This window comes from Elgaria multicarinata, chromosome 2 (genome assembly GCF_023053635.1).
Source record: "Elgaria multicarinata webbii isolate HBS135686 ecotype San Diego chromosome 2, rElgMul1.1.pri, whole genome shotgun sequence".
Taxonomy (NCBI): domain Eukaryota; kingdom Metazoa; phylum Chordata; class Lepidosauria; order Squamata; family Anguidae; genus Elgaria; species Elgaria multicarinata.
This window is the reverse complement of record NC_086172.1, coordinates 152946844-153018932: the sequence shown is the minus strand read 5'-3', so window position 1 is coordinate 153018932 and position 72089 is coordinate 152946844.

Genomic DNA, 72089 nt, shown 5'->3' with positions numbered 1-72089 from the left:
CAGGTGTCAATTGTATATATGGGGAACCTGGTGAAGTTAAAGCTGCAGGAGCTATACTAGAATGACCATTTTGAAAGACGGCATGGCACCTGCAGCCTTAACTGTTGTGATGAAAAGGGAATTCCACCAGGTTCTCCAGATATACAAATGACACCTGATGAATTTCCCTTTACTATGCAACTGTTAAAGATACAGGAGCCCTGTCCTCCTTTTCATATGGTCACCCTATTTGCAATCCCTTCTCATAAGCACTGGATTTGAGGGGGAACAGGGAGGAGACTGTGGCTATTGGTTAGCCACATGTGTCAATCTCAAAACCTGAGCATTTTCCCAGCATTCCTGACCATGGAATGTACTGTCTTGCAATGATGAGAGTTGTAGTCTAACAAAACTAATCAAAAAAAGAGAAGTAGGTGGCCCTAAGTCATTTGTCACCAGTTTTCCACAACCCCACAGTCACCTCTGCATATCCTATTCTCCATCCTGTCCTCATGGTTTATCTGCTTTGGGCGAATGAGAATTTCACTGGCAGTTTCTGCCTCCTTAGGGAGGATGTGGCATTAAGGCTTGTGAGCTGTAACTCCCAATTTCCCTGCTTTTTGGTGCTTGGTTGAAAACTGTAGGGCCTTAACATTGTTTCGTAAATGTTAGTTTTTTTGTTTCATGAATCCATTATGTGTCTGAAAGTGAAAGAGTGGGAGAACTGTCAGCAGGGGATACCCCTAACCCATACAGATACTTCCCTGGCTGCACTTAGAAACGACTTCTTCACCCTGTATGTTTCTTTATAGTAGTGCCATGCCAAAAAAAATTCCCATGAAAATTTTGACCATTCTCATTCAATGTGATAGAAAAGAAATTTCTTTCGAAAAGGAATTCAAAGGAGAAGATTTTTTGGGAGAAGTTCTCATGGATTTGGTTTGGGGTTTTGTGCTTACCTTACTTATGAAATGGCTGAGGGGTGTGTGCATGAGTGTCCTTTCTTTTATTGTACAGTCATCTCTCTGATAGCCTGCAGCCTCCTTGGCTTCCCACCGTTCCTACTCAGGGGAAGACATAATCAATTTATTCCTCCCACAGGGCCTTTTCAGATCAGGAAGTGCAGGCAACCTGGGAGACTGCATGGCAATGGTGAGATGCATAATAGAAAGGTAAAATATAGACAGTACCCTCAGCCACCTTACAGTGATTAGGTAAAGTTTTAAAAAAACACCTGTCATATTTCCTGTTTCCTCCAGCAGACACACATTCTGGCAAACTGACATGGAACACCCAATCAGTGATTTTTTTTTCTATTGGAGGAAATCCCATGATAAAAAGCTTAATGGTTACACACTTCAGAAAAACTGAAAGTTGATGGTCCAACGCTTTAGGCTTCAAAACAACATACAGTCAAAATGCTACTCACTACAATAACAACATAGTTTCCCAGCTGCCATCTCAACGGTTCTAAAAAACAGCTTCCATACCCAGCCAAGGGAGGGGAAAGATTCCTGATACAATCCTTCAGGCAATCTCAATGGGAAATTCTTGAAAGGCTTAACAAACCATCCCAAGGGAGCTAGTCCCAAAGCAGCCACATGTTGGTAACTCAGGAAATATGGCCAAAGCCTAAACAAGATAACAGGGTGGATAAAAAGCCTCAGTCACAAGGAGTCCTGTGCTTCTGCTTTAGCCATGGGAACTCCCTGTCACCTTAATCTGCAGATAAAAAATCCAACAATCAAAATTAACCCAAATCTACCATTACACTGAGCAGTTGATGAACAAACACACACAATCCATAACAAACAAGAGTTCAAGTCTGTGAAAAGCCTCACACTATTTTTTATGTCAAAGTCCTTAATAATCCTCAGTCGAATAGGACAGATTCCATGAGCAGATTGCTTTCAAAGTCCAAAACAGTGATGGATCCAAACAGAGAGGGGTATCGGGCCATGAGTCAAAAGGTGATCCCACCAAAGGCTCCTTGCCTTTGCTCCAGCTTATAAAGGGAGACATAGGTCACATTCAAACCACTTAACAGACAGGGGCTCTGGCCTGTAAGCCATGCTTGTGTCCAAACAGGGTGGCACTGCTTCGCCCACCAACTTATTTATTATTTATTTATTTAAAACATTTGTATCCCGCTCTATATCATTAAGATCTCAGGGCAGCGTACAGATGGTACAAACTAGAGGTGTGCTCCGCTCCGATTAGAATTGGAGAATCAGAAGCGAATTGGCCTGCTCCGCCTTGCCCAGAGGCGGAGTAGAAGCGGACTGCAGACCCTTAGAAGCACGGCGAAGAGAAGCGGCCATAGGCGGAGCGCTTCTCTTTTCGCGGAGCGCTCCGATCGCCATTTTGGAAAATTTCGCCCATAGGATTGCATTGCGGAAAAGAAAAGGGGATAACTGTGTTGTTTTTTAAGCTATCTTTCTGAAAGTTCTTGTGCTTAGAGAGTCGTGGCTGGGGGTCATGTTGAGCCTACTCTCAGCTCTCTGCGTGGTGCGGTTCGCTTGCTTTAATTTTTGGAAAAATATATGTAAAAAAAGCAGAAGAGGTACCTTTTTGAAGTGCTGAGAGGCAGAATCATGATCACATTATCCCAAAGTTGGAGGAGGGGATAGGCAAAATGGGATACTAGTAACTTGGGATACTGGGAAACTTCTCTTTCTTAGTCTGAACGGACTTTTCCCAGTGTTTTTTAAAACAGTAGCCCCACCAAATGCACAAACACAACCTGAAATCATATACTAAGCAAATAAATAACAGATAGGAAACACAGCACTGCTACCCACCCTAACCTTGGTGAACAACTGAATAGATGTGGTGCAAGGGGATGAGGTCCCCTAGGGCATGTGGACATGCCCAGTGCACACACACTGTGTCCTGCCCTGGAGGGTCATCAGAGCCCTCCAAAGGTTAACCAGTGGAGACTAATGCCTATCATGAGTTGAAGTGTTAGTTTGCTTCTTAAAGACTGGTCCCTAGACAGGGCCAGTCAAAATCGGCATAATTCCCCTCCCCCTGGGCACGTCCACTTCCCTCTTACTGGTAAAAGACAGATATAGCCTTTTTTAAAAAAATTCTTCCAGTTGTTTATTCAGCAACACTGCTGCTTTTAATTCTACCCCTCCTTTATTTATTTATTTATTTATTTATTTATTTATTTATTTATTCCATTTTATATTTACACCCCATAGCCCAAGCTCTCCTGGCTTTTCCTCTTCAGTGAAGTCAGGCAGGCTTTCATTGTGGTTCAACTCCTTGTTGTTGTTGTTGTTGTTGTTGTTGTTGTTGTTGTTGTTATTGTTGCTATTAATATTAATTAGTACTGCTATTAACATTATTATTTTGTTGTTTAGTAATGGCTGTGATCACAGTGCAGTCAATCAACTCTGAAGCAAGGATCACAAAGCTTTACTGTTATCCTCCTAGTCTCTTAGTTATGGGATGCAAAAGAAAAGGCATCTCTCTGTGCTGCTCCCACCTCACAGGGACGGTTTGCATTACTGGCTTTGAAACTATCCTTGGCTCACTTCTTTGTGCCCCCAGAAATGTCTGCTGCCTGCCTGCCTTCCCTCCCTCCTCCCCTGCCTGCCTTGCAAGGATAGTTTGTGTGTGTCTTGCTTTGACTCAGGGGAGAAGTCCTTCCTGTGCTCACTTAGACTTTTGGAAGTTCCAAATCAATTTTTCAAGTGTGGAAGAAGAGTCATATAGGTTTATCTCTACTCCCCAATTCATGGCATGTTGGGATTTCCTTTGAAATGGCCCCATTGAGCTGTCTGCAGCTTTAAATCCCTGAGATACTGGGGTGTCCGATTTTCAAAAATTCCCCAAAAATCAGGGGATGCTTGGATTGGCTTGAGTCTTGGCATGCTTGTGTATACGTCCATGAGGTGTCATGGTGCTGAACTTGAGGTTTCTAACATGAAAACTGACGTAGTTCTAGCATGGGACTTGATTTGGGGTGAGTTAAAAGGTTAAAGCCCCGCCAAAAATCAGGGGATGATGGGATTTGCTTGAGGCTTAGCATGCATGTGTATACAAGAATAAACTATCATGGTGCCAAGTTTGAGGTTTCTTACGCGAAAATCGATGGAGATATCGAAAGGGGTGTGAATTGGGGTTATGGGTGGTGCGTTAGAGGTTAAAGCCCCACCAAAAATCAGGGGATGATGGGATTTGCTTGAAACTTGGCATGATTGTGGATCTAGACGGCATCTGTGAGGGTGCCCACTTCAAAAAAAAATATATCTGTCAAAATGTCGGGGAACAGATCATGTCTGAAAATGGGGTGTCCGATTTTCATAAATTCCCCAAAAATCAGGGGATGATGGGATTGGCTTGAGTCTTGGCATGCGTGTGTATCCATGGATAATCTATCATGGTGCTGAGTTTGAGGTTTATAACATGAAAATTGACAGAGATATCGAAACAGGTGTGGATTGGGGTTATGGGTGGTGCGTTAGAGGTTAAAGCCCCGCCAAAAATCAGGGGATGGTTTGATTTGCTTGAAACTTGGCATGAATGTGGATCTAGATGGCATCTGTGAGGGTGCCCACTTCAAAAATGTTTATCTGTCAAAATGTCGGGGAACAGTCCATGTCTGAAAATGGGGTGTCCGATTTTCATAAATTCCCCCAAAATCAGGGGACACTTGGATTGGATTGAGGCTTGGCATGCATGTGTATATGTCCATGAGGTGTCATGGTGCTAAACTTGAGGTTTCTAACTTTAACAGAAAAAAAGTTGTAGACTTTTTTGGATTTCAATGCAAGCCTATGGGGGGGGGGAAGCGGAGCTCCAATCCGGATCTGGAGCTCCGCAGCAGAGCAGAGCGGACTATAGGTGGAGCAGGGTGGAGTGAAGCAGCCTGATCCACAAATTGCAAATCTGGAAGAGAAGCGGATCGGGGGGGGGGTCCGTGCACACCCCTAGTACAAACTAAGTGACTCATTCAGGAAAGCACCCCCACCACCCCCACCACCACTTTCTTCTATCAAATTCCCAGAGAAGTCTTGCAGCCTCAAGGTCAAGGCAAGGACAACTATTTCTATGAGAACCCTGACAAAGATAAGCTTGCACAGATTCTGAATTTCCAAATTGTTTCTAATTAAATCTCTAACTACAACTTGTAAGGCCTAATGGCCTTGCTAAGACCAGTACCTGACACCACCCAACACACATTCAAAATAAGTTACAAAATGCCCTGAGAATGAGACAGAAAAATGGAAGCCTTTTTCATGGGAGCCGGGGGGGGGGGGGGAATTCAGGAAATTAGAGGACAGATTTTGGCACTGTGTTAGCTCCACCATTCCCCTGAATCTGGATACATCACTGGGAAGTAGCAGTGATGCCAGCACCTGCATTAGAGACAAGCTGTATCCACAATCACATCTCAGAACTGTAACATTTGGACGACCCTAGAAAAGGTGCTGAACCTCTAAACCACCCAGATGGGGCAGTTTACAAATGATGATGATGATGATGATGATAATAATAATTTATAATAAATAAAGCTGCCATGCTCTAGAATAATGCTATATATATGGCATATTTTGGAAGATGCAAAATGGGGGGGGGGGGGGCGCAGACTTCCAACACAGTTGATGCCATTGCAGTTGAAGTTCAGACATTCCAAAAACCCATAGGAAAAAGAAAGAAAGAAGCTATTCTACAACCCTTGCCAATGGTGAGAAATTTCTCACCCGTGAGAAATTGTTGGAGAATTTCTCCTCCCCCTGGAGAAATTCGATGAAATTGCCCCCCCTCCATTTCTCTGCCCACAAATAGGGTGGAGAATTTCGAGAGGCCAGTTGTGCACAGCTCTACTTTATACCACTGCAAATCATATGTATGCATAAAGATGAGCAGAGGCAAAGGTTTTAAAAATAGATATACAAACTCGGAGACAAAACAGATTTATTTTTACAGTGCAGTTAAAATAACTACATTCGGTGAAAACGAGATCAAGGGTACAAATCTGTCTGAAGGAAACAAATAAAAAGGCAAGCAAAGACCATTTAATCCAGTATTTTCCCTACATGCTACCAAAACCAAATTAGGCCATCTCTCTCTGCACTTATCTACCAATACATTCTCCCTTTAAAGCCTGAATTAATTGGCTGGTCATTCCTTTTAACAAGAGCTATATTTTTTGACATTAGAATCCAGCCTGCCAGTGTTTTTCTAAAGCTGAGATCATCCTACAGTACGTACATTGCCGTATGTGTCTTGGCAGAGCCAAGCATGGCCAGCATAAAAACACTTACCCTGTATTTTCATTTCACCCCAATTTTGTAAAAAAAATAATATATGAGAGTTTCGCAGAATTTATATTCCAGATGCAACTTGAAAGCCCATCTGGATTAGCTTGGCAGCCATAATAAGGCAAATTGGGCAAAGTCTCCCTAAAGTAATGTGCAATAGTGGTGTTATCCTAATTCTACAATTGAAAAAGAACCACAGAAGCATCGTAATTAATCCTGTTGCACATAGTTAACCATTTAGTTCATTTTCTTTAAGTCACCCTCAGTGACCCAAACTTTGCTAAAGATGAAAGTATTCTTCAAACAAAATGCTGAAGAAAAAATGAGGAAAGGGAATGTTCAGAGATAAAGCAAACATTACTTTAAGTCTGTTCCTAGAAGCTACACCTTTGCTTATTTTTTACTCTAGAGTAGGTGCAGGGCCACAATCCAGACCTTAAAAGCTCCACTACATACCACACACTAGAGGATCTATCTGAATTGGGGGTCCCTGTACCTACTCTAGAGTAAAAATGAGAAATAGCATAGGTGCTAGGTACAGATTTTAAATGTCTCTTTTGGTCATCAGGTATTCTTAAAAGCAGTGCTGAACTTATTGGGAGAAATGCAAAGGGGACCACAATGAAACCCAACTTCTGATTCCCACAAACTTTAGCCAAAGCAAGGTCCCCCATGTACTTTCAGCACTGATAGTAATACAATCCCATACATTCCTACTCAGAAGTAAATTCCACTGACTTCACTGGGACTTACTCTGAGGTAAGTGTGCATAGGACTACATCCTTAGTTTTTAGATATATGTTCTGTGTACGTTGTATGTTTTTGTGGTTTAAAATTTTGTATGTTGTTTTTAATTGTTTTAACCTGATGTAAACTGCCCAGAGAGCTTCGGCTAAGGGGCAGTATATAATAATAATAATAATAATAATAATAATAATAATAATAATAATAATAATGGTAGAGTGCAGGATCAGGACTGAGGAGACTCAGGTCCAAATCCCTACTCACTCTCAAGGCTCAATGGGTGACCTTGTGCCAGTCATGAGAGTGTTGTCTGAACATGCCCACTGCCTCCAGTATCAGAGGAAGTATGCTTCTGTATGCTAGTTCCTGGGGACCACAAGTGAGAAGGTGTGTGGACCATGTGTGGACAGAATGCTGATCTAGATCAGCCCAGCATGGCTTCTTTTGTTCTTATGTTACCATTCGGAGGGCCAATATAATGGTGATATGTTGTAACTCAAACTCCATGTGGATACTCCCTAATCTTTTAAGACAATTACCATAAGTAAGCACAGTTATGGCAGCCAAAAATGATCACCCTTCCATATCGTGGCTGGTACTATGTAGCAGAGACATTCCTATATAGCAGTCAACCTGTGGCTGGAGCTTCTTATTTACCACATTACTGGAAATCTTTGGGCTCCCTTTAACTCAATGTTCTGAGCTTCAAATGCATTCTAACCCTTTTCTTTATTTTTATGCAACAACCAACTTAAAAAGGAGCCAAGAATACTGATAATCAGTTATTCTCCCTGATGTCAGGTATATAATGTAATAATGCAATCTAAAAGAAAGTGCGGATAGCTCCTTGCAATCGTCTTTTATCCAAGCCCTTCATCTATAAAATACTAGTATTGATTCTACACTGTTTGGAGATATAAAGATCTGGCTGTGAGCACTGCATACATTTTGTTTCCACAGTGTATAATTTTAATATTTATAGATTATTTTGAAATTACACCATAAGCTACGGTAGTTCTTCTTCCAAGAAAGTTAATCAGACAAGTTAAAGCTTTGCTTTTATGTACTTGGAAAAGTGCTCCTGAAAATCATTGATGCTCTAGCATTACATTACTTTTTTATTATTATTATTTCAACCTGCTTATTCCGTTGTGAGAGGTTTTGCCTGCCCCATATCTGGGAATCAGTAAAGAATTAGCTGCAACGGACCAAGTAATTTTCAACGGAATATATGAAAGGGATTGAAATGGTTTGGGGTTGCTTGTTTTTAACTAGGGCAGCTAGTGAGAATACACACACATTTTTGCATAGGGTTGACCATGTATTTATCAACAAGCCGACTGACAAAGGAATGGTTAGGCAATTGCCATAATAATGTGTAGGGATGCTTGAGAAATTCAGTCTTTGATCTGTAAAGGCAAAGCGGCCACAGACATTCCCACAGCATGATTCCAACTTGGGCTGCTCAGAAATAGTTCAGCCACCAGAACTGATGTTCCCCTAAAGGGAATGAAAAACAAAGAAGAGGGAATATGTGATAGTGTTCCACAAAGTAGCAGACATGAACACACACATTTTGGAACAGAGCTGTTCACGGGGGAAAGTATTCCACTTATGATATCTGAGTACATATACACAACATACAAATCCCATGAAACCAAAGAGAATAAAGCCCAATCCTATTGGGGACGGGGAGACAAAGAAGCCCATTTTAGACTTGATGGATAACCATGGCTTCCCACTGTGTGGATAAGCCTGAATGAGTTTGGGCGTGCATGGTCCCCTCTCTTCCTCTGTTGCATATTAGAGGAGTTGGGAAACTTCCACTTCTGGTTGTAAGCTAACCACAGGTCACCATGATGTCTGTACTCAGGGAACTGTGGTTTGATTCAACTATGGCTTGAGAACAACCTAGGAACAGAAAACATAGTTTGATTCAGACATTCCCTCACTAATCATAGTTTACATATCTCACTTTCCTAGTTCAGATGCTAGGGACAATTAGTTTAAAACTGAACCTAAGTGCAATATCATTCTTGTGCCCACATTCCCTATCAACGGTATAAAGAGGCATATTGCCTCTGATGCTGAAGACAGTATAAGCATCATGATTAGTAGGCATGTGCTCTGCTCCGATTAGAACCTGAGAATCAGAAGCGAATTGGCCTGCTCCGCCTTGCCCAGAGGCGGAGTAGAAGTGGACCGCGGACCCCTAGAAGCAAGGCGAAGAGAAGCGCCCATTTTCGGAGCGATCCTCTTTCCGCGGACCGATCCAATCGCCATTTTGAAACATTTCGCCCATAGGATTGCATTGCGGAAAATAATAGGGGATAATTGTGTTGTTTTTGAAGGTATCTTTCTGAAACCTCTTGTGCTTAGAGAGTTATGGCTGGGGGTCATTTTGAGCCTATTCTCAGCTCTCTGTGTGGTGCGGTTCGCTTGCTAGATTTTTTAAAAAAGTAGGGTAAAGGCGGGAAAAGATTACCTTTTCGATTGCTGAGGGGCAGAGTCAACTCCCGGTAATGATCACATGATCCCAAAGTTGGAGGAGGGGATAGGTAAAACGGGTAACTTGGGATTCTGGGAACTTCTCTTTCTTAGTCTGAACGGACTTTGCCCAGTGTTTTTTAAAACAGTAGCCCCACCAAATGCACAAACACAACCTGAAATCATATACTAAGCCAATAATAAGAGATAGAAACACAGCACTGCTACCCACGCTAACTTTGGGGAACAACTGAAAAGATGTGGTGCAAGGGGATGAGCTCCCCTAGGGCATGTGGACGTACCCTCACTCTCTCCTGTACTTGGAGGGCCATAAGAGCCCTCCAAAGAGAGTAACCTGGTGGAGCAATGCCTATCATGAGTTGAAGTGAGAGCTTTGCTTCTTAAAGACTGGTACCTAGACAGGACCAGTCAAATTGGCAGATGCTTCCCCCTTTGGGCACGTCCACCCACCCCCCTCTTACTGGTAAAAGACAGATATAGCCTTTTAAAAAAAGTTCTTCTTGTTGTTTATTCAGCAACACTGCTGCTTTTAATTCCACCCCTCCTTTGTTTATTTATTTATTCCATTTTATATGCATTACTGGCTTATCCTTGGCTCACTTCCTTATGCCCCCAGAAATGTCTGCTGCCTGCCTGCCTTCCCTCCCCCCTCCCCTGCCCGCCTCGCAGGGATGGTTTGTGTCTGGCTTTAACTCAGGGGAGAAGTCCTTCCTGCACTCAATTAGACTTTTGGAAGTTCCAAATCCATTTTTCAAGTGTGGAAGAAGATTCATATTTAGGTTGACCTCTACTCCCCAATTCATGGCATCTTGGGATTTCCTTTGAAATGGCCCCATTGAGCTGTCTGCAGGTTTAAGCTCCGCCAAAAATCAGGGGATGATGGGATTGCCTTGTACCTTGGCATGATTGTGGGTCTAGATGGCATCTGTGAGTGTGCCCACTTCCCTTTTTTTTATCTGTCCAAATGTCAGAGAACAGTCCACGTCTGCAAATGGGGTGCCCGATTTTCATAAATTCCCCAAAAATCAGGGGATGATGGGACTGCCTTGAGTCTTGGCGTGCATATGTATCCCTGGATAAGCTATCATGGTGGTGAGTTTGAGGTTTCTAACATGCAAATTGACGGAGCTATAGAAAGGGGTATGAATGGGGTGCCTGATTTTCATAAATTCCCCAAAAATCAGGGGATGATGGGATTGCCTTGAGTCTTGGCGTGCGTGTGTATACCTCCATGAGGTGTCATGGTGCCAAACTTGAGGTTTCTAACTTTAACAGAAAAAAAGTTGTATACTTTTTTAGCTTAATGCAAGCCTATGGGGGGGAAAACGGAGCTCCGATCCGGATCCGGGGGGGGCCGGGGGGCGGAGCAAAGCGGCCCAATCCGCAAATCGCGGATCTGGAAGAGAAGCGGAGCGGGGGGTCCGTGCACACCCCTAATGATTAGTAGCCATTGACAGCTTTATCCTCCATGAATTTGTCTAATTCCCTTTTAAAGCAAAGTTGGTGGTCATGACTACCTTTTGTGGTAGTGAATTCCATAGTTATGCACTATCTGAAGAACTTCCTTTTATCTATCCTCACGACCTTCTCCAAGTTCTGATGGATAACTCAGATAAAATTGCAGAGAGATTCCCAACAATTAAATGCTCATCTCCTAACCACGAGATCCTCTTCATGAAACATCTGGTGACCATCCTGGATCATCGATCAACAAACTGACTAACAAAGGCACTAGCCATAACAGTGTGAAGGGATGCTTGAGGAATTCAATCTTGGTTATGGGAAGACAGAGCCACCTCCACATCCTGATTCCAGCCTGGGCTGCTCAGACACAGTTAAGCCATCAGAACTGTTGTCCCCTAAGGGAAAATAAAACTAAAACCAAAGAAGTGGGAATAAGAGTTTCATCAGACGAGAGTTCTATCACACACTCGCTACTACCCACACATGTTTTTTGCATGTCCTTTAGATGCTGCCATCCAGCTCCTGGGCACCTCCTGCTGCTCCTTGCCTTTTTTTCCATCACAAAATAGACCCCTTTTAATCTGACTTCTTTTTTTTTTTAGGAAATGGAATGTGCCACCATTTCCTGCTGTGTGCAGGACAAGCAGCACAATAAAAAATGGCACCTGTATGGGCCATGTGGTCTTTACTTCCTCTTTCTTCTCCAGGGATGGAGAGCGGGGACGGAGAAGCGATGGTAGGGAACCACGATCCCAACCACTGTCTGATGATGCTCTGTGTGTGATAGTGTGCCACAAAGGAGCAGACGTGTGTTTTGCAAAGATGTGTGCTTGGTCTTGCACTGTTCTGTGCTATCACTTTAAGTAAGAGCAGGTGAAAAAAAGGCCAAGGGAGAGGGAAGCAGCAACAGAAGGTTATTTTAAAATTAATCACTGAGGATAATAAGGCTTTCCTGCTCCAGCCAGTACAAAGATATGCATGAAACAAAGGATTAGGGTTGTGTAGTCATGTTCATGTTAAAGAAAGTATGGAAAAAAGAAAGCTGCTGCACTGACAAGCAGATAGCATTCTTTGGATATAGGGAATCTTGCCCCCTGCCTCACTCCCAACACACACACACACACCCCAGGATGAAGTAATTTGAAATATTTTGCTTTCATTTTAATTGCAAAAAGAAGCTGGCTTATTCTAGTGGTGTTAAAAGAAAATAATGGGGAGATTGTCACTGGCAATTTGCATTCACAGAGAGTGGCAGCTTTCTCCGTCAAAAAAAGAAAGAATAAGAGATATTTTGGTAGCAGTCAGTGTTGAGAGAAGATTTCAGAAGGTAGTTTGCAAGGGGGGGTTATGCTCCTCTCCCACTGATCTTTATGTTAGTGGCAGGTAACGTGGTGTCTGTGGGCACCAATGCATCCCCAGATACCATCCTTGGTCCCCACTGAGGTGCCCTATCTCTCCCACTTTAAAAATAAAATTAAAAACAACACATTTCCTTATTGACAGATGGCATTGCTGTGAAATATGCTTCTGTTGGTCCTGAAAACAGTGGGTTTAAAACAGTGTTTAGCCAGATCTACAGCAAGCAGGATATAACACTATGGAAGTGGTTTGAAAAAGGTATATGGAATGTGTCATGGGCCCGAACAGTTGACAGTGCATTTCAGTACCTTTATAAAGCAGTAGTGTAGATCCTGAGGATTATCAGGCAGGGTGGGGAACATGTTTCCTTACCATGAGCTTTCTTTCTGGTTCTCTTCCACATTTGAAATGAGCAGTTTTCACAGAGGAGGGTCCAGCAATCACATAGCCTGAAGATTTCAATGGGGCAGCACCTTCTGGTGGGCATTTTATAGTGCAACTGCAGAAGGGTTGGATTAATAAAGGTTTATTTTGGGACTCTAAAACTGAAAAAAAAGGATGATGCACAGGTGATGTACAGGAGATGGATGGCGTCAGCAAAAGGACCTGCCAACATCTGTGAGTGGTCAGTAACGAGTGTGCTATATAAAACATTAATCTGATGACACTCCCTGTCTCAGATCCCATGTCTTCCTTGTACTCAGTCTTTTTGGCAGTTAATATTTTATTTATTTATTTATTGCATTTCTATACCGCTCAATGGCCAAAGCTCTCTGGGTGGTTCACACATGTCAAATGTGTCCTTTGGCACAATGTCCATGGCAGCTAAGATGCCTTTTTAATGGTGTGCTGCTTTTAATGATGCACTGGTTTTAAATGTTTGAATTAGTTGTACGCTGCTTATTATTATTATTATTATTATTATTATTATTATTATTATTTTGTGGTAATAAAGGGCTGAGGACTGTTTCTCAGATTGCCGAATATGCCCATCAGCCCCCAAAGATTGCCTACTCCTGTTCTATATAGTTGTGTGGAAGAATTAAGCAGTGAGAACCAAAGCCCTGATGGGGTTATTTAGTAATGATGCCCCCAGTTAGAAAGGCAATCAGCAGAGAGAAAAACAACAACAAAGCAAATCCAAATGAGCACTTATCAGTCCTCCATGCACACAAGGCTTTCTTAGAATTAAAGATCACACCATTCTTTGGTGAAGGAAAGGTAAAATGATTTACTCACAATATTCTGTCATAGAAAGGCAGGTACACTACATAATTTTTAAAAAGAGTTTGTTAGTCTATGTTGTGTTCTATTACACAGTCAGGAGTGAGAAAGCAAACACGCATACTCTTAGTAGTGGACAATTCCCGATGAGGCCTGCCTGGTGCTGACATTATTATTTTTTAAGTGCCAGGTCAAGACTTTTCTCTTTTCCCATGCGTTTAGCAATATGAAATGAGCCTGTGTCTGGGGGTTTTAGGCTCATCGTTTTTAGAGTAGTTTTAACACTAAGTAGTTCAACTACTTAAACACTAAGTAGTTCAACTACTTAAACACTAAGTAGTTAAAAGACATGGAATAATGGGCTCAAGTTACAGGAAGCCAGATTCCGGCTGGACATCAGGAAAAACTTCTTGATTGTTAGAGCAGTATGACAATGAAACCAGTTACCTAGGGAGATTGTGGTCTCTCCCACACTAGAGGCATTCAAGAGACAGCTGGACAACCATCTGTCAAGTATGCTTTAGGGTGGATTCCTGCATTGAGCCTGGGGTTGGACTTCATGGCCTTATAGGCCCCTTCCAACTCTATGATTCTATGATTCTATGATTCTAGTTGTTTTAAATGTGGTTTTACATGTATGTGTGTATTGTATGTTTTTGTGGTTTTTAATTTTTGTATATTATTTTTAAGTGTCTTAATATTATGTAAACCACCCAGAGAGCTTTGGATATGAGGCAATATACAAATAATAATAATAATAATAATAATAATAATAATAATAATAATACTTGTCAGAGGGGGTAAAGGAAGGGGAGGAGCAAAAGGAAGTAATCACAGGAAACCACATTGTAGGCTATAGAGATCCTAATTGTGGGATTCCTATCTGTAGGAACTGGCCTGCTGGAGATTTCCTCATGAATGTCTTCTCACCACCTCAAGCTGAACATGGACGAAACTGAAATCCTGATTTTCTGCCCTGACCACCCTTCTTCCTCCTTTCCCTGTCTACCTCTTCTCTGTCTTCAAGGCACCCAGCTGGTCCCAGTCCCTGTTGCCAGGGTCCTGGGAGTCCTGGTGGATGCCTGTCTCTCACTGAGTTCCTTTATTGAGAGCACAGTGAGAGCCTGCCATTTCCATCTATGGAACATCTGCTGGATTCGCAGGTCCCTGTCTCAGGTGACTGTGGCTCTCTTGGTTTGTGCCTTGGTTGTCTCATGCCTGGATTATTTCCTAGTGGGTCTTTCTCTTTCCTCTCTCTGCCCTTTGTTCCTGGTCCAGAACAGTGCTGTTAAGACTGCTCTGGACCTCCCCTGATTTCCCCATACCTCCTTCCATCATAGGGCCTTGCATTGGCTTCCATTGAAGGCCAGGGCCCAATGTAAGATCTTGGTCCTGGCCTTTAAGGCCCTTCGGTTGCACCACCTAGTTTACCCTTCCACCCTTTTGTCTTGGTATGTTCCAGGCTGGGCCACTAGATCCATGGGTCAGGCCCTCCTGAACCATTCTATGTCATGGACCGTGGTGTCCTGGTCTCATGCATTCCAGGACCTTGTCCCTCAGCTGTGGAATTTACTTCCCCTGCCAGTGAGGCTAACTGAAAGTTTGGAGGTGTTCAAGAAAGGTTTGAAAACCTTCCTCTTTGAATAGTTGGCTGGTTGTCCCTGAGATAGAGCATGCTGGTGGTCCTTGTGGTGGCCACTACACACTTTATATCATTTTTATTTTAAGGTTTTATTGTTAAATTTTTTGAAATCCAGTTAAAGTATTTTATTGGAACTATGTATTTGTTGTATTTTGTAAACTGTTGAGCTATTTTATTTCATGTACAGCACTTTGTAACAAAGCACTATGTAAATGTTGAAGATGGTAATGATGATGTTTAGCTGTGGTCAAAATTCCCATGAACTAAATTCAACACTGCCCTCTTTCAATAACTAGCACACAAGGTTGCAATATTCCCAACAAGCCCAAGGGAGGATCAATATCAAATTCACTAATGAAACATATAACTCAGATGCATGCTATGATTTTTTTTTAATATTGTTTTATGATGTACTTTTCCAAATGCTGTTTAATTATCAGATCATCTCAAAAATGAAGCTATTTTCAGTAATACTGCCGTCTCTGGGAATCATTCAAATCTAATTGTTTGTGCTTGAGGTAACTGGCGTCTGCCAACACACAACGTGAGGAAAGGGAACGACTTCCTCTGTTTCACAGGGATCTATCATCTTCCTGGAAGTATGTGAATTTGCAGAATTGAATAAAACATCCCCCCCCTCTTTTTTTAAGTGTAGCCACAGTTAAGGACTCTTTGGCTCCGTGGGGAATGTGTTGTATTTCATGAAGCTTTGCTGTACATTTTGTAAACAGTTAGGATATATTCTTCCCCAACCTAACAGAAAATTTAAATACAAAAAGCAAGCAAGAGGCTGCCACATTCTCTGGAGAACGAGAGCAGAATCCGCTAATTCCTGTTTGAGAAAATGTCATTTTATCTTCGGCATACAGTTTGAGAATGAATGGCCTTTCGCTTCCGGGTTGTTGTTCTTTCCCATTCAGTCTTAGCATTTTGGGCCAGATTCTGCTGCCATGGAGCTAGCAATTATGAAATAATTGGGGATTATTTGAAGTTATGTTTGTGGAGCTGGGACTGGGAACACTGTCTGGCTTGCTACTTCAAAACACAACACACACAGAGATGGAGCTTTTTAATTTTATGCAAATAGTTGAGCACACATAAATAATGCAGTTTCTTACTGATGTCCTTTTATTTGTCTTTTTTATTCATGTTCTATTGAATGTATTTCTTTAATTGATGAGTTGTAATGCTTTAATTATAATTTTCTTTTCCCCACCTACCCAATATTTAGTGTTATTCATGATGGCTATGTTTTACCTCCAGTATCAGAGGCAGTAAGCCTATGTATAGCAGTTGCTGGGGAACATGGGTGGGAGGGTGCTGTTTCACCCATGTCGTGCCTGTGGGTTCCTGGTCAACAGGTGTTTGGCCACTGTGCGAACAGAGTGTTGGACTAGATGGACCCTTGGTCTGATCCAGCAAGGCTCTTCTTATATTTTCATCTGCCTTGAACACTATTTTCCATGGAAAGGTGGGATATAAATTTAGTAAATAAATACAATAAAGGGAAAGAAACTATTGGGACTAGCCAGGCATCACTCCACAATGAAAGATATTCCCTACCTTACACCCAAAGAGCATTTTCAAAGGCTAGTGTATTGCAAAGAAAGTTCCTTTGCATTTACTCAGTCTAGGAACATATGTTCTGATGGCAATTAGCTTTACCCCATGGTCCCTTCCCCTGGAGTCATGACTCAGAGTTCCTCCTTCCTCTCAAAGCTATGAGCAAGGTCATGTCCAACATCTCAGAGATGGGTTTCCTTTCTTTCTCCCATGCCTCTCCACAATGCCTGTTGTCTCCCTTTCTTCAGCTCCACCTCTTTGCCTTCATGTATCCCAATCCTGGGAACATGCTCCAGTTCACTCCATCTCTATTTCTTCTTCCTCTGTCTCTCTCTTCCTACCTCCCAACACTCTTCCCAATCCTTCCCCTTTCCTTTGTTCTACTCATGCTCCTTTCATACTCTGCAGATGCTGACCTTGGCCTTCTGTGTATACAGGTCCATTATTGTTGGCACTCTTCTACAATGTCTCTGAGGACTGGCATTCTAATGCCTTCTGCCTTCTAATCCTGTCCTTTCTTGGGTGTTGGTAGTAGAACACCTAACTCACCTCTGGCACTTACTCCTGTGTTCAGGTGACCACCATAGAATCTATAGATCCCCGGTCATAAGAATCAATCAGTGCCTAATAAAATTAAAATGAAGTCAGTACTGAGGGCAAGTTCACACAAGACTTCTTTTGTTCAGGGAAACAATTTAGACTATTTCTGGGCTTATACTGCTGGACAAACGTGATGAGTGATCAAAGATCCCTTTTCATGCAGTCAAAATCCAGGAACATTTAATGTTTGTTGGAGGAGCAGGATCATGCCTGCTGTTCCTGCTCATGTCTTCCAGGTATTTAGTGTCCCTTTGTGAACAGACTCAACATTCATATAACTTGCTTGTGCCTAGGCTGTCTCCACACCATCAGGAACCCTGGAAAAAGCAGGTTCCGTCTCTGGATTTGGGATTTTCAACTGGCTAGTACTTGTTTCCAGAGTGTCAATATCTTCCAAGCAGCCCCAGAGTCATTTCATACAGAGCTTGACACCAAATCCTTTTCATAGTGTGCTGCAGAGCTGGTGTCAAAGGTGTCACTGGGTACCTGCCAAGGATCCACACCCAAGCAGGGGTCCCCCCTGCTCCTCATAATTGTAACCCACTTATCCACCTACCTCTTGCTCTGGCCCAGACAACACTGATGGTGAGAAGTGCTGCTGCTGTTGTTGTTGGGTTGTTATTGAAGATTTTTTAAAATTGATGTTTTATGCTTTTATCTCTCTTACGCCCCATTCAGAAGACACCTTAAACCACAGATTTAACCAAGGTGGTTAAGCCAGAAAGTCGGGCCATGTTCAGAAGACAACATAAACCATGGGTTTAACCACGGTGAATAAAACTTTTTGCCTGTCACCATAATTAAAGCTGTGGTTTAAGGTGTCTTTGAACACGATATGGCTTTCTGGCTTAATCACCATGGTTAACACTGTGATTTAAGGTGTCTTCTGAATGGGCCTTAATATTTTAATTCTTTTTAGGTATTTTATTTCTGTAAGCCTCCTAGGAAGTGTTCCTGCCCTGAAAGGCAGCCTAGAAATATATTTTTTAAAATAAATATATAAATAGGTGCAGTAAATGCCACTGTCTACCTGCTCATGGGCTCCTTGCTGATCAAGCGAGCAAGTGGTAGCAATAGATTGAAGTTAGTTATGGTGACCCTATGGAAAAGAGGACAGGGCTCCTATATCTTCAACAGTTGTATTGAAAAGGGAGTTTCAGTAGGGGTCATTTGTATGCATGCAGCACCTGGTGAAATTTCCTCTCTATCACAACAGTTAAAGCTGCAGGAGCCCTGCTTAGTGTGCCCAGATACAAAAGAGGGTAGGGCTCCTGCAGCTGTTGTGATGAAGAGGGAATTTCACCAGGTGCTGCATGCATACAAATGACCTGTCACATGCATACAGATGATACCTGCTGAAAGTCCCTTTTCTACACAATTGTTAAAGATACAAGAGCACTGTCCTCCTTTCCATATGGTCACCCTACAGTTAGTGGCAATGGTGGTGTGAAGGTAGACTCACTGGAGGAAAGGGCTCACTTGGGGCTTTGCTAGACCTACCTTAAAATCGGGTGGTGAGGAGGGGCCAGGCCACGCTAGAAGTAGTGCGGCCTGTTGGCCCTGTCTAACACGTCAGACGCGACAGGGTCTAGGAAAGCCCCGTCACGTCCACCATTTTTATTTTTATTTAAAGGGGCCACGTGCACAGGAGTGCACCACTGCTAAAGGCAGGTGTGTTTTTTTTTTAAAAAAAGGGTCCCCTGCTCCCCCCTTCCCCCGATTTCCTCCCCCCATGATCTCCCCTGGCCTCTGATCCCCCGATCTCCCCATGTTCTCCGTTTCCTGCCACTGCCACATCTCCCGGCCTGTAATGCCTGCCTCCCATGTCCCCAGCCTCCATTTCCCACCCCCCGATGTCCCCAGCCTCCATTTCCCACCCCCACTGATGTCCCTAGCCTCCATTTCCTACCACCCCATGTCCCCCGGCCTGCGATGCCCACCGCTGCCACGTCCCCCAGCCTGCAATGCCTGCCGCCACCATGTTCCCCGGGCTGTGATGCCTGCCGCTGCCATGTCGCAGGCCAGGGGGCATGGTGGCAGGGGGAAACGGAGGCTGGGAACATCAGGAGGCAGGAAATGGAGCTTGGGGACATCAGGGGGCGGGAAACAGAGGCTGGGGACATTGGGGGTGGCGGGAAACGGAGGCTGGGGACATGGGAGTGGGAAACGGAGGCTGGAGACATGGGGGTGGGCATCACAGGCTGTGGGACATGGGGGGTGGGCATCGCAGGCTGGGGGACATCAGGGCCAGGAAACAGAAGCTGGGGACATCAGGGGGAAATGGAGGCTGGGGACATGGGGGGGGGGGGTGGGCATCACAGGCCGGGAGACATGGGGGGTGGGAAACGGAGGCTGGGGACATGGTGGTGGCAGGAGCGCTACAACCCATCCACCACTTTTCCTGGCTACTCGGGTGTAAATGCGGTAGCCGGGAAAAGCGGTGGAACGGGGTACATGGCTGTGGTCTTGGGCTGAGCCCGAGACTGTGGGAAAAACCGGGCCAAAAGAGGTGCAGGTTAGCCTGGGGCAAGGGAGATTTGAGCCCTGCCTGAGCCCGGGGTCCTCTGTGAGTCATTTGGATGCACAGGGATGAGCCTGGGCCTTGCACCGGGCTAACCTGCTGTCTAGCAAGGCCCTTGGTGTGTCTTTTGCAGGGGCCCTGCAAAACCTGGAGCCAGCATCGGTGTGTTGGCTTCTTCGTGGAGAAACCACTGTACTATTTCCCTCTAAGGATTGCCAGAGGATCTTTATTTAGGGTCACACTATTGCTTTTCTTTTGCAGAAATGCTGAACTAAAAACCACAGCAAAACGAAAGTGGAATTTCTTCTTACTCTCACTTTTTTCCATGAAGAAGGATTGACATTTGCAACCCTATTCCGCCCCGTTCCATACTCTGAACAGACTTGCTGTGTCTTCTGTGTGGGATTTCAGCATCAGTGTTGATTACACTCACAAGGCTGTTCCCAAAGGTGGAGAACTGAGGATGTGTGAACTGAGATGGCTAGGCCTTTTTGCCACTCAAAGTAAGATGGCAGAAGGCTGTAAGTGAGAAGATTCATTTTCCTGGAAGAGACATTGGGGTGGGGGGTGGGGAATGCCTCCAGGAATGTGAAACGTTCAGGTGTCACCGTATGTCACTATATTTGTTTCCTTCTGAGGGTGTCATTGTGTAGCTACTTTATTAATTTCATTGCAGATAGCTTACATAATCAGTCATGGTCATGGTTTAAAGGAATCTCAGGTTTCTTTCTTCTTGGCACAGCTTATGTAACTGCTTCAAAGTTTCAGTTTTTCATCTTCTTAAAGCATTCCCTAAGGAACATTAGTCATGAGTAGCCAACACATGCAGAACTTGGGGCTGGAGGCATCTACTCAAGGAGCAGATGGGAATAATATACCTTGTGAGGATTGAGGTCTGGATTTCAGAAAGAGAGAGGGAGAGAGAGATTTCCTCATCTTTTGGGTAAATCAGTTGACTTAGAATGAGCCCACTGTGAAGCCAAGTGGACTTTGTCCACAAATACAACAAGACAAAATTAAGCTGCCTGCATCCCATGCATGATGCTGTGGTTGCATTGGTGTAGATCATGATTGGGGGCCATCACAAGTACAAGTAACGCTAGGAGCTGGATATAGAGAGCACATTGGTCCTTGACTTGAGAACTTGGTCCAAATCAGTGTCAGCTTCAGATATTCCTTGGGGCAGGGGTAGGCGTTGGGCAAGATGACTTTCAGAGGACCCTCTTCCCTGAGTGGGCCCACCTCCTTGCCACTCTGACCAGGATGGAATATTTTATTGCCATCTCCCTCTGGACCAAATCTGCAACACTGTACAGAAATGGAGGTCAAGACAAGTAGAAGCTGCTGCTCTTTCTCGTTGCTCTACTCATGGCTGCCATATCTGAAGAGGGCAGGTGAACAGACACCTATAGCAAGGAGGAGGAGCAGGCCGGGAGGCTTGGGGGGGGGGGGAATCACCAGTAGACCCCATGCCAGGGTATGGGCCTTTTGCAACCTTGGTTCAAACATAAGAACTAGATCCAAATTTTATCACATTCTGGCCTCATCTACACCAAGCAGGATATTGCACTATGGAAGTGGTATATAAAAGGCAGGAGCCACACCAAGCAGGATATAGTGGTATGAAAGCAGTATCTGCCCTGTGTCAATGGGCCCCAACAGTTGTCACTGCACTTCAGTACTGCTGTAAAGCAGTCGTGTGGCTCCTGTCTTTTATATGCCGCTTTCATAGTGCAATATCCTGCTTGGTGTAGATGAGGCCTCTGTATGATACATTGTTATTCTCTCCCCTCCTCCATTCTAGGCTAGACCCCTTTCTAAAATGAGAGTAAAAGTATGCTATCAGCTAGATGAATAAGTTGAAGGCTCTAGAAGCCTTTCCACAATGCCAAATAAATTATTCATTTATTCTGGGCCTGTTTAAAGCAATGGATGATCTACCCTGCTGAGATTAAGACCATGAGGCCAGCTCCCAGTTCCTTCCATTCCCAGGTGGAATCCCTGGGGCAAAGTATCACTTAAACTGGCCTAATTCCTCCAGCTCATCATAGTGTGTTAAATGTTCCATACTCAGGGCGTTGCTAGACCTACCAGGTGTTCCGTCGTTGAGGAGCGGTGAAAGCGGATTTTCCCATTCAGCCGTGACGCCTTATGCTCCACAACTGCCTTCGATTTGTGGCGGAAGTTTGCGCTGGTTGTGCTGCTGCCGCCGCAAGCACGGTTGCACAGCCACACTGGCCTGATTGCCGAGGCTTTTTTTTTCGCTCGCTGCACAGTTTGCGCACGTCCGAAAGACCGCAAACTTGCGCAGCCGTCAGCGATGCCGCCACTGGCCCCGGCGGCGGCAGCAGTGGCGGCAGTGCCAGTGCCAGCTGAAGTGCTGCTGGTGCTGTTGAGGGTCAACAATGATGCGCTCACTTCCTGATGGGGGTCGTGGCGGGTGTCATATGACCCGGGGTCAATCGTCTGCATGGGCACTCTGTGCCTACATCTCCCATCATGCCTCTGAGGTGTCGGCGGCGATGATCGCCTCTGTGCCCTCTGCCCCATCCCAAGGAGCCAACCCACATCTGGCCGTAGCCATGGCAGCAGCCCACAAACAGCTCTGCCCTCTGCCAGCCTGGTACCCACACTAACAGGCAGCGTACAGCACCGCCATTATGCGGCCACGGTGGCTGCCCACCGCAAGGAGTCACCAGCCACTTTTCCGTTCCTCCGTTCCTGCGCAAACTGTCACTGGGGAAATAAAAAAAAAACCACTAGAACAGGCGCACATCCCCCACCCATCCCCCACCCACCCCAGCAGCACACTAGCCACTTTTCCGTTCCTCCGTTCCTGCGCAAACTGTCACTGGGGGAGTAAAAAAAAAAGCCGCTCCGCCGCGCTGCCCCAGCTGGCGGACTGTGCGCAAATGGCGGAGGCGGCTTGACCGAAGCCACTGACCACTCCCCCTTAGCACGCCTTTTCCTGCCCAGTGCGGACCGCAGTGACCTCACATCCTCCCACACGTACTCCGAATTACCGCGGGACGCCAGGAAAAGGCGCAGTAGAACTCACTTTTTTAAAGTCGGGAGAAAGAGGCTTCACCGCAGGATAACGGCGGATCCTCATGAACGTCATCTGGAAGCCTCGACGTGACTGCGGAAGGTAACACGCGCTAGAGCCTCGTCTAGTAACGCCCTCAGTGTCTAGCTTATAATGTCAATAAAGGATTCTTCCTTTTATGGCCTACATTCTGAAAGAAAGCACAGATATCTTGATCACCATTCCATTTACTTCAGATTATGGGATTGTATATCCATTTCCAAACCATAACATGGGAACTTCCAGGCTTTTGGTAAGATGGAGCTTGGGAAACAGATATTTAGACACAATTTCTTGCAGTCACGAGAACCAAAAGACTACCTTCAAACAGGGTTTAAGTTCGCTTGAGAAAGCAATGCATAGAAGAAAATCTGAGTAAAGGGTGGAAATGTACCATATGTCCTCAAAGCGTAGGCACAATGGGGAACTACCTTAATGGGCTTGTCAAGGAACCCCACTGGGCCTAGGTAGTGAAGGACATATGGTGCATTTCACCCTGAACTGTAATGTTCTTTTAATGTTTGCAGATAATTACATCAATGCAGAATTCTTAATGTATTTTCCTCTCAGAGGTATGGGGAGCTCTTTCATAAAATAAATCCATGTTCTGACTAATCACTAATGCTTCCCTCCTGATTAGCGTCTCCTTTGTGGAAGCGGGGGTGGGGGAGTATATATTTATTGTACATTGACAGGTACACTGACGAAAGTAGGCATTGCAGTGCATAATGGAATGGGGGCAGGGGGTGAACACAGGGCTGCACTCTACTATCCATCAATAACAAGCTACCCCTCATTTACTTAAATGAAACTTGCACTTATGCAGGATCCAGAACCATGCGGCCCGGAATAAGGCACTGTATTTCTTCATGCTCACTGACATCTCTGCACCAGCTAGGCATGTCTGGATTTTGTGAAATACATCCCATGTGCATTTTGTGGATTGTGCGTTGTCGTTCATTCCAGCATCCATTCACAGATTCAAATTCTTCTTTTTCCATTATGTGGAAAAATACATAAATATTTCTGTAAAAAAAAGTTACATAGTTTGTGTCGTACACATTTAGCATATTGTCTGCCATTCTGTTCAGATTTTCCCCACATGTATTTTCCCACATGGCATATGTCTCAGGAGAAATGTGTATTTTCCTGCAAATAAATTTGCATATTTTTTTTGGGGGGGGGGAATTAAAGTCTGTGGACTCCACATGGCCTGAGGAGGCAGGGATGTGCTGGATTATGCAGGGAGGATTCTTAGAAATCCAAACAATTTTTAGTCCATCTTGAACTTCTCCAACATCCCTAGTATCAGTACAGCCTGTCACACCTGCAACGAACAAAGCATGCCCAGAAGTGGTGCAAAACGGGGGTGTGACTATCCCAGGACACCTCCCCAAGCCAGAATTAAACCAGAGAAGAAGCAGAGAGATCGGGATGGTCTTATTCCAGACCAGCCAGCACACCTTCACTAAAAGATATGTCTAATCTATACCTGCCAGTATCCCAAGGTTAGCTCGAGGTTGTCCCTTTACATCGAAATGATGCATAGGGAATCCCGGGGTCAACCAGGGAGGACCTCCAAGTTGTACCAGGATAACCGAGATCACAGTTTTTCTGATTTTTCCCATTGTCCCAGAACAATCCCGAGGACTGTGGGCAGTGTGACAATCACTCCCAGGTCCTACCTTCTCCCCACGAGTAGCGGGGCTCTTCAAATAGCCATGGAGCTGTGCGGGTGTGTGTTGCCCCCCACCCCCATGCCCTTTGGGGGTGGGGGGCAGCATTTTCGCCATCCCCGGCACCAATTTTTTCATTATTTTTTTTAAAAAACAGGTGCTGGATTGGGTCTCCACAATTGTACAATTGTGCGAAAATCTCCTAAACAAACTAACAAAAATGCCATGCCAGGAATGTCCCTCTTCACTTCCGGGATGATATGCTGGCATTTAGACACATGGGAATGATCCTGGAAACAGGTAAGCCCAGCATCCTCCCCGCTGTCGTGGAAGGTCTCTAGTTGTAGATGAGGCCCTAGACGCACCTTCTAGAGACCATACCTGACTCCTGTTGTACCTATTCCCTGGACTACTGGTTTACAGTTCAAACTGACTGGAATCTGAAGTAACCAAATCCTGGTGAGTCCGGTGAAAGGTCCAGAGCTGCTATATGGAGTAATCCACAAGGGGTTGACCAGCAGTGATGTACAAGTAAATTTTGAAGTGCAGGTGCTCATAATGACAACCCAACAGACAAGTTCTACTACTTTTAATCTCTACCAGGTCTTTCGTAAAGTGAATTGGTCTTAATTGCCCATTGGAGACCAAGCCATCCCAAAATACTTTGCATTACAAAAAAGAATGCTGTAGTGTTGATGGGAAAATTCATATTTATTTATTTATTTATTTATTTATTACATTTTTATACTGCCCATTAGCCAAGTCTCTCTGGGCAGTACACAATTAAAACCATAAAACACAACAGCATCAGATAAATTTTAAACATTTCATTTTTTTTTAAAGGCAATGTTAACCAGCTAAGTTAAAATCCAGGGAAAGCCTGTTTAAAAAGTTATGTTTTCAGGAGGCATTTGCGAAGATGTTACACATGTACATTGATGGTGCTATATAAATAAATAATAATAACATATCTAAGCACTTCACAGGCCAAAATTGTGTAAAATATGCTAATTATGGCAGTAATTTGCCTAAGATACTCAAACACTACCCACAATTTTCATATCTTGCTGTTTTCACAGAGAAAAGACTAATGCCGAAACCTATAAGCCGCCCCAACAGGGAAAGCTGGTCTGCTGCAGATTCTGCAGTTTGGATTCTCAGGAATCTGTTTCAGGAATGTGAAATGTGGGAAATAACAAGGCGGACACAAAATTGGGATTTAAACAGGGCCACATTTATTAATAGATCTGCAGAAAGGGTAGACCTAAGCAGGCAGCTTCTCTAATCCAGCCTCATGCCATTGTTGTATCGGGCGAGACATTCATGGCCTGAGAGTGGCACCTCGATGTTCGCCATCTGCCAGGTTTCCCCCATTGGAGGTCTTCTGTGTCACCCCCTCACACTGCGGGGCTCTGAGTGGGTGGGAAAGGTTGGACTCAAAGGTAACTCTTAACACCACCAGCCAGGCTGCAGGGCTTGCAGCTAGGGAGCCTCAGACATTACCAATCACTGCAACAGTGCCTCTGAATGCTCACCAACCCCAACCCGCTCAAGATGCCCTCACGCACATACCTGCCTATCAGCAAATGCGACCAAATTGTTAATACTGCAAATCAACCAAATTATTTCTCCCCTCCTGTCTTACAGTGTGAAGTAGGCAAAAACAAACAAACTCATAAGCAATGAAAGATTATGAGCAAAAAATCCTACTCAGGCCCCACAAAGGACAACCAGCGAGCTCACACTGCCTACAGGGAGGGACAGAGCTGTGTTTCAAGAGGAGTGGAGGGGTGAGAGCCAAGAAATGATGGGCTCTGATTCCCCTCCTTCCACCAGTGGTGCCACGGGGAGGCTACTTATGGTGTGCCTCCATGCCTTGCCTCCCACCCACCCGCAATAGCCTCCCCACGCGCAGGCTGTACTGGGTTTGGAAGTAAGGCATTTCTCATTCAGATCTGCTGGGGATTTCTCCAGCACTCCTAGGAGTTGCAGATGACATCAGCATCCATGCCAATAAGTGGGGTTGCTGCCTCCCTGCAGGCTCTCCCTCCACCAGTATCTGGCTCATAGGCCAGGACATTTCGATCTTCATGTCAGTCTTACGGTGGTGATATCAGAGAGGCCCTCTGCTCAATACCATTAGCCAGATCTGTCACCAAAGATTGACTACATCAATAAAGGACCATTACCTGTTCAAGCCCTTCTCCACAGTTTTAAGGGCTAAATAAAGAGTACAAAAGTTGAGGCTCTTAGGATGTTCGCTGGTATGCCAGCTATCTTATTCCCTGCTGGAATGACAACAATAACAGGCTATACACCAACCTGCTTATCTTGCTTACTGCTGCTTCCCTTCACTCCAAAACATCAGTTGAGGATGTTTTGGAGTGAATTATTCACATTCAGACAAACAAATGGCTTGGTAATGGGATCAAAATCCTTTATTTATTTATTTTCTCTCTCTCTCGAAAAGACCTAAAGTCCCTTTATGGACAGCTTTTGACCCAGCAGGAACCAACCTACGTCAAGCACTTGAACTATATTTAAGGAAATCATTGAACAGAAAAGCACTTCTGCTATATGAAATAAGTAAAATAATGGGTTGTGAATATATTATTTTCCTGTCTTTGTTACAAATTGACTTTATTCTTGGTGAATTTTTTTTAAAAAAACATGACTTGCAAGGCTGAGATCCCTCCCACACAAACTTAAAACAAAATCTGTAGAAAGCTGATTCTTTTCTCTTCCCCCCCCTTTCTTTCTGTTGTCTTTCTTTTTTTCTTTTTATCACTTGGCAAAAGTTATACGCACAACTGTCTTAGAGGCCTTTAGGGGGAAATGCTGATTGGTGCAAAACTTTTGGAGAATTAAGTTTTATGGGCTGTTGTTCCTTTTTTAAAAACTGCTGCTGCTTTTCATTTTGTTCTTTTCGTCTTGTTATCACTTTCTTTATAGGAGGATAACAACGTGTTTTGCCTCCTTTCTCCGATCACTTCCCAGCCTGCCACAGATGGCCTGTGTAGGTATACTGCCACAATGCAGAATTAACTGAAATTGGGTGGCCAGGTGTACTACTTTACAGAAGACAGGCCTATATTTGAAGAGCTGGCAGAGGATGGTCCTCAATTTAAAGTCATCCTCTGTTTGATAGTCTGTACAATCCACACCAAGTTTTAAGTGCGGATAAGTGTATCCACAGTGTATGAACCATAAGGCGTCAGAGCAGGGACCTTGAATTTGCACATCACTTCTAAGCACCTGGATGCCAGACTGAGCTGGTACAAAGGTCACCCCCATCAGTCTTCCAAACTATGGAAAGATTTAGGGATATATGAAATATGTTTCATTTTGGTTTGATCAGGATTTACCACAAGTACAAACTTCAGGAACCTGGACATCTGGCTGCATGACCAGGTGTTGCTGACTTTATTATTGTACGCTCACCTACTACTCTGTTGCAGCCTATGCTCAAAAATTGCATCTATTACTGTAAAGTTAAGAATTTGACTTTTTCCTGCAGCTTCTCCTCACCCCCATGAACTTATGCTAGTCCCATTGTGCATGTACCATTACACATTTTGGACAGCTGTCCTGTTATCAGATACATGCATTGTACATAGATGTCTATCCCTAGGCTGCCTGCATCGTGTAAAATATGGTAGCCTTGGCAAATCTTGTTTTGAAGGTAGAAATTATAGTTTACAAGTCATCAGTGTGAAATGGGGACATGCTGGCCAGAATTAGAACTGGGACCTCTAGTGAAACAAACAAGATAGGACTGGGAAGAGCTGCTCTAAAATAAGTCAAACAAACTTCAAAGTGATCTTGATAGGCTGGAGTGCTGGGCTGAAAACAACAGGATGAAATTTAATAGGGATAAATGCCAAGTTCTACATTTAGGAAATAGAAACCAAAGGCACAGTTACAAGATGGGGGATACTTGGCTCAGCAATACTACAAATGAGAAGGATCTTGGAATTGTTGTAGATCGCAAGCTGAATATGAGCCAACGGTGCGATATGGCTGCAAGAAAGGCCAATGCTATTCTGGGCTGCATTAATAGAAGTGTAGCTTCCAAATCACGTGAGGTACTGGTTCCTCTCTATTCGGCCCTGGTTAGGCCTCATCTAGAGTATTGCGTCCAGTTCTGGGCTCCACAATTCAAGAAGGACACAGACAAGATGGAGCGTGTTCAGAGGAGGGCAACCAGGATGATCAGGGGTCTGGAAACAAAGCTCTATGAAGAGAGACTAAAAGAACTGGGCATGTTTAGCCTGGAGAAGAGAAGATTGAGGGGAGACATGATAGCACTCTTCAAATACTTAAAAGGTTGTCACGCAGAGGAGGGCCAGGATCTCTTCTCGATCCTCCCAGAGTGCAGGACACGGAATAACGGGCTCTAGTTAAAGGAAGCCAGATTCCAGCTGGTCATCAGGAAAAACTTCCTGACTGTTAGAGCAGTACGACAATGGAATCAGTTACCTAGGGAGGTTGTGGGCTCTCCCACACTAGAGGCATTCAAGAAGCAGCTGGACAAGCATCTGTCAGGGATGCTTTAGGGTGGATTCCTGCATTGAGCAGGAGGTTGGACTCGATGGCCTTGTAGGCCCCTTCCAACTCTGCTATTCTATGATTCTATAAGTCCTTAAGATTTTAGGAGCCAATAAATGGGAGTGGAACTGGCAAAAATGACAAAATTATGCTTTAATCAGTGAGGAAACAATGCATGCATTTCAAAGACGTGAACAACTGATTGTACATTTGGAAAAATGCATATGGAGTTTTATGCAAAAACAAAACAGCCCACAATCTGATACAGACTTGAGTCCAAACAAGCCTTTGAGATGGAATTTGGAGATCTTCAGTAAGCTCAGGTTTTTCTGATTCACGCTTCCCTAGGTGAGCTGTATTATATTCCTATTTACATTATAGCTATTATTTCCATCTATATCTATACATTAGAATATGTAAATATTATGCAAGTATGTGTCCTCTTTTTTCCTATTTTTATTATTTATTTATTTATTGCATTTTTATACCATTCAATAGCTGAAACTCTCTGGGCGGTTCACAAAAATTTAAACCAGGAAAACCATTAAAAATATAAAACAAAGAGTATAAAAGCTTAGTATAAAATGAAATATAAAAACACAACCAGGATGAAACTGAGCAGCAATGTAGAAATTAATACAGAATTAAAATACAAATTTAAAACAGCAAAGGTAAAATTAATTTGATAAACTGTTAAAATGCTGAGAAAATAAATTTCATATTTTGGGGTGATATGAAAGTGATGTGCAGTTTCCCCCTCATTCTGAAAGGTTGAAATGATTCTCCCAATGCTTAGTTACTGGGAATAGCAGCTTTAAACTAAAACATGATGACATTTTTTGTTATTTTGACTCCACTCCTTTTGCCTTTTACCTTGCCCACCACTGGCATATGGCCCATGAGAGCTTCTCAGTCTGAAAGAGATTCAACACATTGCCCTTGCAGGATATTTGGCCCTAGATTTTTGTGTTCTGGTACCATCCTCCAGAACCACAGCAATAAGAAGTTTGTTTCTCAAAAATAAAAAAAAGCTTCTTCGCTTTTCCTCCTCTTGCACAGAGGAACTTTTCAGCACTGCCTATGCTCATTTCCAACCCCAAAACCACCTGTCTTATGTTCCAGCATTGATGGGAATGAAACATGTGAGAACTTCAATGGCAAAACAAATGCAGCAGTGAAAGATTTATGAATGTAAGAGAAGGGAGCTTGGCTCTCAAAACCCAAAGCAACTCCTTCCGGATTTCTTGTTTTTAATCCAACTGGAAAACTGGAACACTCAATTATTGCCTGTGGCGTCAAAATTGAAACAAAGGGAATCATTAAATGAGAGCCTTTCAGAAATTCAGTTTTATCTTTCAACCTATGCAAAGTAATGCATTCCTAAGAAAATGAACAATGTTGTGTATATCATCAAAATGCACTGGCAGTGGTGATTATTAGGCGTGTGCACTCCGCCCTGGAATTATCTGGTAACCACAAACATCTGAGGAGCATTCAATCTTCCAGAGTGGAGGTTGGCCGCTTCCAAACTCAGCGATTAGAATCAGAGCAGAGATGTGCCCAACTGGAGCTTCTAAAGTCTCTGAAATTATCCTTCTCTCTCTCTCTCTCTCTCTCTCTCTCTCTCTCTGTGTGTGTGTGTGTGTGTCTAAATTGAATATCTCCATATTTGGAAGATGCTGAGTGGAGTGAGGGGTAGCTTTGATATTGACTTCTGTGGCTAACCAATTAGGAATTGCCACAGCGCTATCTGTAACCATGTTCTCCTCTAATTGCAGTGTTCAGAGGAGTGGGAAACACTAGCTGGCTCCTGAATCTGGTGGGAGGGGGGAGAAAGAGAGGGAGTGTGTTTCTGCTTGGACTTATATAAGTCAATCATCCACATTTCCACAGTGTGAAATGCTGCTGGGCTGGTTGGCGTTGTGAGTGAGGAAGCTTCTACAGCTGAGTCAGGCACAGGCAGGGTCTTTATTTCAGTGACTGGGCTTACAGTGCAGGGGTGGGGTGGGGGGGGCTCTGTCACCAGGTTGGAGGGCACCTGGCTGGAGAAAGTTAGAGTGGTATTTTGTTTTTGTTTTTTAAAAAAGAACTCTCTAGAAAATCAAGGCATAAATGGATGTGATTCAAACTTGGCATGGCTAAAGCCCTCCTTAAGAGCTATCATCTTGCCATGTTTTATCTCTTCATCTACACAGATGTAAGCATTTTTGTTAATTTCCATTAAAAAAAAATCCAAAAAAAACAAAGCATGAACCAAACTGATTCAATCTTGGTGGGGCAAAAGCCCTCCTTAAGAGCTATCTCTTTGCCAAGTTTTATCTCTTTATCTTTAGAAATGAGGGAGCTGTAAGCATATCTGTTTATAATAGTTACCCAAATACTGAACATCTCTTTGACAGGTAATTCGACAAGGCAGAGAGAGGAACCCACCATGGAAACCAAGGCAAAGTAACACCTCTACAGAGCTCCAGATCAATTTTCAAGGCAAAGAACACCCACTTTGCACACCCCTAGTGATTATTGTAAATAAACATATAAAGGATACCCCCACCTCATTATATACATATGTGTTACATTAACTGTCAAACATTTGGTGAATTTTGACATTCTGATGTCGCTACTGACAATCCCAGATGAATTGTAAGAATGCCCCAAATGGATTTCCTCACTCTCCAGATATACCCTTATGAATGCTCACAGATTCAGGTGACTGACAGTATTTGCCAATGTTTCTCTGCATGTTCATATTTCCACAAAATGTGCCTACATTGTTAACATTACATATGAATATCAATGTTCACTCATTTGAAATACGTATATTGTACTTTTAAAATTATTATTTTGTTTGTTTATTTGTTGTTTCAACCACCATGGTCATATCAACTTTACAGATGCAATACAGGTAAGCAAACAAAAACTCTCCAATGCAAAGTAAAATACAAAAAGATACTAAAAGGGTTTTCATTAGAACGTGCCCACAAATATGTAAACGTTCATTTTAATACAAAGAATTAAAATAAAAGACACTCAGAATTTACATTAAAAGGTCCATAAATGTATAAAAGTTAATACTACTGATATATTAAAACTTCTAAGGAAAGTCTTGTTTGTGAATGTGCCAATTCCATATTTAAAATATCCTGAACAATGATAGAAAAAGTATCCTTTTCCAGCACCTAGTTAAATATAAATCTGAATCCATAGTTACCTGAGTGAAATGTACCTTATACCTCCACATTTTTAGGAATCAATGAGTTTTGGTATCAACATTCTTTAAAAGACGGCAATTTGAGAACAGGAATTCCCCCTTTCAGAATACCTGCTATAATCCTGGAGTCTAATTATGCCATCATTTTAAAATAATCTTCCATTATAAGGCAATTTACATGCCCGCAAAGGGCCGTGACCCTAATATAGAAATAAAACAGCACCTGAGTTATTTATGAATTGGCAGATACATCTGTTCTCCATCTAAACAGAACTGTTCTTGAATTAATTCAAGCATCTACCCAGCTATTTTAGCATCTTAATCTTAAATTGTGTTATTATGCTGTTGATCCTATCAGTCTTGTCTGAAGAGCACTGTTTAGAATTCTCCAATTGAACAGTTTTTCCCATTCAAAAAATTAGTGATGATTTTGTGTCTAAGAATTAGACAAACTCAAACATCCTCTGTATGGGTAAGCACTTCTTTCTCCCCATTTAAACTTTATGTTCCAACTATAACGTAGGTAACTTTGGCGAAGATTAAATACACTATTGGATCCTATATGTTGCCTTCTCTTCAGTGTCATATAAAAGACATCATCCAAGCAATCTGTTGCCAAGCTTTGGATCACACCCCAAATGTTTGCTGCACAGAACAGCAATGAAAATTGGCACGTTTCCAAGAAGATTTATAATTACATGCCCAAAAAAGGATCAGGAGGACTGAAATAACAAAGAGTGTCACAGGTCAGGAATGAAGTACATTGGCAGGCGCCACATAGGTTCATCATGCCATGGGATTTGGCAGTCATCCTGAAGAGCAAATTTGATCAGCTTCTGCATAATACTATGAATCCACAACACAGATAAGCTCTAAAATCACCCGAGTCTTGTCATTGTGTCTTTTTTTGGCCAGCCTTATTCTGTGATTTTTTTCTTCTTTCTAACTTAAAACAAAGAACAAAATAAAATAAACAAAAATCCTTGTGAAAATGACTGGTAAATTTGCCTCATGATCAGTTCTTAGGCCGCGCAAAAGCAGCATGTAACAAAGAAATAGCAAGTCCTTAAGTACCCTAAAACTAGGGTGACCACATGAAAAGGAGGACAGGGCTCCTATATCTTTAATAGTTGCATAGAAAAGGGAATTTCAGCAGGTATCACTTTTATGCATGTAGCACCTGGTGAAATTCCCTCTTCATCGCAACAGTTAAAGCTGCAGTAGCCCTGCCTAGCATGACTAGATACAAAAGAAGCCAGGGCTCCTGCAGCTTTAACTGTAGTGATGAAGAGGGAATTTCACCAGGTGCTGCTTGCATAAAAGTGACACCTGCTGAAATTCCCTTTTTTGTACAACTGTTAAAGATACAGAGCCCTGCCCTTTCCATATGGTCACTCTAACTACCACACAAAGAAAAGCTTGCCATGTCACTGTGCCCTTCTGTTTCATTCCTAATTTCTAAACATGACCTTTTTCTCCACTTCTATTTCCCCTAATTTTTATCCCATAGGTGGAGAATGAACAAGAAGCACCTACATTTAAAAATTGTCTGGGAATTTTGCCATGGCCAAAGGAAGCAAAGCTGTAGATGTTTCCTCACCTTTCCCAAACACTGTATCTGATGTCTGTTTTAAACAGTGCAAGGCTCTGTCATAAAACACCTCCATTGCCATTTGCACCACATTTCAGAAACGAACACTAGACTACAGATTGGCTGAAGACATGAAGAAAGGCAGCAACTAATAATGATAAATGAATAAATGTATAATTGATATATAGTTCATGTACAGCAAGTATAAAAACAGAGTTCATTATTTTCTGTGGAGCTGCATGTGTGGGTCAGTCCATTAATTCCCTTCTCAGGTTATGCACAGAAGTATACAACTGTATGGATAAAGGTAATGTAAAGTAGGCTGTTCATGGACTGGGCCAGCAGCAGCCAACTTTGGGATCATGGCTGCCATTTACCTACCAGCTGCAATAACAAAAATAGTCACTGGCTTACCATTTTTTCACTCCAGGTCATGTTCACACTACACTTTTTTCACACCACTGTATAAGTACAGGCATAGCTATCTTGGAATTCAGTCATCTGAACCACACTCTTTCATGACACAACCAATTTGTACTACTGGAAGGTTCTTAAAAACTTCCCCAGGCAAAATGTCAATCTGATGTCACTTTTCTCCACCTCAGTAACAATATTGAAGCTCTTCTTCATTAGTGATGCTGCCCAATATCATAATTAGTTGACTTGTTGGTTGAAACTTAAGTGCTCATAATGCTCACTTTTGTAGCAAGCTTGGATCACTGTCCTATGAATTCATGATAAATCTTGCAATAGATTATGAGCTTTGGAACATGCATAGTCTATGACTAAACTGTGGCATTTCTGCACATGTGATGACTTAGGCCATGGCTAGACCAGGCCTATATCCTGGGATTGTCCCAGGGCCATCCCTGTTCATGTAAATGACACACAGGGGATCCAGGGATCAGCCAGGGATGACCCCAGAATGATCACAGGATATAGGCCTGGTCTAGCCATGGCCTTGGTCAGTTAAAACTTTTTATTTCAGGAGGAAATATGATGGTATCACTTAGTGGCAACATTGGCTCTCCTCCCTACACTGACTGGCAACGAGTAGACATTGGCCCCGTTCAGACAACATGCTAAACCATGCTGCTTAACCACAAAATGCTTAATGGAATGCATTCCGTTAACTATTTTGTGGTTAAGCAGCATGGTTTAGCATGTTGTCTGAACAGGGCTGTTATATAGGAAGGCCACGTGGAAACAACTAATCAGGAAATGGTGATGATATGGTGATGCATGATGTCATGACATTTTACGTGATTATAAACTTTAGTTCCCAAGATGCAGTTTGATATTACTCATGCAAAACAACAACAAATGCCTGGAAATGCGGAGGCCATTGCGGGTGGGGGCAGGGTGATGCTACAGGGGACGAGCCTATTGGCTCATCCCACTGGGTGCCACTGTTTGTAGGAGAGGCAGTGCGGGTATAAAACCCGTGTTGCCCCTCCTGGTGCCCTCTTCAGCGTGAGTCTCCCTCCCTGTAGGCAGTGTGGGTTATCCGGAAGCCAAGTAGGAATTTTTTGCTCATATCCTAAGTTGGCTACGAGTTTTTTCACCTACTTCACACTGTGAGTCAGTGGGGGAGTATTAAATAGGTTAATTGGCATTTTTGGTCACAAATTTGATTTGGCGGTTGTTGTTGGGCATCATGGGTGAGTATAGGAATGGTGAGCATTCATTGGCACCATTAGTGGTGAGGGGTATTGCCTGAGTCTCACCTTACCTCTGAGGCCAACCTTTCTCACTCACTGAAGTTTTGTAACACGGGGCGAGCAACACTGGAAGGCATACGAACCCCATTACGGGGAAGACTGAGAGGCGGTAGTGGCCACACCTGTTGGGCTAAGAATGTCTCACCTGGTCCCTTCAAGGCCAGATTGATGGCCAAGATAGGATGCCCACTTAGGCCTCCACCTCTTGCAGAATCACAAATAAAAGTGGCCCATATTTTAAATCCATTATCTGTGTGTCGTCTCTTTATTTACGCACTCCACTTATGCAACAACAAATTAAAGGTGAACTCTTGTGTTTACACAGATGATTCTTTTTAACTATATTTAACTACACACACACACACACACACACACACACACCATGGTCTTCCCATGATGAGTATTGTTATTGCTGCTGTTGTTGTCCCTGCTGGTTTTATTCTTGATTTTATTGTTTTAATTGCTGTTTTATTGCAGTCATGTTTTATTGCTTTTAATATTTTAAATATTTTAACAATTTTTAATATTTTATTGCTTTTGATTTTTTAATGTATTTTATTGTTGCAAGCCACCTTGTGAGGGCCTCTGCCCTAAACGTAGCCAAGAAATGATTTAAATAAATAAATAAATACACTTTCTGAGGAAATAATTCATTTGGGGCAACTTCACCCATCACTACTCATCATCATGATTTCTTAACCCTGAAGCTTGTTGATCCCCAGTGGAGCTCCTTCTATCCTATTCCAACAGCTGTGCTGTGATTTGCTAGCTTGCCATCTTCTTCCCATGCCTTTCAGATGAAAGAAAAATATGCAAGTCAAGAGAACAGTCTTTAAAAATCTGCTTAGATTATTCAATTAATGTGATAGAGGAAGACGGAGGGGTCTATAGGTAGCCATGTTATGTTAGAGAACACACCGCTTTCATTAAAAGACTTAGAAGCTAAAAGTGAATTGAAGATCTGAACAGATGAACAGTTTGCATGAGGGTCTTCAATAAGCACAGATTTTCATGCAAAAAGAAGAAAACAACAGCACCCCAAGTTCCCAATCTACGGACTCCAGTGAGAATGAGTTTCAAGATGGAATTTGGAGACCTTCAGAGACCTCAAGTTATTCTATTATGAACAAAAGGAATGCATGGAGAGGAATTTGCATAATACTGGCAGATCGCACATTTGAACTCAATGTATTGATCAGCTCTGTGTGCGCAGGGCCAATCCATGTGCAAGTTATATGTATACAGGCTTTCTCCTGATGTCCGTAGATTACATACACAAAGTCTATGCACATTCATCTTGTGCATGTGCAGGTTCTGTGTACATTGATCCAAGCTGTATTATCAATGCATGGAGACAGGGAGCATGTTCAGTGGCTTCAATCCCTATCCATGCACCTAATACTGATCCTGTCTCTGGCCTAATCTATGCCAAGCAGGATATACCACTATGAAATTGGTCTATAAAAGGCAGGAGCCACACTACTGCTTTATAGCGGTATTGAAGTGCACTGACAACTGTTTGGGCCCATTGATACATACCGTATACTGCTTTCATAGTGCAATAAACCTGCTTGGTGTAGGTTAGGCCTCTGTCTGAAGAGGCCCATGGACAAGATGGGGGAATGCTTCATTAGTAAAGGCTCAAACAGAATTGCCATGATAAAGCTTTCACCAATGAAAAATCCCCATGTAGCTGGCAGCAGCAGGTATCCGAATTAAGCCTTTTTTGCTTCCATTGTAAAAGTACCCAACAGGATGGCTGATGATGACTATTAACAAAGATGAAAAGCTAACTTTGCACATCAGTGGAAGTCTTCCAAGCACATTAAAGTCAGAGAAATGCCTCTGAGAAAGCAATTTCAGAATTTTCTATTAGACTTGGGACTTCATAGTTTGTAAATAATGCTACAATTATGCTTTAAATGTGGACGAATAATGCACTTGGACAATGTGCTTTGATATCTCTTCCTGTCTTTCTAACATGTTTATGCTTTTCTTTTCACCCACTCTGTGGAGGAAGGAGGGGAAACTGTTTTGGTTGGGATTTTTTTTTAGAACTTTTATCAGAGAAACCTCTAGCCTCCAAGCGAATCCTGATGAATGATTCATAGAAAGTGCTGATTTGATACCTGGATTTGAATTGCTAATAGTATCAAAGTTGTTCAGTGCTGCTGTAGCCACTGTTCATTCTTGTTAAGCCAGATGTCTATTATCCATCCTTCTGCACACAAATTAAATTGCTATCTTCCAGAGAGTGTTTTTTTTCCTGTTGTACTACACTGATTTCGAACATGCAGGGCCAAATTTATGCTGGACTTAAGCTCTGAAGCATTCATGAGATCTGAGCTAGGAATGGATTGACTCAAAATACTAAGGCAGATCTTATCAGAAAGTGCTTAGGTATAATCACTAAAATGTCCCTGCCCATATGTTGGATCTATCCACACTTAGATTTTTAAACCTAATCTCCCAATGATTTCAAGCTTCAGTTGATTTCACTTTTCAGTTGTGAGCCAGGGAATAGACTGAGATATACTTGGTTAGGTTGATGTAGCCTGACTATACTGGAAATCTGTTCTTCTCAGATCTAGCATTATCGCAATGTCATGCCTGCTGCTACATATATTTCTTTTTACGTTTTTCCCATAGTTCCATATGAATCACTTTTAGTGAAGTACAGGGAAATGCTAACAAAACAATTTTTTAAACTTTCATTTAGTAAATTTATTTTTCACATTTCTTTCACCATGGAACTCAAGGTGGCATACATGGTGTTCACAATAGGAATGAACAAATCTGTCAATTTCTTTTTCTCATGTATTCAAATGTTTTAAATTTCAAGTTCTTTCCATGCCATATCTGAAAGTATATATATATATATATATATATATATATATACACATATATATATATATATATATATATATATATATATATGCAAATTTTGGTAATGTTTGATAAGAATAATTTAAATAAAGTTCTCATCCATCTGCACTGACGAAATTCAACGGCTACATGGAGAGGGCCATGTTGTACCTGACTGTCAAGATCTGAAGCATATCAGAAAAAAATAAGGTGGCAAATTTAATTCAGCACTAAGATGATTGAATATACCATATTTCTTCGATTCTAAGATACACTCCCCCCCACCCATATAAACATCTCTACAAATGGGGTGCATCTTAGAATCGCGGGTGCATTTATTATTTGTGATCGAAGGGTGGACGCAAGAATAAAGACGCAGACACCAGAGCTTGGGTTAACTAGGGCCTCTTTATTAAATGCAAATCCTGTCCCTCCCTGGATCTGCCATGGGAGTGCGGGAATCAGTCTAAACTCAGGCTTGCTGCCTGCCCCAAGGGCGAGCCACTCTCCAAAGTAAGAAGCAGGAAATCATGCTTCTTACTTCTGGACACTTATGTAAGTGTGGGGAGACCGTCCTTCCGCACCCCCGCCCACTGCCATAAGGGACAGCAAGTGGATGAAGACAGGCAGGCCTCCAAAGACATACCATAGCCTGGCACGTGAGCCGCATAGCCCCGAGGAGCAGGTCCTCTGGTTATGCCGATCACCGCAAGGGGTGCCAGAGTGCTCACCATCCCTAACTTAACAAATCAATTCCCGCACCTTTCCTGCCACAGAAGGGGATCAAGCCTCAGCTTAGGTCCCCTTCCCCCACCAACCCGGGAAAAAATCCCGCAGCCCCAAGTGCAGATCTTGCAGGAAAATGTCATTTCCTACATCGGAAAGGTGGACCCCATCTGCCCTGAATGGTACAATGTCTGTATGCGGGATGACCCATCCCCGCTTTCCATGGAGAAATAAACGAATTTCTCTGTTCACTTTAGCAACAGCCCTATTTAAACCTTTTGGGTTAATACCCTCGCGCCAGTGGCACCTGGGTAACATTCCTGACCAGACGATCCACGTCAGTGGCCAGCGACTCCATATGGCTTCAAAGTCTGCCATAGCTTGCAAGATTAAGGCCTTGCCTTTTAACAAACCTAAATCATTGCCCCCGAGGTGAATAACAAGCACCTGTGGCGGGCCAAACTTAATCTCAGCCTGTAACAATGTGTGCCACAAACTTCCCCAACGCAAACCACGTCGTCCAACCCAATGCACAGAAGCCTGCGATCCAAGGCCCAGCTGAGAACCCATGTTTGTTCGCTTAGCTCTGCGGCTGGCCCAGAATATCATGCTGTGCCCACAAATGAGGACTCGGGGAAGTTCAGGCCTTGATTCCCAATCTGCTGAAGAAACATAACTATTAACTGGAGAAGGAAACTGTTTAACGTACATAACTTTTGAAAGCCCCCGATCGCCATCGGCCTATGGCTTTAATTCTGGCTTCTTCAAAGCCCGCTGCTGCTGCAGTTGATGCTGCCCCAATACGGAAGGAATGTGTTCCGAATTGGCAACCAGCTGCCAGTGCCTTCTTGGCCACAGCCCAAAATTGAAACTTCGAAAGAGGCCGACGCACTGGGCGCGGCCGCCTTTTATAGGCGCCGCCCCTGCCTTGGCTCACGTGGCTCAACTGCCGAGCCCCGTGAGCAGTCTTCCTTCCTGCCCCACCCGGCCCACAACAGCCGTTTCCCGCCCAAACCGTTGGTTGGGCAGGAAACGGGTTTCTTTGAATCAAAGCTATTTTTCTGTTGGTGGTACTGAATTAGTGTGCGTCTTACAATCGATGGCGTTTTAGAATTGAAGAAATATGGCACATTCAACCAAGACTTTTAACAGGTAAGCATTCAAAGCTCTGGGCCTGGGTGGGCATTCAATGGTGTATTTATTTATTTATTTATTTATTTATTTATTTATTTATTGAAAGCATTTCTTGCTTGCCTTTCAGGGCAGAAGCCCTTACAAGGTGGCTTACAACAATAAAATGAAAAAAGGTAAAATATTAAAAGCAGTAAAAACATAATCACAATAAAATACCAATTAAAAGCAATAAAACCAGTAATAAAACCAGGAAGAGCAACAGTGGCAATAACAGCAGTAACAATACTCATCATGAGATGGCCATGGTAAAAAAAAATTAAAAATTCAAGGCCTTCTTAAAAGCTTGCAAGGATGGTGCATGGTGGACCTCCAATGGGAGTTTGTTCCAAAGCTATAGGGCCCCTGCTGAAAAGGCCCTCTCCCATGTGCTCATCCACTTAATTGCTCTTACAATGAAGTGGGCAAATGAGAAGGGTCTCTCTTTCTGACTTTGAAGTGCAGACAGGCTGATATGGGTGAAGACAGTCCTTCAAGTAACTCGGTCCCATTTTTGTTGTTGTTGTTGTTATTTTAATCTCAAGTACTTTCCAGATGCTGGTAAATTCTTATAAAAAAACAAACTGAAATTAAATGCACACCTATCCATAGAAGCAACTTAACAGATGGAGGACAAGTGGGACAGATGGGCTGAAGAAGCTATCCAAACCTGTTTTGTGAATACACATAGAAAAGCCTTCCCAACCTAGCACCCTCCAGATGTTTTTGGACTTTAACTCCCATCAGCCCCAACCAGCATGATTAGTTGTCAGGAATTGTAAGAGTTGTCATTTAAAATGTCTAGAGGGTACCAGGTTCAGGAAGGCTGATGCAGAGTCCCATATGCTTGGACAATGGATGTTCATATTACTTGATTTTCATCAAGCTTTCGAAGCTTAGTTTGTTCCACCATTAACTCAAAGATGAGTTAAAATGTCTCCAGCATCACACCTTGTTAACAAACTTCAACTGTAAGAGGTTGAACCATAACAACTTCAACCATTGAGCAGGGGGTTGGACTCGATGGCCTTGTAGGCCCCTTTCAACTCTGCTATTCTATGATTCTATGAAGTTATGAAAAGTTCTCTTTTCAAAACCCAGTAAAATAATCTATCCTGAAATCTATAGATCAAGCTAGGCTGGAAATGCCCAAGGGCTCCCAAAATTTATTTATATATATATATATATATATATATATATATATATATATATATATATGTTAAAGGTTAACTCCACACACATACCTCTGCCATTATAAATACATTTGGATGGGGCAAGGGTTATGGCTTGGTTACTTTCCGTCTGGGCTAGTTGACACTTGGCATCAAAGTTGACAGCCCAGATGTGATTTTCTTCTTCTTAAGAAACTGACGTACAGTTATTATTAATTTTCTTTGCTTCAGTTATTTTACCCATAAAAGTAAAACTTCAACACAACATCTGGCTTGCAGTGAGAACTTGCTGTCTTTTTAAGCCAATTTCCTTGCTTAGTTGATTGAGAGACAAAAAGGTCAAGTGCATTGCCTGAGGTTTTCGTGGAGGTAGTGGGTTATCCTCACCAGTTTCATTTTTAGTTCTTTTTTACAAGGGAACTTTTTTTTAGGTTTTCAGGTTATATGCTGGCATTCATCCTCGATATTTAAAAGGTTTTTAAAAGTGGGCTACATCTTGGACATCTACTCTTTCACAAGAAGTCTAACATGTTTTACCAGATATAAAGCTAAATTCCTGAGAACTATAATCAGATATGAATTATATGGCTATTCGTCTTAATACATTGTGGCTGTTGATGTTGCTATTATTATCATTATCATTATTGCTTTCCCCTTCGAGAACAGAAAGTCATGAAGACAAAATAACATGAATAGGGAGAAAGAGCTATGTGTACAATTAAATGTAGAGATTACTAGACTATAGTAATTTGCTAAAATAAATTTTGTGACAGGCGTACCATATCCAAATCTGAATATCTTACTAAAGTTTATTCTCAATTGCATTCTTTTTGTGTACATTTTGCTTTATTAAATGAAGTGGTGATTGGATGAAACATTCAAACACTCACATATGACCTTCTGTGGCCCAAGTTCCTTAAATTATGAGATAATTCAGGCTGCAGTTCTTTACCCACTCAGTGGGGTTTACTTCTGAGTAGACACGCATAGGACTGTGGCATTATATACGGATAATTCTATGTAAACCGCACTTACCTGGCAACAGGACAATACACTAAGCCCTATTTTTCCAAAGTTATAGCAATTCTAGTTGGATACTCTGGGCTCATTATGGCTTTTATTAAAACAACAACAACCCTGTGTTCTTTATATATGTGTGGGTAAGTTCATTTTCTACTAAAGCAGCAGTGGAACGTAGGCAGTGTGGGGCCCCATCCTGGCTTCTTCCCTCTTCCCTGTGAATAGTGAGGGGTCAGCAGAGGAAAGGAGCCGGGATAGGGGGAGTCCAGGGCCATCAGGGGTGGGGTGGGGAGTGAGATCGGCGCTTTTTTATTTTTATTTTTGTACTTACTGTTGTGCTGGAGTGCAAATGCACTCCAGCTCCTGGTTGTTGTTGTTTTTTAAAAATGGTGGGCATGATGGTCACGACATTCCTCCTCCCATGTGGGACATCGCACTTTAGTTTAGACTTACAAGAATGATCGTGGAAGCAGGTAGGTCCGAGATCACCCCCCTCCCTCTACACCCTTGGGTGTAGAAAGGACCTTTGTCAATTTCTAAAATCCATTGATGCGATGATGATGATGATGATGATGATGATGATTTTATTTTATTTTAAAAGAGGCATCTGACCCTTCTTCTGACTCTCATCCACTCTTGCATAAAGATCTGCATTTGGAAGTAAAATTAAGCTGACATTCTGATTGCACTGAACATCTTCAGTAAAACTCCAGTAACATCCCAGTGGCTGATAAATTCCCAGCTGTTATTTTGGATTCAGCATATGAAACACATAATGTATAATGAATATATCAGTGTGAAAATGCATATACCTTAATTTAGTAACTCAGAGAAGGGATGGCTTATTGGCTGTTGTATAAAGCATGGATTGTATCGCTCTTACTGTATGAGTATTTTATATACATTTTAAAATAAACTATGGCCCTTTCTACACCTAAGCATTATCTCAGGAAAATGGAGGGAACGTCCCTGCCTGCTCCTGGGATCCCCTGTGTGTCATTTGGATGCACAGGGAGGATCCCGGGAGGATCCCGGGGAAAAAAAGGCAGGTGTAGAAATGGCCTTCATATATTTTTTAGAAATAAAGCAGCCTTCTTATGGGTCATGTAGATGGCATACTTCATATAAAATTAGAGGGTACACATCACTGCTTGCAGAATGGCAGTTGTTTGGCCCAGTTTCAAGTGCTTTGGACCTGATGGAACACCACCTCCCGCCCATGCCGTAAGGTCATCTACAGAGAGATTTTCTCTGAATGCCCCTTCAATTTGAAGGATGGTTGTGAGGGAGAAGGACATGTCAGTTTCCCCCTGGTTCTGGAATGCTTTCTCTAGAGAGACTCACCTAGGCCCCAGATTGTTCTCCTTTTGGCACAAGTTAAAGATGATGATGATTCTCCCAGGCTTTTTAGTTCTGAATTTTACCATCCATTGAATGTCTAGGATGTTATTGGAGTATCTCTTCATAAAGATTTTAGTATATTTTAGTAACTGTGGTATTGAATGAATGAATGAATGAATGAATGAATAGTTTATTTGTTTGTAGCACAAAGACCATTACAAAATACAGAATTGCTCACATATAGCAACACACATTATTTAAAATATTCAAAATATTTGAGGTACAATCCTTTCTCAACCAAGGAGTCAGTCAGTGGGTCACTCTAGGGGTGCTCCATTTGTCTGCAGCACCCACCCTTTGCTATCACAATGGTGACATACATGCCAAAGTCACAAGGATAATTTCAGTGATTACATTATAACCTAAAACGCTGGCAGTCAATATCTGGCACTATCAGATAGGTGGGATCTCTGATGATAATTTATACAAAACTATTAAATCAAATGGTCTCCCTTACAATCTACGCAGACTTTGTTAAGAAAGTTATTTCTGATTTTTTGGGCTGCAGCAGCAAACTTTGCTACCTTAATTGTGATTGCTTTACTATGGTCCGCCAGCAGATCGCATATAATGTCTCTAGTGTGCCAACCCGCTCTTGCTAACAATAGTTCCTTTAGAAAACGCTCCTTGATTTCTTTGTACAGAGGGCAACGCAGAAGATAATGCACTAGGTCTTCGATCTCCCCCGAGCCACAAAAACAGATCCGCTGGGCATGGGGGACTTCTTTATACTTCCCCTCCAAGAAAGCAGAGGGCATTGTCTGAAAACGAAGGGCAGTAAAGGCCTTTCTTAGGGCAGGAAACGATAGGTCAAGCAAATATTGTGAAAAGTACTGTTCTTTCTTAATAAGACTAAACCATGGAGAGAAGGCTTGTAATTGACTAGCTATTGCGTTTCCTTGGGCATCAGCCTCATAGATTCTATCTCCAATACTCCTTTTGTTATTAGCTAGCAGCTCCTGCACCTCCTTGGCATAGAGTTGGGACAAAGTTAACCAGTTATGTGCCCATCCCCCCTTTTTCAACTGTTCATTGAAACATTGTTTAGCTAAGTTATTTTCATTTAGAGTCATTAACTTTTTCACATAAAGTATAATACTCTTGTGAATTCTTGACTTGAAGGAGGGCAAATCCACCTCCATTCTTATTAAGGCAGCGGGAAACCCTACTGGAAGAGCTAACAATTCCTTCAACACCATGTTCTGTACAGTCTCTACTGATGAAATAGAGTCTTGACCCCATAATTCTGCCCCATACAATAGTTGTGGGGGAACTTTGGCTACAAAAAGCTTCAGGGTAGGGGCAACCAAGGAGCCACCTTTGTGTCTTCCATAGGATAATATTGCTTTAGCAGATCTTATAGCTGAGTATTTAGCTGCCTCCACTTGGGTTTTCCTACCCCCATTAAAGGAGAAGTATATTCCCAGATATTTGAAACTCATGCATTGTTCTATCTGCTGGCCATCCAAGAGCCATCTGTGCACGCGATTTCTCCTAGAGAAGACTACCACCTTGGTTTTAGAATAGTTGATTACTCATTTTTCCTTTTTACAGATCGTGCCTAATCTATTCAACAGTCTCCTCAGGCCGACCTGAGTAATAGATAAAAGGGCCATATCATCTGCGTAAAGGAGCGCCTGGACCTTCTTGGGGCCAATAGAGTGAGGAAAACAGTCCAGAGCTGTTAGCTCGGACACCAGATTGTTCACATAATAGTTGAACAAAAAAGGGGCGAGTAGACAGCCCTGCCTGACTCCTCTTCTGATGATAATTTTGTCAGAGAGGGTCCCAGATGGGCCAATCCTCACTCTTGAGTCCGTTTGTGAGTGCAGTTTTTGCAGCAAAAACAGGAGTCGTCTGTCTATGCTTGACCTTGAAAGTTTGTCCCAGAGGCGATCTCTGTCAACGAGGTCAAAGGCGGAAGTGAAGTCCACAAAGGCCACGTACAGGCTTCCTCCAGGTTGACTCCGATATTTGTGGATCAAGTGGTTGAGCACAAAGCATTGGTCAATAGTGCTCCTCCCTTGGCGGAAACCAGCCTGTTCCTCCGCCAGGATGTCATTTTCATTCGCCCACGCTTGGAGTTTATCCAATAAGAATCTGCCATATACGTTCGAAACAATATCCAATAAACTTATGGGCCTGTAACCTTTAGGGTCATTTTTTTCACCTTTATTATATAAAGGGACTATAATACTTGACTGCCATCCGGCTGGGATATTTCCTGTTTGGTTGATGTTTGAAAAGAGATTTGCCAGGATTGGGGCCCACCAGTTGATATTATATTTAAAAAGTTCCGGGGGAAGCATGTCTTCTCCTGGTGCTTTATCTACTGCCAGCTTGCCCAATATGCAGCTGACCTCATTAGCTGTCACGTTGGGCCAAACTGGGAGGTTGGAGATGGTTAGTCCCTCCTGTGGTATTGGTGATGGCTTTACCTCCTGTTACTTCCTCCTGTGATTTTTGTTCATATAGCTCATATACAGTTTGTATATGAGCTGTATGAACATTTTTATTTTTAGAGCTTTTTAAAAGTTTTGCATGTTAGTTTTTCATTGTATTGTGTTTCATTGGATTTACGATGTTGTATAATAGTAGGGAAATCTCTTTTATAAGGTGCCTAATCAATAGTAACAATAAATGCATTCTTGTATATCTGCTCTGACTTTCCTCCAAGTATTGATATATATATATATATATATATATATATATATATATATATATATATATATTCAATGTGCAATGAGTGTGTTCCATCAAGAACTTCTGCTGCCCCTTATGCCTGGAATGCTCTTCCAGAACATTTGAGAACTACAAGTTCAACCGCAGCTTTTATAGCTCAGCTAAAAACTTTTCTTTTTCCTAAAGCTTTTAAAACTTGATTTTGTTCTGACTTTATACTGTTAGTTTTACCCTACCCTGTGCCTGTTTGCATTCTCTTCCCCTCCTTATTGTTTTATTATGATTTTATTAGAATGTAAGCCTATGCGGCACGGTCCTGCTATTTACTGTTTTACTCTGTACAGCACCATGTACATTGATGGTGCTATATAAATAAAGAAGAAGAAGAAGAAGAAGAAGAAGAAGAAGAAGAAGAAGAAGAAGAAGAAGAAGAAGAAGAAGAAGCAGCAGCAGCAGCAGCAAACCTGTCCACCCACTTCACACATAGAGTAGGACTAATTCTTCAGATTCATTTAACGTGGACACATGCCAGGATTCATATAGTCAATCAATGGTCCTGCTCTTATTTGGCTCAGATAACTTATTGAGACATCTTCTTTCAAAATTTGGTCTGCTGCTCACCTTACTCCAGCAGTATAGAAACTGTTTCAGTGATTCCCATTCCAATGCTGCCAGATAAGGTGGAAGCTTGGTCCCACCCTGGTATTAACCAAGTTTCTGGAAGATCAACAATATTTGTAACAGGCAGCTTCTATGCTGCAGGGGTGACATAAGACTTGAAATTGAGTAGAATGGTTAGTATAACATGGGACTTAGGTTAAAAATGGATTGAACGTCATTAATGGGATGTAAGGCTATTAGAGAATATCAGTATAAGTTCTAGTAGTAATTGGTGACCACAAAAAGTTAGCCATGTTCATAACCTCATGGAAACTGCTTACCTGGGTGAAAGGGTTGTATTTACAAATAATACAAATATTGTACCAGTTCAACAGTCTTGGGATAAATGAATATGTACATTTTGTTTTGTCTCAGTTTCTCAGTTCAAAAGTATGAAATTAGATAAGTTCGTATCAAATTAAGCCCATTTTTCACTCAAAGTTAAACTGACTATAAAGGGAAGGGAAGAGCTTAAACAACAATGTTCTGCAGGAAAGAGAGTGTCAAAGTCATCCAGTCACATTGAATATTCAGCTCTATTATGGAGGTCTATGAGATAGAATATTTCCCCAAATTACTTAAATACAGTATATTTGCATTCTTTACTCCACTGTGTAAATAAACAGTATATTGAATACGGAGTCTTCCTTTAACTTCTCTGGGCTTTAGTTCATGTCCCAAATGAAGAAGCCACATTTAATTTTCTGTCCTGTCTTGATTTTATTTTGTTATTTATTTAACATAAGGTTAAAATTGCTCATCTTAAAAGTTTTGATTAGGTAATTCTGAGTCAATTACCTCTAATTAGGGGAAATTGCTATTATTCTCTCTCACAAATTAATGGCTTTCTGTTTCCATTACCACACACTTAAACAAAATTAATTATCAATCTATGCTCTTATTCTGAAAGAGAGGTCAGGTGCCATCTCACAGTGCTAATCGGGTTCAGCTTCCTTTTACATTTTAATTTAGTGGTAGGGAAGCTTTATAAAGCTTACTTTGGAAGCATTCTGTATTTTTATCCCTCTTTTTTAAAGCATATATTATTGATTTATACAAAATATTTTCCACTTTTCAATCTTAATTCTTGAGGCAGCTTACACCACAGTTATATTGCCCTACTTCCATAAGGAAAGCAGAGGACAAGTATGTTGGAAATAAAGGATCACAGCTTTATAAATTGTGTAACTTAGGATCTGCAGTGAGAACAATGATGGTCAATTTCAGACAACCCTCCTCTATGGTAGGCTGGCAAGAGGGTCCCTGTTGGGTCAACCCCAACCCTGCTTTTCAGCATTCACTAGGGCAAACCTTCCAGGATCCAAGGAAGGCTTCCCTTCCAGACTTCCCCTCAGACAGCAACTGAGCCCAGACACACCTAGGCCTCTGCTGGCTCAGAGTGCTTACCAGGTTAAGTGAACTCAGATACTTGGGTGCCTGCATTACCTGCCAGTTATGACCAGAAAGGAAGCCAAAACATTTAGCGAAGGCCTTGAATACTGAAGCATAGAATAATAGAATGATAGAATAGTAGAGTTGGAAGGGGCCTATAAGGCCATGAAGTCCAACCCCCTGCTTAATGCAGGAATCTACCCTAAAGCATATCTGACAGATGCTTGTCCAGCTGCCTCTTGAAGGCTTCTAGTGTGGGAGAGCCCACAACCTCCCTACGCAACTGGTTCCATTGTCGTACTGCTCTGTCAGGAAGTTTTTTCTGATGTCCAGCTGGAACCTGGCTTCCTGTATCTTGAGCCCGTTATTTCATGCCCTGCACTCTGGGATGATTGAGAAGAGATCCTGGCCCTCCTCTGCGTGACAACCTTTTAAGTATTTGAAGAGTGCTATCATGTCTCCCCTCAATCTTCTCTTATCCAGGCTAAACATGTCCAGTTATTTCAGTCTCTGCTCATAGGACTTTGTTTCCGTAGCCCTGATCATCCTCGAGTACTGAGAAGATGGCAAAAATAGTGCCTCTAAGGTCATTCAGGAGATGTCTGAAGTGTTTCTACTCATTCTCCATACGGACAATTGGCTAATTCCTTACTGCTGCACAGGGAAGGCAGGAGGGTTGCTACACTGGGGAGAATGAAGCCCGGGGTGAAACATGGTCATTTTATAAAGCATAGGAACATAAGAATAGCAATGCTGAATCAGACCAAAGGCCTATCTAGTCCAGCATTCAGTGGAAGACAGGCATTTGCCTAGCACCTGTCACACGGGTGCACCGATGGCCTGTCCATGTCCTCCTCACCTGAAAGGGGTGGGAAGAATTAGCCCAGACAACAGTGTTGGGAAGCACCAATATGATAACAATATGAATAAAGCTATTAAAACAGAAGCAGGGCAATCTATAAATAAACAGATGGAGTGATGAAATAGCGCCGACTGCATAGGTTATAGTAAATGCCCATGATGAAACCCACCCCCTTAAAAAGATGGGTTCTATACCTGCAGAGATCATGTGCTATTCTCTATTGTTCAGAAAAAAGATGGACATTCAGTTGTCTCTGTGTGTGTGTGTGTGTGTGTGTAGAACCACTGCAGGAGAATCACAGGGAGAACAAAGAATGAGAATTTGGTAAAACGCTAAAACAATTTCTTGTTTGAAAGACACTTCTTGTATGGGCTCTTGTATTTCATCTGTTCTCCTCTCTGTTTTTGGCACACAACCCTCCCATTAAGCTGAGCTAATCTGATAGGAATGCTGGGATTTAGGGGACCCTATGTCAACAATGAGAACTGGACAAGATCACCTTCACCTCCCTTCCTGCTCTATGCCTCTACTCCAGCCTGTTTGGCAACATATATCAGTTTTGAAATTAATTATCCCTCACATTTTAAGTCCTTAGGCTCTTTTGGTCCAGAGTTTGCCAATTAGGAAATTGAACAACATTAATTTTCCAAAGTGGGCCTACCATTTGGATGAGGAAATCAAATTTGTTTTCCATTATAATGCAGACAGGCTTTGAACTTAGCTCTTTCAGGATGAAAGGACTGTTTCCCTAAGCCACCACCAACTTCTCTGTAGTACTACCTAATACAGTCCTGAACTAAGCCCTTTCTGATAAATGTCAATGCCAGTAGGCTTGGCAGCTGTAGACACAATTTGGGTCACTGTGTTGGAATTTGACTGTGTATGCATGTATCCTGTGCCACCTCTGACACCATTATGTCATGTGCCAAGCATACAAGTGAGTCAATGATGATAGTGATTTACTCTGATAAAAGAAACAAAATGACCTGAAGGTAATCCTTCATACACCAAGGACATGGTATATAATTAAGAACATTTATGACTTTAGGAGCTTTTTCTGCTTTTCTTTCTGTATTTTCTCAAGCTTATACCCTTAATGACCTTTTCTGTAATTGAAAAAATAGAAAGTCTTTGTAGATGCCTTTAAAATAAGTAAGGATCAGAAAATGTCCAGTGTCCAACACACTTTGGAGTTTGTGTCTCCTTTCCATTTACTTTATTGCCATAATGTTATTTTTAGCATCCCACAGTTTATCTTAACACAATTACCAATGGCTCTGATCAGGTTCTAGTCATAGGCTGCTAATGACACTCAATAACTTCTTGGCTCAAGATGGGGAGGGGCTATATACACCTCAGTGGCAGGAACATGCTTTGAATGCAAAAGTTCCAAGCATCTCTAGTTAGAAGCTCACAAATCACAATATGTGGGGGGGGGGAAACCCTGTCTGCATCTTGGAGAGCTACTGCCAATAAGAGTAGAGCTAGATGGACCAATGGTCTGAGTATAAGGCATCTTCACATGCCCATATAATCGGGTTGCCCATCTCCACTAGGGGTGGACCCAAATAGCCTGGGTCGAACTGTTTCAGTCCTTGTATGTTAAAAAAACCAACCAAATTTTAAAAGTAAACTCATTCCTGAGAGGAGAGAGAGAGAGAGAGAGAGAGAGAGAGAGAGAGAGAGAGAGAGAGAGAGAGAGTTCCCCAGAGGGTAGCTGGAGGGTGGCTACCATTATTCACCTTCCAAAAGGAAATAGTGTGGTCTCCACATCTTAATACAAGACACAGCACTGCTGCCATTGCCTTTTGTGAGAAGAATAATGGTGGCTTGCAGCCCACACATCTGAGTACCCCAAGCCCCCCCTCTCTTGCTTTCTCTGCAAAAGAGAGGATACAAGAATACAAAAGGGAGAGAGAGAGAGAGAGAGAAACCTATATTTTTTTTCAAAGGATACATGGCAGAAGTACAGGGCCAGTCCTGCCATTAGGTAGAGTGAAGCAGTCCACTCAGGAGGCATATGCTATGAGGTGGCAGCAAGGTGTTGGAAGAGAGACTAAGGCAGGATCTACACTACTGCTTTATCATGGTTTTGAAGTGCATTGACAACTGTTGGGGCCCATTGACACATTCTGTATACCATTTTCAAACTGCTTTCAAAGTGTTATATCCTGCTTGGTGTAGATCTGGCCCTGCATGCCATGAGGCTTGACCTGCAAACCCTAAGGCCATAGCTAGACCTAAGGTTTATCCCTGGATCATCCAGAGGTCAAACCTGTTCATGTAGGTAACACACAGGGGATCCAGGGCTCAGGCAGGGGCGAACCCTGAATGATCCCAGGTTAAACTTTAGGTCTAGCTATGGCCTAAGTTACCCTGTTCCATTTAGCTGTCCCATCTTCAGTGTTGATTCAGCAGCCAAATAGTTGGCTTTTGTACATGGAATGGGGGAGGTGTCATCTTGTTCTTTGCCTCAGTCAGAAACATGTTTTGGACCAACCCTGCAGAAGTACCACCTCCAAAATATATCAGGCTATTCCTCCATACTCTGAAAATAGGCAGAATGGCTACTTCATTTCTCCACCTCCAAATAGCTGCAGACACTCATATAACATAACTTGTACCTTCCTACCTAATAAACCATGAGTTGCCTCAGAACTGAGTCTGTTTTCAAAAAACATAAGATAGGATTTAAAATTTTATAATTCATGTGAGAAATATTCAGATGTGTCATTTTGCCAAACATACATCCAGTTGGAAGCTGCAATGGTATGTATAGGGGGGGGGAATGAGACTCATGCCTTTTATTTTTATAGCTTTAAATAGGCGAGGGGTTGGTTTTTTTGTATTATTATTAAACTTGCATTGTCTGGTAAACTGACATATTACTTAATTACATGAAGTGTAAAAGTTGTGTAAAAGCAGAATCTCACATTGAACAGCTTTTCCCATCGATGCTACATAGAAGTCAAGAATGAAATAGTGTTCGTTCCCATCTCTCCAGTTATGATTTCAAGATAAACAGTCTGCCGACAGCAGCTGGCTCTCCTTTTGTTCCAGGCGGTCTGTATTTAGCCCGTGTAAAATGGATTTCGTTTGTCCAAGATCAAACTGGCTGCATTGTCAAAACAATGACTTGGGCTAGCATCCCCCTCGACAGGAAACTTGTGCACACATTCTCTCTCAAAACACACACTATTTTGACGTCTGCCTCACCACTTGCGGCTGTCCTTCAGCGCGCCTGACAATTAGATTAAAAGGTGGTTTAAAAGCCTCAGTGGAAAAGGAACCAAAAGTGTAAATCACTCTGGGCAATGTAACCTCTGAAAACCAAGGCTTTGAATTCTCTGAAGGGAGGCAAATTCCTTTCCCTTTTCACACAAACATTCACAATGTAGTCATGGGCAGGATATTGTCAATAATGCAGGATTAAAGGTGATGGGGGCACAGTTGAGATCACTTGAGATTTCAAAGGAAGTTTAATGCTCTGAATCTTATTTCTGCCTTGACCCAGACGGGCCTGCTTGGCCTGCTTCAGGCTGCTTGCACGAAACACACATAAGCTGTTTCTCACTATTTCATCGGCAAATTCTTGATGTTCTCAGGCTGGTTGGATTTCTTTTCAAGCTTGACTTTTTAATGCTGCTCTGTGTTCTAGACCTCTTTCCTCTTTCACCCTCCCTCCCTCCCTTTCTTTTTCAAAGTAAAAACCAGGACAGAGGATCACTTGCTTACAAATTAAAATTGAACTGTATCTGAAGATAGAAACAGATGATGAAATAAAATTGAATCCAAATGAGGGGGTTCTTATTTCATCCTTCTCCCTCACACACAAGTACAGAGCTCTTGTGCTGGTTTTAATCTGGGAGGCTAGATGCCAGTTCAGAACAGCAAGAGCATCAGATACAATGCAGGCTTCTCTATCTTACCCTATTACAACTTATCCTTGAACTTAGGTGACCTGCTTTGGGGCAAAAGGACAAATCGAGCCAGGGCCTCATTTGATGAAAGGCAGAAGATGGTGATCAAGTACATGTGGGATCAGGGACAGGGGAGAGGTTGACGTTTTTATGGAATAATGATGATTAGTAAAAGCAGACTTTTTTTTTTACTTATTTTGAGAACAGCCATTCAGCTAAGTCTTGGTGGTATCTGAAGATTTATCATCTATGGAGAGATATACAGCAGAGATGTTCAGAACAAAGGTATCTCATTTTGGCACAGTACTGTCAAAGACCTGGGAACTCATGTGGCGTAGTAGTTAGAGTACTGGAGTAGGTCCGGAGAAACCTGGGCAGGATCTACGTTACTGCTTTATAATGGTTTATAATAGTTTTGTTGGGCCCGTGCCACTGTTGGGCCCGTGCCACATTCCATATACCGTTTTCAAACCACTTTCAAACAGTTATATCTGCTTGGTGTATTATTATTATTATTATTATTATTATTATTATTTATTTATTTATTTATTTATTTATATAGCACCATCAATGTACATGGTGCTGTACAGATAACACAGTAAATAGCAGGACCCTGCCACGTAGGCTTACAATCTAGATCTGGCCCTGGGTTCTCATGCCCACCCAGTGATGGCACTTACTAGTTGATATTGGGCCTGTCACAATCTCTCAGCCTAATCCATCTCACCGGGTTATTGAGAGGATAAAATGGGGGTAAAGATTTATGTTGCCCTTTGTTCCTAGGACGGAGGCTTGGATGATGATGATGATGCACACAAATTCATCAGCAAAGGGTAGAAAAACAAGTCACTTAATGATTACATTCCATTCACATGCCATTTGTGAAATGTCAAGGGAAAACCTTTACAAAATCCTCTAATGTTGAACTAGCATCAAAAGGGGAAGAATAAAATATTTTTATATGACATGGATGATGAAAAAGCCCAACCATGGATTACACAGAGTAGGGGAAGGAAAGCTTTCCCAGCCAAATTACAATCTAGGACAAGTCTCAGGGGACCCATTCCAAAGTGGGCATGGCCAAAGGCAGAGTGGCTGGGCCCAATATGTGGTTATTTCCAATTTTAAGCCTCCTCAGAAGTAAGGATGACAAGTCATAGAGAATTGAGCATTGGAAATGTTTTCACTTGTTGGGATGTTTGTGATTTCTTTGGTCTGTGGCTGGAAGCAACAGGTAACATGAAATGAAATGTGATGCAAGGTGATGATGCAAGATAATATCAGTGTAAATACCATGCCTGAAGGCAAGCAGGGTATGTCCAAACAAGCCATTTTCTGTGTACTTGGCTCAGTACTTGTGAGGATCCATTGCCCAGTGTTAGAGACTCCATCAGAGCTCTTGCTCTCCATGTATAAGATCAGGATCTCTCCAAACTGTAGAAATGGGCATTAAAATGGCAAATATTGTTCAATATATACAAGTGAAAAGTGATGCACATTGGGGCAATAATAATAATAATAATAATAATAATAATAATAATAATAATAATATCCTAACCTCATGTCCACTGATGGCAGTGATTGACTAGGAAAGGGATCTTGGGGTTATGGTTTGTAGCTTGATGGAAACATCAACCCAGTGTGCAGCTGCTGTGAAAAAGAGAAATTCCATGTTTCATTTGGAAAGGAATCAAACATAAAAATGTCAATATCTTAATATCTTTATACAAATTTGTGAGGAAGCTCTACTTGGAATAATGAATACAGCTGGGTCACTGCACCGCAAAAAAGGGCATAGCTGGAAAAGGTACCAAGAAAGGCAACAGAAATTATTAAGGTATTACAGCAACTCCCTGATGAGGAAAGATTACAATATTTGGGGTTTTTTTTAGGTTGGAACAAGGACAAATTAGTAGGACAGGGGCACATGGTATATATGTATATATGGTATATATGCAGAGGCCACCAGTGAGGGAGGAAGCAGCAGCCAGGCACCTCTCCATCGTGCCTGGGTCCAGCTCCAGCTGAGAGCCCCCTCCCTCCTGCTACCAACTGTCTCTGCAGAGGCCACCAGTGAGGGAGAAAGCAGCAGCCAGGCACCTCTCCACCGTGCCTGGGTCCAGCTCCAGCTGAGAGCCCCCTCCCTCCTGCTGCCAACTGTCTCTGCAGAGGCCACCAGTGAGGGAGGAAGCAGCAGCCAGGCACCTCTCCGCCGTGCCTGGGTCCAGCTCCAGCTGAGAGTCCCCTCCCTCCTGCTGTCACCTGTAACTGCTGAACTTTCCAACTAAGATTGTAGTGCCTGAATTTGCTTTCCTTTTCCCCCTCCTCCTCCTCCCTCCCAATCCCCTTTCCTTTTGTGTCATGTCTTTTAGATTGTAAGCCTGTGGGCAGGGACTGTCAAGAAATACTTTTGTAAGCCGCCGTGAGAGCCTTTTTTGGCTGAATGGCGGCATAAAAATCCTTAAATAAAAATAAAAATAATATATATATATATATATATATATATATATATATATATATATATAAAATAAACTATGGAATTCATTTCCATAAGATGTAGTGTTATGGAGCCAGTTCTGGTGTGTTGACTACTTGGTAGAGAAACCACTGTATTATTTCCCTGTTAGCACTGAGTTTCATTGGGGGGTGGGGATCATGGTTTCCTACTGTCGCTTATCTGCCCCGTCCCATGATACTTCCTCTTTCTTTCTTTCTTTCTTTCTTTCTTTCTTTCTTTCTTTTCTTTATTTATTTTATTACATTTATATACCATCCACAGCCGAAGCTCCCTGGGTGGTTCACAAAAGTTTAAACAGTAAACATTAAAAAGTATACAAAATTTAAAAACCACCAGAAACATAAAAACAACAGTATAAAAACAACTTAGAAGAAAGAGGAAGTAAACAAAGACCATGTTGCCCATTCAGTGGGCATTTTTATCACGCTGCTTCTCCTGCACACAGCAGGAGATCGTTGCAAGTTCCATTTTAAAAAATAATTTGGATTTTTTTTAAAAAATTGTGTCTTTTTTATCACAGGAAGGCCAGAAAGAGCGGGAGATGCATGAGAGGCATATGGTGTCATGAACCATCCATGAGCGCCCAGTAACGAGTATGCTATAACATGCTTGTCTGATGATCCACATTTCTAAGAGTTCTTTATTCAGGATTTGTTATGCCAAAAAAGCTTGTTTAAAACATGTTTTAAAAAATGGACAGAGCAAATTTCACATCTCTTCTGCTGAGAGATGATAACTGCTGAATCCTCATAACCTGACCCTTTCTTTCCTCCTTACTATCCAAACAGTCAAAAGATGGATGACTGAATAAAGAAATAATGAAAGACACATACATGAGAAAAGAGGAGCGCCTGAAACAGGAGCTGGATCTAAATCTGCTATCATCTGACTTCAGCTTATTCTGCTACTTTGTCCAACGGATTTTTTTAATCAGGAGAAATCCAGACCAAGAGTCTTAGAGGATTATTTTTAGTGGCGTTGGAAGACAGTTGCTCATAAAAACATGCCAAGAATAAAGCTCTCAGTGGCAACATTTAACACCATTGTACTTTATTCCCAGAAAGGCATGTGGGTGTTAGGTTTAAACACACCAAGCTTCTGTTTTTGAATCTGTGACAAAATAAGCCACAATCTCCCTGGCTCTTTCTGCAGACCAGCCCAAAGTGGATTAATCTAAAGGAATTTCACACAAACTGGAAGCAGCCAGACTGAATTGTCATGGGCTTCATGCTGACATGCTCCTGCCCAGCTCTTTCATTACAACACATGCTATGGCAGCAACTAGCCTTGTTCTAGTCTGTGAAAGTGTTGCATCTAGTGCAAAGAAATACGGAGGAGCAAAAGTCATAAGAAACTTATTATTATTATTATTATTATTATTATTATTATTATCATTATCATTATTATTATTATCATATTTCTATGCCACCCTACAGCCGAAGCTCTCTAGGCAGTTTACAAAGATTAAAACATTAAAAACAACAGGCAAAATTTAGAAACATTTTTTTAAAAAACACACAACAGACAGCATACACAGAGACATCAAAAAAGTATTGTGAGAAATCAGCGAAACCATAAAAATAAGTCTGGGATCTATTAAAACTCATTACGTGCTTCCAAATACAAGGCAAAACAGAAAAGTCTTGACCTGGTGCTGAAAAGATAGCAGTGGTGTTGCTGGGTAGATAATTCCATAATTGGGGGTCCACCGCTGAGAAGGCTCTCTCCCTTGTTGCTGCCTTCCGAGCCTGCCTCGGCGTAGGCACCCAGAGGAGGACCTTAGATGTTGAGCGTAGGGTAAAAGTAGATTCATGTCTAGAAAGGTGCTCCATCAGGTATTGTGGTCCCAAACTGTGTAAGGCTTTATAGCTAAAAATCAGCACCTTGAATCAGGCTCAGAAACATACAGGCAGCCAATGCAAGTGGGCCAAAGTGGGCCCATCTAGCTCAAACCAGCCAAACCATGGCCGTTGAACTTCAGTCCCATAGGTGGCCTGCCTGGGGTGCAATTTCAGCCTCCCAGGGTTCCCCAGATGGCTACACACCCCTTCCCCTGGACCTACCCCACTTTTCCCCAACTTCTGATCATTTGATGGTATCCCTGTTTTTTCATGTCCCCCCCTACCCCATTCTAGGAGGTTGAAATGTCTCTCCTTAGTTATTGGCATCAAGGACTTTAAGCTAAAATATGTTGATATTTTTGGCCTTTGGTCCACCTGTTTGCCTTCATACCTGCCCACCACCTGAGGTGGGGCCAGAAAGCTTCTCTGAAATTGAAATCAGCCCACAGCCTGGAACAAATTTAACACTCCTGGTCTACACCGACAGTGGTAGTGGCTTCCAGGGTTTCAGACAGGAGCCAAGGATATTGGCTGCCAGTGATAATTTGAACCTGCAATGAATATACTCTTTCATTGAGCGATATCCCTTTCCCTTCTCTTGTGTTTTCATCTGTGAATAGAGAGAGTATAAGATTTAGTCCCTAGTTCGCATATTTAGGGTTGCAGCCTGAGTGGGTCACCTTGCACTTTTCAAGCATTTATGTATTTATTTAGGGTGCAATCCTATGCATGTTTAGACAGAAAGAAAAGTCCTATAACTCCCAACATCCCTCCAGCCAGCCCTACTATCTGGGGCATGCTGGGAATTATAGGACTGTTTTTTTCCTGTCTGAACATGCATAAGATTGTGCCCTTCTTTGATTTATAATCTGCCCTTGCTCCCAAAGAGCCAAGGTGGCTAACAATAAATATAAAACACAGTCTAACACAGCCACCACATTAAAATTTCCAAACTAAAATCACAAAATTATAATAAAATGCAATAAAATCAAAGGATCAATGAGAAACATTGAGAAAATACTTAGGCTGGGCTTATCTGTGGAAGCTGTAAGCAACTATGGGCTCCAGAAGGCCCAATCTCTTGTTGTTCAAAGACTAATAGATCTAGATCTACAGCATTTAAGAACTGCTGCTAACAAATCTTGCTATCCACTGCTCTACAATAATTTTAATAACTATGGACTCACTGCAGCTTCATATCTGTATGCTTTAACCATTCCCAAGTATAGGAGAGCATTTACCCTTGCTCGCATTAATGTATTACCATCAGCCTTACTAGAAGGACGATTTAGTAAGATCCCGGTTAATGAACAGATATGTCCCTGTGGTTCTGGAGCAATAGAATCTGTTGAACATGTCATTTAGCACTGTAACATGTATGAGGAATGCAGAAAAAAGTTAATCTTTCCTTTATTAACAGCCTTTTCTGGATGTAGCCCCACAACGTTGGTATTAATCTGTTTAAGGGATGTGTCCTCCCATATTACTGAAAGGGGTCTCTAAGGGCCTTGCTAGACCTAACTTAGAATTCATGTGGGAGGAGGGGCCAGCCTGCACTAGAAGTAGCACGGGCCGTCGCTCCTTTCCACATGTCAGACGTGACGGGGGAAGGAAAGCCCCGTCACGTCCTCCATTTTGTTTAAGAACTTAAAGGGGCAGGATGCGCAGGAGCGCACCAGTGACAGAAGGTAGGCTTTTTTTAAAAAAAACCCAAAGGGTTCCCTGCTCCCCCCTGCCCCAATTCCCCCCCACAATGTCTGATGCCCCCCGCTCGTCCCCCCGCTCGTCCGCTCACTCGCCCGCTTGCCCCCTCGTTCACCCATCCACTCACCCATCCACTTGCCCCCTCGCTCGCCATGTCCACCCCCCCGCTCACTCGCCTGCTCACCATGTCCGATGCCCCCTCTGCCCCCCTGTCCGTGATCTCCCCCCCCAGCCCGATGGGCACAGCACTCCTATGGAGCGCTGTGCCCAGTGCGCGGCTTCTCCCGGCTATCCGCAAGTAAGCAAACAGCCAGGAAAAGCCACGGAACTAGCTAGACCTTCCGCAACCCCAGGCTGAGCCCGGGGCTGCAGAAAAACTGGGCCACAAGTGGATTGGGTTATCCCGGGTCAAGGGAGGGTTTAGCCCAGCCTGACCCCGGGATCCCCTGTGCGTCGTCTGCACGTACAGCAGGGAGTCCGGGCCTCGCACCGGGCAAAACCCTCATCTAGGAAGGCCCCAAGTTTCTCATGACCTCAATGCAAATTAGAAAAATAACATTGTAATCCTTCTGAGAGAAGCAACTCACCAAGCTGTATTTTGTTTTTATGTCACTTTTTATCTATCCTTTGTACGTTTTGGTGTTGATTTTGCTGGTCTGTGACCATAATAAATAACAATGAATGAACCTAACACACTCATCTATACCCTCAGAGATTGCACATATAGATGCATCTTTAAATGACACTTTAAGGACAACAACGTGGAGGATAGCAAGATCTCGACCAGAAATCATGCCTGTCCGATAACACATCGGTTGTTTCCCCTGTAGCCTGAGATCCCACATGTGTGCTACATTTAATTCTTCCCCTCCCTATTTATTAATATTTGGGACAGAAACAGGAATTTGAGTGTGTCTCTTTTGTAGGTTTCAGGCAACTATATGCGAAATTAACATTATAAGAAGAAATAAAATATCAGTGAAAGTAGAGCTAGAATACTAGGGCTCCGGAACCAATTTCTTTGCCATGCTTAACCCCATTGACGTGTGTTTGCTTTTTAGACACCCTAGAAGACGGGAAAGAGCTGCAAGGCATTGGGTACTACTTCAAATCCTTTAGCCTTCTCCTAACCTTTGGCCTAATCCTGATACATTTGAAAGGCCTGGTGAGAAAGCAAGACTAATGCAGAGCTCTCCCATTCCACTCTATGTGGCTGAGGTGACCTTTAAAATAGGGGGGATTTAGCATGAAAAATTCTCAAAATTGAAACTGGGTAAGGCCAATGGGATTACCACCCATGACCCTTGGGTAACATCACAAGCGCAGATTGAATGGCCTATATTTTATCCAACCATTAAAATAGCGAGCTTCATTTTCTACCTCTTAACCTTTCAATAGAAAATGCCGCAAACAATCCTGGGAAAACAATTTCCCCACAGATAGCACTAAGAAAATCAATTACATTAATATAACAGGTGCTTTAAAATTTAATGAAAGATGGATTAGTTAGCAAATGAAAAAAAAAAAAAAGCTTATCTTCACATCAAAAACAGCAGTTCTAGTCCAAGCTTCTGTAAGTCATTTCAAGGAAATATATTTGGTGGATTACTGCCTGATTCCCATAGTTTTACAATAGTATTCATGCATGCAAGATGTGACATTATCTCCAGCTTAATATTTTAAAGTGCCATATCTGGCAATGTAAGATGCAGTTCCCTGGCCACCTGAAATATTGTTGCTATTACCCCCACCATGATCACAACTTTTCAAACCCTTTTCAAGAGGGCCTGAGGGAATTAATTCAGTTTCTCTTCTTTTTGAGAATGAGTTTCGGATGGTGCATTTGTGCACCTTGCTTGTCTGGTGATTTCATTTACTGGTATTGTCTAGCTGGAGGTTGACCTCTGGCATTTAATTACAGATAAAATATGAAGCTTCTGCTTCTTATTATTATTGCTGGTAAATACAGTTTGCATTCTGTGAGCCCAGATACAGACCTTCTATTTTTGGAACATCTTTTAATCCAAAGATGGTTAACATGAGTACAGGCAAGGTTGGGGAAATTTGTAAGTTTCACTTTCTCCCACATTCAAAGATTTTGAGAGCAGAAATGGCCACTAGACAGTAGGGCGACATAGGGCATGTCTAGACCTCCCGGCTTTCTGGGAAGGAGGGGGGATGATCTCGCAATATGCTAATCGTGAGATCCTCCCTCTCAGTCCACACACAGTGTGCGACGTCCAAGGAGGAAGGAGGATGTGTCACCCGCCATGTTGTTGTGTTTTTTTTGCTGTTGTTTTTACTGGAAATGAGCGTACAAGCGCTCCATCAAAAAGTGAGTGTTTTTTCAATAATAATAATAATAATAATAATAATAATAATAATCCCACTCCCCTCACCACAATATTCATGCCCTGTGCCAAGTTCCCCACAGTTACTCGCAACGAGCTGGTACAAACTGGGAATGCCGCCAACATGTACATGGTCTTGGGATCATCCTGTGACCGCAGCAAAATGGGGGGGGGGGGAGTGTAGGACAATATCCCAGGGAAATACAGGGATCTTCCCTCTCTGCTCCCAGGAACACCTGTGCATCATGTGGTTGCACAGGGACCATCCCAGGATGATCCCCAGGAAAAGTGGAAGGCAAAAGGAAGAGGGGCCGACCAAGGGCAAGATGGATGGATGATATTCTGGAGGTGACAGACTTGACCTTGGGGGAGCTAGGGGTGGCAACAGCCGACAGAAAGCTCTGGCGTGGGCTGGTCCATGAAGTCACGAAGAGTCGGAAATGACTGAACGAATAAACAACAAGGACATGCCCATAATATTTTCCAGTTTCTTGGAACAGAGTTCAGAGCCAGGGCTCTGACTTGGGTTCCCAGAAACCGTGCTTCCCTCTCCTTTTCCCCTCAAAGCTGGTGCAGTTCTCTATGCACCAGCTATGTGCCCTCCCTAGAAATGGAATGTGGAGAGGGTGAAAATGGAGTGTGTCAGCCTGGGGAGGGGAGGAGACACACAGCTTCTTTACACAGCTTCCTATGTGTTGAGCACCTCCCCAGCCTGTCTAGCCAAAAATGCTGGGTGGCTGGAGCATAGAGGCGAGGATCACCTCCATGCTCCGGCCACCCCGCATTGGATAATTGGCTGCCTCTGACTTCAGAGGCTGCCAACTATCAAGATAGGATTGCACCCTAAAAACCAAATTCCTCTTTGAATTCTTTGCACATTTGTTTAACAGCTTTTCAAAATGAACTGAAAGTAAATGTTCACCCATCTGTATTGGCCAAATTCAATGGTTGCAGTTATTTCCCACACAGAGAGAACCATGATGGACCTGTGTGCCATGTAGATTTTAAAGATGAGGGCCCTGTCAGCAAAAAGTATTGGGAATCCTAATTAAGTACTAGCATAGATTGCACTGTGGCTACTTCTAGCGCGGCCTGGCCCCTCCTCACACACGGATTATCTGGTAGGTCTAGCAAGGCCCTTTGTCTTAAATACAACCTGATGCCTTAAGACTGAGGAACAACTTTTTTAAAAGGTAAAAATAGAAAATGAATTAACACATAAAACAACAACAACATGATTTGCTTTTCTTCCATTACTGCCTTTCCCTGTTTGCCTTCACTCTCAGGAGAGACATGCTGGGAAGGCACAAAGCAGACTCCATTTTGGGAAATATGCTGTACTGGCAGGGATGAATCCAGCCTTGTCCACACTTTATTTATCTGAAATACTCCTCTGATTAATCTAGAATCATAAAGTTAAAGGGGTGGGTGGGTTGTAGGCCATCTAGTCCCCCCCCACACACACACTGCCTCCAGTTGGTGCAGGAATCCAAAGTTAAAGCCTGCCCAAGAGATGGCCAATCAGTCTTTGCTTGAAGATGCCTGGGAGGCATCATGAAGCGATGGAGGTTAAACAGGCGCAATCCTATGTTAGATGGAAAGAAGTCCTACAACTCCCTGCCTTTCCCAACCAGTGGCAGGACTTTTCCCCCATCTAATCTTGTGTAGAATTGTGCCCTTAGAGAATATGATTCTCAACAGCTGCTGAGGATAATGCATTTGAAATATATATAGTAGTCAGACATCTTAGATGTTTCTGGGCAAACAAGGGCCTAATTTACAGAAAGCAGATTAGGTGGTATGAAAATGGTATATAAAAGGTAGGAGCCACACTACTGCTTTATAGCAGTATTGAAGTGCATTAACAACTGTTGGGGCCCATGACAACATACCATATACCGCTTTCATACCACTTTCATTGTGTAATATTTATTTATTTATTTGTTACATTTATATACTGCCCCACAGCCGGAGCTCTCTGGGCAGTTTACAAAAGTTAAAAACAGTAAACATTAAAAGTATACAAAATTTAAAAACATAAAAACAACAATATAAAAACAACAATATCCTGCTTGGTGTAGATTAGGCCAAGGCATATCAAATTCTTGCTTATAATTTTGTCAGGCTTTTAAAAGTGACCCCCCTCCGTTTCTTCCTTCGTGAAATAAGAAAATACAATAAAACTGTATTTGAGAATAAATTGATTCCATCTTTCATCATTACTGAAAACAAATAGTCAAGAAACTCCCATTCTCCCCACCATTAGAGAGAGAGAGAGAGAGAGAGAGAGAGAGAGAGAATTGATGGACAACTGAAGGGACCCATAGATTAATATAAGATGAGTCAGAGCACAAAGGTTGCAATAACATACTGTTGATCATCTTTGTGTGTTATTTCACGCTACCCTGGACATTTTCTTTGTCAGACTGTAATTAATTCCTATCATATACCCCCTTCTTACATTAAGAGATCCCTTCCCACTCACTCCAAGTTTATTTTTTCACCTGACCTTACATCACTGTGTGGCGCGTCTGTGCCATTTCTAACTTAATGTTCATTTTAACTTGATCTATCATGCTTTGTATAGAAAATACCATTTGAGGCGTGTCGAGAAAGACAAATGAATCACAAAATGGAGCTTCTGTATTGGGCCTGACAGCTGATTTGCCATATGACCATGTCATAAGCTTCTCCTCCTCTGAGAAACAAAATAGGCCAAGCAATAAGCGGAGATAATGGATTCAAAGAGCAATACAAATGACAAGTAATATTTAAAGTCTGTAATTTTGGCCAGTGTGCTTTGCAAAACACTTTTAAGAGCCCGGCAAAAATAAGCATCAATTTAATATACTCTGCACAGGAATGTCTAATGTATCTGACCACTGTATATTTTTGAATGCATTTATCCTCATTACACCCCAATGTGACAGCTCCCACTCCATGACTCTTCTGAACGTGGACAGGAAAAATAGCCTGTGCCTAGATGTCTGAATGGGATGATACAAATTAGAACATCACCACACATATGTGTACTGTTTCAGGGCAAAACAGGATATTCAGGACAAGTCTTATTGAATTCAGTAGGACTTGCATCTCTGTCATAGGATTATAGTGTTAGGTTGGGTCTCCACTAAGGATGCTGGAGAAATCCGCCATGAACTCCAAAGAATCCAACCTCATGTGACCTCTGCGTCCACAAGACTTCCTATGGGGCAGCTCTCCAACTTTTGAAAAGACTTGATAGGCTTATAAATGGCTGCAATTTTTGTAAAAGTAAGTGCTTCACGGCCACAAATTGCATAAAACACACCATTTACAGCTGTCTTTTAGAAAGCCAAAGAGCCACTCCTCAAACTCCAGTGGATGTTACAGGGTTCCGTAGCATGAATTTCCTCATGGCAGACACCCATTCCAGACCTGATAGCAGGGGATTTGCCCTAAATTGTCCACATATAGAAGAATGTGAAAGAGACTGCAGAATGTGTGGCCCGTTGCCGCGGTTTGACCCAGCTCTGCGCAATTACTCTCATGGAGCCGGGAGCCGCACACAGGCGCAATGCTCCTCAGGGTTAGAGTGGGGGGAGCGGGAAAAGTAGGTTTAAAAAAACACAAAAAACCTTACCTTTAGCGCACAAGCATTTGCGCACCCCTTCCTCTTTAAAAAAAAAATGGCGGGTGCGACGCCTCTCTTCCTGAGGTCATCGCACCTCAAGTGTAAATTGAGGAGGGATCTCATGTTAATCACAATGTGAGATCTTCCCTCCTCTGTTGTGGAATAGCAGGTAGGTCTAGCTAAGGCCTAAGACTATTACTGCTTCTTATTATTATTATTATTTTTATTTATTATTATTTATTTATATAGCACCATCAATGTACAGCCTGAAGAAGCAAGAAGATTTTGGAGGAGGCAGCTAGGTGAATTGCTGCCAGAAACATAATTCATCTCAAGAAGCTGGGATTCCACTGTGAAAGGCAGCTTACTTACTTCTTTAAGTAAACTGCTCTAACTTTATCCAAGCTTACTAGCTCCAATTCTGATTTCCCTACCTCCAGTCTAATTAACTCCCCCAAACTGAATCAGTTTTTCTGCTGGTCTGAAACCTGAAAGAAGTCGACAAAGTTCAATACAGCCTCTCAGCTGCCTTTCACAGTGGAATCCCAGCTTCTTGAGATGAATTATCTTTCTGGCAGCAATTCACCTAGCTGCCTCCTCCAAAATCTTCTTGCTTCTTCAGGCTGACTATCTCCCACTGTCAATATGGCCGGAAGCTTTTCTGGAGATCCAATTCTGAATGCTTCTTCTCCTTGCCAACTCTCACAGTTTCTACATTCCTTATGATTCCAACCACTCTTCTTCAGGCTCTTACACAGGCTCTGCTGTGGCTTCCTAAGACTCTTTTCTTCCAGAACTGACCACACTGGCCAAACAGCTTCTACTGAGCCTTGGCAGTGTTCAGATCACCCCCTTTATGCTCTCTGACCAATAACCTTCTACGATCCCTATATCTGACAACAGATTGGCCAATATTTTTGAGCCAATGATAGTCAATTGGCTTAGTTCATTAACTGGCATTTCAGAACTGGGTCAATAATAATAATAATAATAATAATAATAATAATAATAATAATAATTCATACCCATCCCTCTGTTTGGATCGAGGCGGGGAACAACAATAAGTATAAAACACATAAAACTGAATTAAAAGCATAGTATACATTATTAAAACATCCTAAAAACATCCTAAAATTCCACAGGATAGGCCTGCTGGAATATATCAGTCTTTATAGCTTTCTTAAATGCTAAAAGACTGTTAAGTTGATGAGTCTCCTCTGGCAGCACATTACAGAGTCTGGGAGCAGCAGAGGAAAAGGTCCTCTGGGTAATACTTGTCAGCCTAATTTTGGCAGACTGAAGTAGATTCTTCCCAAAGGACCTGAATGTGTGGGGCAGATTGTACGGGAGAAGGCGATCCCTCAGGTAGCCTGGACCCAAACCACGTAGGGCTTTAAAGGTAATAATCAATACTTTATACTTTGCCCAGAAACTAATTGGTATCCAGTGAAGAGATTTTAAAACTTGTGTAATGTGGACCCCTCTAGGTGTACCAGTGACCAACCTGGCTGCCATATTTTCAACTAATTGAAGTTTCCGAACTAAGCACAAAGGTAGCCCTATGTAGAGCACATTGCAGAAGTCGAGCCTTGAAGTTACCAGTGCGTGCACTACTGTCTTTACATCTTCCAACTCTAGGAAGGGGCGCAGCTGGCGAATCAGCCGAAGCTGATAGTAGGCACTTCTGGCCATCACATCTATCTGAGCTGTCATTTGGAGTGACGGATCCAGAAACACCCCCAAGCTGCTAACACAGTCTTTCAGGGGGAGTGTAACCCCATCCAGAACTGGTTGACACACCTCCAAACCCAGGTTGTGACCTTTGCCAGCTTTTTGATTCTCCTGTCCAGGATATAAACTATTACAATTGGCTGTGGAACAATAACGTCTGCAGCAGTTTCCTTGGTAACTATACAATATTCTGACAATTATGAGGCTGCCCAAAAGTTGGACTCATATACAAACTTAGGCTTCAGCTTGTGATTTATTTTTATTATTATTTATTTATATAGCACCATCAATGTACATGGTGCTGTACAGAGTAAAACAATAAATAGCAAGACCCTGCCGCATAGGCTTACATTCTAATAAAATCATAATAAAACAATAAGGAGGGGAAGAGAATGCACCAAACAGGCAGTATAAAAGTCAGAACAAAATCAAGTTTTAAAAGCTTTAGGAAAAAGAAAAGTTTTTAGCTGAGCTTTAAAAGCTGCGATTGAACTTGTAGTTCTCAAATGTTCTGGAAGAGCATTCCAGGCGAAAGGGGCAGCCGAAGAAAATGGACGAAGCCGAGCAAGGGAAGTGGAGACCCTTGGGCAGGTGAGAAACATGACATCGGAGGAGCGAAGAGCACGAGTGGGGCAATAGTGTGAGATGAGAGAGGAAAGATAGGAAGGAGCTAGACTTTTAATATTACATTCCATGGCACATTGTGGTTTTAAATTTACATAACTTAAAAGAAATAGACATACTCCCCAAATGAGGATATTGGTGTTCTGCTTAATTCTCAGGAATTTTAGAATTTCTTTCAGTGGCATTCTTGAGCTTATGTTAGCATTTCAAGGTGGCTATGGGTGCTGTGGGTGTGTCTTTTCTATTAGACCTCTATCATTCTGCAAACTCCCAGGCTGCCAGCACATCCGTATCTGAAAAAGTCCCTTGAGAAGTGTTACCTCATGATGAATCTCCCAGGGCTTTAATTGAAGTGTGGGTAGTTGGGGAGGCTACAGGCTGCCGGAGAGATTATTGTGAATGGAAGATAGGATACTTACACACATTCCTCAGCCACCTCATAATTAAGATTTGGAAAAAAAAACCTTCCTCATGTAGTTCTGGAGGCAGAAAATGTGGCATCTCTTAAATGCCTCCTGAAGACAAAATAGTTCTCCCAGGCTTCCCCTGGGCCATAAGTAAATTAATTAGGCCACTCCATTTTACTGTTCCATTTTACTGCTTCTTTATTGTAGTTGGAAATGTTTAATGTTGTGTTTTAATATTGTATTTTAATATTGTGAACTGCTGGGAGATTCTATTATATTTAGTGGTATATTTATGTTACAGATAAATAAAATAAAATAAATTCTAAAGAAACTTTAAACCACCCTGAGAATGAGGCATGAGAATGGAAGCTTCTTCCAAAGGAAGAACATGTTCAGGAATTTGGAGGTCAGATTTATTTATTAACTGCTGCCAACTTATGTTTGTTGAATGCTGGATTCATGTTAAAGTGGAATGGTTAGTAAAACTAAGGGCTCCAAGAAAATTAGCAACTCTCAGAGGATCTGCACATGAATTCAAGTTTGGTGACTAATAATTTTTTATATACAATATGTCAGTATAACTTGATAAATATTTTGTAGTGAAGTCATCTGCTGTAACTACCAGACTGTTGAATAGAGTTAATATTCGTGGTCTTAATATTTCATTCCTGTACTACGTATGTATGTATTAAAAAGTAAATTGTTGTTTGACAAATAGGGAAATTATAATAACCTATTTGAATATAAAATGCATTCATAAAATTACGGGGAGAAAACATCCTTAGTAACCTTCACATTTTTTAATAATCTCACAGATCATGGGGAAATCAACTGCATAATAATCCACAACCCTCTGCATCCTGCAGCGGAATGAAATTATTTCATTAACATGTTATCTGTGTGTCATCACGTTCTTATTAAAAATTAAAATGGAAGCTTTATATACCTTAAAACTCTGTATCTAAATATAGGCTGTTTAGTCAGCCAAATGTTCCAGACTAAATAAACAAGCAACATGGCAAATTGTTGCATATTTCATTAAAGATAACACAGTGCCATATGTTAACCAGTGTAAGCAACAATTTAAATGCAGACTTGAAGAGCCAGTTCATATATTTCCAAGAAGCAAGTAAAGGAAATGTACAAGTGATTCAGACTTTTGCTGTTCCTACGTCTCTTGCAATATGTGATAAGATAAAATGAGATCCCAGTGACATCTGGATTTCATAGGTTTTCACTGCAGATGGGATCATCCATAATGTATGTCAATTTTCTCTGATTTATTGTGTTGTTGTTGTTGTTGTTGTTGTTGTTGTTGTTGTTGATAATTGAATTTCTATACTGCCCCATGTCTAAAGTTCTCTGGGCAGTTTAAAAGTTTAAAAATTATTAAAACAGTATACAAAGTTTTTTTAAAAAATTACGTAAAACACACAAATAGTATACACAGAGAGAATATATATCTAAATCCTACTTTGAGCAGTCAATCATAACCATAAGACAAATCCAGGATTCATTAAAAAAAAAAACCCTCATCACAGCCTGTCAAAAGATAGATCTTAACCTGGCGCTGAAAAATAATGGTGCCATTGGGAGATCATTCCTCAGTTGCAGGAGCACTACTGAGAAGGCCCTCTCCCTTATTGCTGCCTTCCAAGCCTCCCTCGGAAAAGGCACCTGGAGGAGGACCTTAGATGCTGAGCGTAGAATACAGATAGGTTCAGGTTGGGAGAAGTGCTCCATCAGGTATTGCGGTCCCAAGTTGGTCACCCCTCCATGAGGGCATGGGCTCCTGATGTTAGTAAAGGTGACTAATCAATCAGGTATGCCTTAAGGTGGATTCCTGCATTGAGCAGGGGTTGAACTTAATGGACTTATAGGCCCCTTCAAACTCTACTATTCTTCTTCTTCTTCTTCTTCTTCTTCTTCTTCTTCTTCTTCTTCTTCTTATTATTATTATTATTATTATTATTATTATTATTATTTATTACACTTATATACCCATAGCCAAAGTTCTCTCTTCTATGATTCCATGATTCTATGATTTACAGGAGCATTCACATGATAGCTATGTAACATATGGACAAACCCTATGAAATCACAGAGAACCAGAAGACCAATTCTAGACTTCCATTTCCATCATTGCACAAAATGGGACAGAGAGCTGGTAAATGACTGGATTTTAAACAAGGAGGCATACTACATCTTGTTTCCTCTTCAGCTTTATTACCTAATAAATCAGAATCATTTTTTCTAACTTCAGGCATCTCAAACATGCTAAGGCATGAAGTCGTGTACGTGGAAAATTCAAATTTAATTTTCTGTGGAGATATCACTCAAGTTGTCATAGCTGGTGTCTTTGGCTTAGGCATAGGTTGGAAGAGAATAAAACATCACCTGGCAGTAGTTCAGCATTTATAGAAGCAACAGGATAAATTGTGATATTGCATAATTTGCACAGAGAGAGAATTTTAAATCCAGAATTGTGAATATTTGCATGGAAAAATCTGTTTATACATTTCTTAAAAATAAATACTTTCATATATATATATATATATATATATATATATATATATATATATATAAAAAATTTGCCTTGGCAAGTAGATTAGGCCTGAGCTTAAAACATTTTCGTGTCCTGGTGCCTGTCCCACCACCTTCCTGGTAGCACCAATCCAGGTCAGAACAGGACATCAGAGGAAAAGGAGGACCCTATTGCTATTTCTAGTACTTATGAGGTTGAAGGAGAGTCAACAGACCTTGAAAATACCATTTTTAAATAATATACATAATGGTTGATTACAAGTCAGGGAAAGCTGAACAAGTGCATTTTCAAGAGGTGTTTGAACTGAGGTGTCACCACAGTTTCAACTTCTTAAGTCACACATGGGACTTGTGTGACATTACCTGAAGAGACACTTTTGGTCATGTAATGAGTGTTTCACCCAGGAAACCCAGAATGAAATCCTGGCTCAGCCATGAAGTTTACCAGGAGATCCTGGTCCAATGACTATTTTTCAATCAACAATTATTCTCATGTATTTATCATGCAGATAACATGAACGAAAATACTGTACACTGGCTTTTTCGAGGGAAGGCAGGATACAGGTGAGACAACTGCAAAGAATCCCTTATTATTTTCATGAGGATAAATTATATCACTAAAAAAAGGCAAGTGACTACCATCTCTTGACTCCCACTTTATACAACTGTAGAGATTTATATCTTCACACTTTAAGGGAGAAAAATTATACCTCGCCACCTGTGGTTCAGCAAAATGACAGCCCAATCCTATACAGTTGAGCACATTTAAGCCCAGTAAAATCAAAGGGCTTAAGTGGGCCTAAATCTGCATAAGATCAAGCTGCACAAATGCTAATTACATTTTTCTTTCCTGCCTTCAAGAGTGCAAAAAAACTTTAAATCCATCTGCCCTGAAAAAAATACGCCCAGACCACAAGTATTTCAATGCAGTAGAACACCTGCAAGTGAAGGAAGAATGAAACCATGGAAGCAAAGAGGCAGAATTTTCCTTATATGGTTATTTGCTGTACAGTGTGTCTGGGAGCTGGGGGGGGGGGCATTTTATCAAGCTACTCACTCAACATGAAAAGGAAAAGGCATTCACATATTTGTCTACTGTGCACCCAGGCCTTACTAAATGCACTCCCCCATTTCCTTTATGAGTCTTTCGACCAAATCCAGACTGAAAACAAATTATC